Source organism: Rattus norvegicus, chromosome Y (genome assembly GCF_036323735.1).
Source record: "Rattus norvegicus strain BN/NHsdMcwi chromosome Y, GRCr8, whole genome shotgun sequence".
In the NCBI taxonomy this organism is placed as follows: domain Eukaryota; kingdom Metazoa; phylum Chordata; class Mammalia; order Rodentia; family Muridae; genus Rattus; species Rattus norvegicus.
Window position 1 is genome coordinate 38144686 of NC_086040.1, and position 72089 is coordinate 38216774.

Here is a 72089-nt window from a genome sequence, read left to right on the forward strand (position 1 = left end):
AAGAGTGTGTCCACTATTACAGAGGGACCCAGGAAAAAGCCTGATCTTGAAAGATCCTCTGCCTTCAAGAGATGGAGACTCCTCCCCACCAACACTGGGCAACCCATCTATGTCGGTAAGGGCATCCCACTAAGTCCAGATCAGTGGTCCTTAACACTTGGATTGAGACTGCTTTGGGAGCTCAAATTGCCCTTGCACAGGAGTCACATATCATATATGCTGTATTCCATACATTTACATTACAACTCATAACTATAGCAAAATTAAAGTTATGAAGTAGCAATGAAATAATGTTACAGTTGGTAGAGCTGTATTAAAAGGTTGTGTTAGGAAGGTTGGGAACCATTCTTCCTGACCCCTCTAAAATATGTCTGTTGGTATGAACTGGAGTTATAATCCCTTTTATTCAATCAGGCAAACCCAGAAAAACCAATACACCACCAAAAGTTTATGAAGGATACACAGCCATTGTACCCACAGTGTCAGGACTACTGACATCTAGACAAGTGATATCAAAATGGAAATCACGTCACACCATGACAATCCCCCTAAATGAAAAGCAGAGGAGAAAAACCAGTTCCCTGGTGGTGACACTAAGAGAAAACCATTGTCAGAATTGGCAACAAGGATTTTAAAGCCAGGATTCAAGCGTTGTCAATGAGAAACCTACAAAACAGGCAGAAGGGGTTAGTGAGATGGCCTACTGCATAGGAACAGTGGTTGCTCTTATAGAGGATCAGGGTTCAGAGGATCTGATAGACTCTTTGGTCAAAACACACACACACACACACACACACACACACACACACACACACACACACACACACCATAGAGGAAAATTAAAAAAACAAATTAAAAAAAGAAGGAGCCAGGTATGTCCCTTTAATCCCAGTACTCAGAAGTAAGGTGATTTCTGTGAGTTCAATGCCTACCTGGTTTATAAAGTGAGTTTCAGGCCAGCCCTACCTACATAATGAAACTCGGTGTCAAAATAAAACACAAAAGAGTGTTTTATTTATTTCTGATAATGTATGCAACAGAGAAACTATTTCTACAGAGAAAGACCTTATTGTTGAGAGAATCAGTGGGCATGAAGGATACCCCAATTCTTTGTGTCACTACTCCATCACAGCCTCACCAGGAAGCAAGAATGGGTCCAGCTAAAAATAAAGCAGGGCAATTATGAGTAAAGCTGTGGACACACATCAGCCCATCAGCAACAGAGGTAGGCAGAAACCAGCTAGGATGAGATGGCTTCACCAGGCAATGTCTCTGAATTAATAGTCCCTAGTAGCACCAGGTTGTTCTTTTCCTTCAAGTACCCCTGGACTTTTCAGACACTCAGAAACCATAGAACAAAGTGTGGAAAATGCCTAAGAAAAGATGTGTTTTGGGACATATATGTTTATACAGGTTTCATGTAGCCCAGGCTGGCCTCAAACACACTATGCACCCAAGCATGATTTTGAACTCCTGATTCTCCTCCTGGTAATGGGACTATGGGCATGTCCACTGTAGGTGGAGACAAGAGCTGTGTGAGAGCAAAGTGAGCACTCTGTCCACTGAGCTGCATCTCCAGCCCCTAGGGATGTGTTCTGCTAATACAACAAAACTAAAATAGAAGTCTTCAATGAGAGACAACAGGAGTCTCCCAGTCTAGAAACATTAAATTACACATTCACAAGTAATACATATGTCAAGAAATAATTAAATTATGTAACAGTAAGAAAAAAAGAAGAAGATAGGAAACATACTATCAAAATATGTAAGACATAACTATGACGGTGCTAAGAGGAAACTTTATTTAAAACAATAATTCTTAGATTAGAAACAAAGACCAGCAACCTAAATTTTTATCTACACTAGAAAATAAGAAAATACTTAATTCAATGAAAAAAATAATTGTTAAAATGAACCCCAAAACACTAAAAATAAGAAATTAACAAAAAAAGACAATGAAACACAATTTGTTTTCTTTTTTAAAGCATTGAATGGTATTTCATCATCTCAATTAGACCTAGATAGAAAGTATAAGGTCCATTCTCTTTGGCAATTTTAAACAAAAAGAAATTGCCTTTTTTTAGAGTTTATGCAGAACACTGAACCTGGTACGACAGACAAAAATTAAAAAAAAAATATTCATCGTATAATCCCTTTTTAATGACAGTGTTTAGTCTCAACTTGTCTCTCCTATAATCTGTTTATATCAGACAAGATTTCCAGGGCTGGCATATGGAGATTATGCAGTGTTGAAATGGAAGCACAGCATTGTATTCCCAAAACAGAATGTGGTTTAGAACATCATTGTTTTTATCATGAGGAAACTAGCACAAGATTCAAGCCCAGTCTCCCGAGGAGTTGTCTCATCTTAGAGCCATTTCTTCATACAGCACTTCCCATGTGTCATATTTTTCTTCAACAATCGAAACGGACTTGTTTGCTGCACTGTTTGGTTTGCCATGCTGCTTGGGAGATCCTGGACCATCAGACATGACGAAAGTTCTCCTCCACAACCCCAAACTACAGCATTGGTATCGGTGTACCGGAAATAGAAGAGACAGAAACCAAAAAAGAAAAAAAAAACTGTTGTTGTTTGGAGAAGAGTCATGTAAGTAGGCCAAGCAGACCTTGGACTTTCTATGTAGCCCAGGTTGTCCTTGGACTTACTATATAGCTCAGGCTGGACATGGACTTATTCTGTAGCCCAAGCTGGCCTGGGATTTACGATGTAGCCCAGGCTTCCATTGGACTTAATATGTAGCCCAGGCTGGATTTGAACTTGTGATCTTTGCAAGTATTGAGAATATAGGTATGCACTACCACATTCAGCTTTGTATCTGTTATTATAATTGACACAGCTGTGGCCCCTCATTTGCTAGCCTCCTTCAACATCAACAACAGCATCCACAATAACCTACTAGAATAATCCCATCTTTTAACTCATCTGTTAAGGTAAGACTTTACAGAACAAAGAGTCAGCAGGGTCCTCCTCCTTATTAGGACACATTTGTTTGTAGGGATTTGAGTGATTGTTTGAGTGAGCCAGTCATACCTTAACCTGGTTCTGATATTATGACCAAGACAAAAAAATAAGAAAACAAAAGTAAAGGAGATGGGCCTAACACCTGGGACTTGAACCTTAGCAGTTGAGGAGATGGCTCACAGGTCTCAGGTAAATGATGAGTAGGCTTTGTTGCTCACATAGAATCCCAGTCCAGGGAGGAAGAGATAGGGCAGATACCCATGGCAAGATAGCTGTCAAGAGTAGTCATATTGGTGAACTCTGGTATTGACTGAGAAATGCTGCTTCAATGAATAAGGTAGAAGAGAAATGGATTAGTCCATACTTTATACACTGCACTTGCATGCATGTACACACACACAGACACAGACACAGACACACACACACACACACACACACACACACACACACACACGAACAAAACAAAAAAAAACCTTGAACTTAAGGCATTGCCTCCACTGTAGTCGCACATAGTAGGAGGTGGTGATCTAAATAAGTGTTCCTTTCCATCCCCACAAAGACCAACATAATTATGAACCCTCACCAGTGGATGTATACAACCTGCTGAGGACAACCAGATGATTAGTTTAGTCTCCTCCCTCTCTAACATATTCTGGTGTTCTGTTTCAGGAATCCTGAGGTGGGGCTTGGCTGACTTGAGCCTTACTCCCAGTATTGTATCCAAGACAACTTTCAGCTGCCATGTACTGATCCTTGGAATTCCCTGCCAAGGTACCCTGACTTGCATTGCTCACGAGGCCATGCCATGAAGCCAGAGAAGGTGTGGATGTCTTACTCTGCCATTTATTACTTTAGAGTAATGGGAAATTAGCTTGAAGTTTAAACCTCACTTCCCTCATGTATAAATGAGCAGGTGAACAATTCCAGTTCATCAGATCTACATTAGGAGTGAGTTAAAAAAAAAACACATCAAAACGATTAGTGCCAATGTGTTTTATGAATGATAAGCAGTATTATTTATATGATTTGTAACATTGGAAATTATGGTAAATGGAACGTAACGGTTTTCATTATCTTTGCACAGATGATGCGAGGAAAGCATCTAGAATGCAGAAATGCTTCCTTTTTTGCATTATTTCCAAGAAGCATTTCTTTCTTCTCCAATTATTTTTTTTAAAACTTACTTTCCACTCCATCTCCCCTTAGGTGATTAGGTTAGAACAGGGTTTGGTGAGAGGGGTTATAAAATGTTGTGTTACAGAATATATTTACAAAATCAACTGTTGAGTTCAAATGGAGGCACCCTCCATGGAAAAGCCAAGCTCCCCCTGAAGATATTTATTTCTTTTCTTTTTTTATTTTCATTGATTTCTAGTCTAGTCATTGATGGCTATTCTAGGAAGAATGAACCTCGGTTGAGGAGATTCCTCCGTCAGATTGGCCATGACTACGTCTAGGTGGAATTTCCTTTACTGTTAACTGATGTTGGAGTGCCTGGTCTACTGTTGGCAGCACTGCCCTGTGCAGGTGAGTCTGGACTCTGTAAATGTAGTTGAATGTGAGCTTAGAAGAAAGCCACTGAGCAGTATCTGTAGCTGTAGCTTCAGTTTCACAATCCTGTCTTGGTTTTCCTTGATGATGGGCTGGAACAGATAAAATGAAATAAAGATTTCTCTTCCCAAGTTGGCTCTTGTGAGTGTATCATCATAGCAACAGAAAATCAAAATTAAGCAAAAATCACAGTGCCAGATGTGGGATGTCTTCCTGAAAGTTGCTGACCAGCGAGATCACAAAAGCCCTAACAACTTTACAGGCTGTTGCCATTGTTCTTTGTTGGCCTCCAGAACTTGATGGTAAGACACTATTTCTGAAGGTACTGAATCCTTTTGTTCACAGGTCACAGAAGGGTAAATGTGAAGTTGAGGTGGAATCATCCTCTATAATGGATAGCCTTCATGGTTCAAGAAAGTGCTATGTATGCTTCTAGGGGAGAAAATCATCTACAACCTTAATCGGGGGTGAACCATTCAAGGTAAAATGTCAGGCAAGATGTGCCCATAATGTATTAGTGGCATCACAGTCATGGGAGTAACCAGTGGCTTTCCAATTTGATACAAGGCATATTCCACACGAGGTTCTGCAAAGTCGTCAGGAACCTATGTTTAGGGTGATATAGGCCCTATGAAAGAACCTAATGCTAAATACATTGTCGAACTTCCTTCCAAATATCCATATTTGTATCTACAGATCAACGTTGCACTCAGCTCTCATCAGAGAAGAAGCCTCTGACTACCATGGGCAGAGACGTACAACTGGACAAAGTGTTGGGAATCAGTGGTGTTGAACTAATCACGTGGAAATAGGACAGGTAATTCTTCTCCTCCACAGCTCAGAGAACATCATGAGAGAGTGGGTGAAAGGAATATATGAACCAGAAGATGGAGAAGTGGACAAAAAAGGATATTTTTTAGATTATACCTAGTCATTGAACTCTTAAACTTATTGTGGCTATGGTCATGGGCACAAGACTAGGCCACTCAACACTTCATTACAGATGGGAGAGGACATAAAGACCCTCCCCTCCTTTGGCAATCAACATTTATTGGACAGCTATACCTGCTTTTCTTCCCTAAGTTTCTTGTGGCTTCTGGATATGGATTTTTTATAGAGATACATAAAAGCAAGGGAAACAGCTGTATATGGAATTTAAAACAAGGAAAGAAAGAAAGAAAGAAAGAAAGAAAGAAAGAAAGAAAGAAAGAAAGAAAGAGAGAGAGACAGAAAGAAAGCTGAACACACTCCAGGTCTGCAATGTGACCATCTCACTCGAGTTGCTCTGCTTTCCCCATCATGATGGATAGTACCAACTAAAACAATGGGTCAAAATAAACACTTCCTGTCTCTTTTTTATTGGAATTTTATGTATTTAAATTTCAAATGTTATCCCCTTTCCTGGATCCCCTCTCTCCCCTTCTCTCTCCCCCTGCTTCAGTGATGATGCTTTTCTTCCAACCCACTCCCATCTCAACACCCTGGCATTCCACCACATTGGGGAAATGAGCCTTCAGAGGAACAAGGGCTTCTCATCCTATTGATGACAGACAATGCCATCCTCTGCTATATATGTGGCTGGAGCCATGGGACCCTTCATGTGTACCCTTCGGTTGGTGGATTAGTCACTGGGAGCTCTGGGAGTTGGGGGTCTGGTTGGATGATATTGTTGCTCTTCCTATGGGGTTGCAACCCCCTTCAGCTCCTCCAGTCCATTCTTTAACTCCTCCTCCATTGGGGTCCTGTTCCTCAGTCTAATGATTAGCTGTAAGCATCCTCATCTGTATCAGTAAGGCTCTGGCGAAGCCTCTCAGGAGACATCCATATCAGACTCCTCTCAACAAGCACTCCTGTTAAGTTTTTGCTTTGTATTTTGTCATAGCAAAAACAAGAAAAATCAATATGCTCCCTCTTCATGTCAGGGCCATGTGAATTACAGTCAGTGCTTCACTAAGCCCTGTAGGGTTCTCTTGGCTCCATCCACAGAGCCTGGAGAGGGCATGGACCCTCAAACAGACCTGGTGTGGCCATGGTCAGCATTGATGATCTATTCTCTTTGTGAGAAACAATACTACATAACATTGATAAATACAATCAAGGAGAGTATCACATGTAGCTATCATAGAGTCTATTTTTGTATACTTATTCTCAGCAGCCCACATTGCTATTATGAGGATGCTCTTCCTCCCATCCACTCCCACCTCAACACCCTGGCATTCCCCCACACTGGGGTAATGAACCTTCACAGGACCAAGGTATTCTCCTCCTATTGATGCCAGACAATGACATCCTCTGCTATATATGTGGCTGGAGCCATGGGACCCACCATGTGTCCTGTCATTATCCCTCCAATCATGAGTTATGGGCTGTCATGCTTGTAATTTCACAGCAGGCACTGCTTCCCACAAAACTATCTCCCCAGCTTGCATTTAATCCCATGTTACTGGCATGCTGGAAATACTGTATTTTGTTTATTTGGCCCATAGCTAGACATTCTTTCTTGGACTATAATTAAGTGATCTACCTTCCTAACGCTGCCACCCTTTAACACAGTTCCTATGTTGTTACGTCCCTTGATGACAAAATTATTCTTGTTGCTTCTTCTTTATTGTAATTTCACTTCTGTTATGAATTGTAGTAGGTAATCACTTTGGAGACTGAAGTTTCTCACAGGGATCGTGACACACACAAGTTGTGAACTGCAGATATAACAGGTTGAGGGCAAGATATATTTGAAGGACAAACTGTGGAAGACAACCACCAGCCCTGGGTCCTAAGCCCATCGCTTTATGGACATAGCTCACCTCTGTACCTCCTTAAATATGGAGTGATGGGCGGAGCATTTGTCACTTTGAATAAAACAAACCTTAACAGAGACACACGATGGTTCGTTGTTGCTACCATTTTGTAATTTCCTGCCTCAAAAATTCACATTTTAAACATCATCAAAAGCTAAGAAAATAGGCACAAAGACCTGTCTGTTTGAGGTACTGACCACAATTCATTTTGTTCACCTGGACCTCAAATTTAGAAGACTGCATGCATTATCCATTTGAGAAATCCACTTCCTGCTCATGTTTTGTTGAAGAAATATAAATCAAGCTAAATAGAAAAATAGAGATGGAGTGTACAGGACGGGTTGGGGGTTTAGAACTCTTAAGGAATGCTCGCACAAAGTGAGGTATGTCAACATACCTCAGCTGAGTCATAAGCAATCAGGTGAGGACCATAGGAAGCCTTGGGCATGAACAACAGGGATGAAGGTGTCTTTCCAAGGCAGACAGAGCAGACCATCCTTCCTTGGTCTAGTTGATGTGAGGAAGCTAGTGGTTCTCCACCTAAGTCAACCCACACTGAGCCAGTTCATGAGTTCTGGACACGTCACTCTCCAGTACCTGAGTTGAAATGCAGCTGCCCCCCCCAACCCCATAGGAACAAGCCCTTGTTATAAGGAGAGGTGCTTGAAGACTTCATTCTTTGAAGCTATCTTCTCTGAAGGGCAGGTCTCCAATTCCTTAGCAAGGAAGGCATCATGTCTTCAACCTTGTTGTCTTTCCAAATCTGCCATCTCTGTGAAGCCCCATCTCGAAGGTCTTGGCCAGGGCATCTGGCTTTGTGAAGTGATGACTCCAACAGGTTTCCTCAAGTCTCAGTTTAGCAGTTTTCGACGGATTACTTGTGCCTTATCTAGAGTGGAAACAGGGAATGAATTCTGGCTTATTTGAGTCCCTGGAGGTAGTAGAGGCTTATAGAGAGCAGTGAAGGTATTATAAACATGAAAGTGCTAATCCATTCTTCGGGTGCGAACTTCTTTTATTATTTATACATTTTTTAATCATTTAATGAAGTTAGTCAATATTGCAGACAGGGTGAATGTCTGGCTTATCCACCAGCCTCTCTTTTCATCCTAACTCCTGGCTTCTCAGGCTGTGATATCCATTGGAAGAAGAGTCATTGCAGACGTAAGTGGTTATAATGAAGGCCACACTGGAATGTGCTGGGTCCCAAAACAAATATGATCATTTACCCTATCAGAATAGAAGTGTTAGTGTGCTGAATGGCAGGCAGATGAATAGGACCCGATGTCAGGCTGTGGTTGACTGGGAGCTGGTTTTATATCCCAACAACGAGTTTGGGCTTTTGCCTGAGGTTCTAGTAAGGACTGGAGAATTTTTATCTGGGATTTCTTTTCATGGATCCCTCAAGATGATACCCTGTGGATGTACAGAGGAGGATCTAGAGGAGCCTGCAAGGGCTGTCAGCTCAGGCAATACCGAAAGATGTTGCCTTTGCAGAAGGCACATGCTGCAGAGTGCAGGCCAGCGGAGACAGTGACTGAGGCAGTTAGAGCAATGTCCCTCTTTGCATCAGAGTACCCCCCCATATCCTTCTGCCATGCCAGACTTATATGTTCAACAGACCGTCAAAACACAGTCTGAGTGAAGGTAAACCATTGCACTAAGAAACGAATACTGCATATACAAGGCACAATGGATGGTAAGATGTTTCACAAATGATGGGAAACTGAAATAATGTCAGTTAAGATGATTTGCATTCCCCTCAGAGGACCTGGGTTCAGTTCCCAGCAACTATATCATATGGTCCCCAACTCTAGGGAGTCTGATGTCCTCTTCTGATCTCCGTGGGTCACTGCACATGACTGTACCTACATACATACATACATACATACATACATACATACATACATACATACTACATATATATACGTATTACACACATAAATACTATACACATACTACATACATACGACATATATATTATGCCAGTAGGTTACTCAGTAATCTACTATCCTTGGTCACTCTATTACTCATGCCCTAAGGAACCGTCAGAGGAAGTGGAACAGTCCATTTCTTCTCTGTCCGTTCCCTTCTGGGATCTAGGGCCCTCTTATTGACTGAACCCTTCATATGAATTTTTAGTTTCTGAAGGATTTATGTAACACGAGCATCAGATTTTTTGAATCTCTTGTCTTCCTAGGGTTTTGAGCACCTGAACTTGTGCCGAATACATCTAAGTAATCCCGGAGGTGGAAAGTCGTTCGGGTCTCTGCTGTTCAAGTGCTTCCCCTGTTGGGGTAGGATGTTATAATCCGGTTGGGATACACTGAAGACATTCTCAAGTGGCAGAGGCTGGGAACCCTCAAGTTCTTCCCCCTTTGGAGTCTGGTGTTATACTCCGCTTGGGGGACACTGAATGGGCTTCCAGTATGTGGAGGCTGGGAATCCTTCAACTGATTCCCCTTTTGCACTCCGGGGTTATAATCATTTTGGGGGACTCTGAAGTGGTTCCCAGGCCATGGAGGCTGGGAAATTGTTTGTGCATTGTCCGAGGGGTAACGTTCGGGATGAGGATCTCTGTCCTCTCTAAACACTACCATATGAAGGGTCAGTGAAAGTACTTGGGAGTTGTGAGTCTTGGTGAGCCTCATGTGAGCTGTACCCTTTGAGTATTTCTCTGTCTCTCTCTCCCGAGAATTGTGGAAAAGTCCGTAAGGCCAAGCAGGGAAATCTCTAGTGACCATTGATCTCAGGAAACAACCAAAGCTCCAGAGGGGCTGTCCTCAAATTTGCTCGAGTCAGTAGCGAGATCTGCATGGGGCAGTCTCGAGGTTTGCACGGGGCAGTTGCGAGGTCTGAATGGGACAGTATCCAAGTCTGCACGGGGCAGCCGCGAGGTCTGCACGGGGCAGTCGTGAGGTCTGCACGGCACAGCCAGGAGATGCCTCACTTGTCAGTCCTGCTTGTAGTAGCGGTGAGATCATCAAAGCTTTCTGAATGAGGAGGAACAATGTCGACTCTCTTCCTTTGAGTCCGGAGTGCTACCTGTTTTGTGCACACTGTCAGACGTCGTAACAACTGATTCCTGAAGGAGCAACATGAATGGAAAGGGCAAAGGGTGCTTAGGAGTCTGTGCTGTCAAGCGCCTCTTACACCAGCTTTAGTGCAGTGATGTGTCTTGGAACCTCATAACCGAACGGGAAATGCTGATCCAGACCCTTGCTCCTCAGAGACTGCAGGGACTAGAAAATCACTGGTTGACTGTGTTAGGGAATGAACATGTGATAGGATTTGAATAGAGCATAGAATGCATATGATTGATATTAGAATTCCGTGTGATTTTCAGTTGATACTGTGACGCTTCTATCTTGATGTCTCACTATTTTTTTTGTCCTAAAGCTCTTAATATTCTTTCCGTGATGATATTTTTGAAATATTGAGAAGGCTACACAATGGAAAGTATTTTCTCTAGTCACATATATTGAAATTCTAAATGTCTCTTGACATTGTATGCAGTTGCCTGGCCAGAAGTCATCGGATGCTTTCAATACTGGTAAGTTGATTGAACACAAACTGTTTGTGTTACAAGCTTTGCTTGTAAGTAATTCTTTTGGTGACCCCCAATTAGATTGTTCAAATGCCTCCTGCCTTTTACAGACATATCTACAACCACCCTTGCTTGGAGAAAGGAGTTAAGTGTTATGCCTTCTTTGAATGAAGAGGAAGATCTAAGGCTACACTCCTTAGAGAAACAAGGTATCAGGTACTGTAGGAAGGAATATGCATCTAGGCAATAATAAATGTTCCAAGATAACCTGTGCAGTAAAGTTATGTATGAAAAATACCACTCTTTTTTTAGTAGTATTATTAACCATTGTATTTGTTTATATTTCAAATATTGCCCCTTTCCATAAGCCCCACCTCCACGAATTCCTCCTCTTTGTCTCTAAGAGGGTGACTCCGTAAGCCCCATTCATTCTTTCCTCATCCCTCTAGAATCACGCTTCTCTGGGACATCAAGCATCTAAAGGACCAATTGCTTCCCCTTCCACTGACGTGAGATGAGGCAGTCCTCTGCTACATATGTAGGATAGCAGACTATGTATAATCTATGGTTGGTGGGTAGGTCCACGGGAGCCCTAAGGGGTCTGGTTATTGATATTGTTGTTAATTACAGTCTCCTTCAGCTCTATCATCCCATCCCCTACATCAGACATTGGTATCTGTAGTCTCATTTCAATGATTGCCTGTGAATATCTGCATCTGTATCAGTCAGATGCTGGCAGAGCCTCTCAGAGGACAGACATACCAGACTCTTGTTTGCAAGCATGTCTCAGCATCAGCACCAGTGTCCATTTTGGTGTCTGCACATCTCTGGATGGCCTTTCTTACAACCTCTGCTCCATATTTACTCCTGCATTTCAATAGACACAGATAACTATGATTTAATAAGATATCCTTACACTGTGTTCATGTCTATCTACTGCAGGTGGTGTCTGCAGGTTCAATTTAATTGTTGTTGTTGATGTTGGCTAATGTCATCACTGTTGAGTCCAGAGAACCTATTGCAAACATAGTATCTGGGACATTCTAGAGGTTACAGCATCCTCCATTGTTCCTTCTTTCTATACTTATTCTCCTGGTCCTCTGTGCTTCTCTCCTGTCCCTTCCCACATCTTATTCTGCTCTTCTGTTTTTCCATTTAACTCCCCTCTCCTACACAGTGTCCTTCCTCCATATGCCTCCCATGATAATTCTCTTCCTCCTTCTAATTGGGATTGAAGCAGTCCCTCTTTGTCCTTTCTTGTTGAGCTGCAGAGTGTATATGAGTTTTTTGTGGATATTCTGAGCTCTTAGGCTAATTTTCACTTACAAGTGACCTCATTCTTTGTGTGTTTATTTGTGTTTGTGTTACTTTCATCAGCATGATATTTTCTAGTTTCATCCATTTGCCTATTGTCTCCTTAAGGTCTCCTGTAATTGTTTAAGGGATTTTTGTGTTTCCTCTATAAGGGCTTCTATCTCTATATATCTGTTGTTCTGTATTTCTTTGATGGAATTATTTATTTCCTTCTTAAAATCCTTCAACATCATCATGTTAAGTGATTTGAAGTACAAACATTTATTTTTCTTTTCTGTTGTGTTGAAGGTATCCTAGCCTTGTGTTGGTGTGAGAACTGGGTTCTGATGATGTCATGTAACCTTGGTTTGTATTGCTTAGGCTATTATACTTCCCTCTTGCCATCTCTTCTTCTCTGGGATTAGCTGGTTTTACTGGTTCTAACAATGGACTGATCCTCCTGTAAGCCTATGTGTCAGGACTCCAGGTACACTACCTCTCTCCTGAAGGATCTTGTGTACCAAGTGCTGTGGATCAGGTTCAGTGACATAGAATAGATAGAAACCAGAAGTATCCTGTAACAAACTGGCCCTGTGTTCTTGGGTTCTGAGGGCTCCAGGCAGTTCCCCCTAAAAAATGGTAGTCTCTCCTGTGATCTTGAGTGTGTCAGCACTCCTGGAAGTCCAGCCATTTCCTGGTGGGATCTGGGGAGAGAGAGATGAGGTACAGATTCAGCTCTGTAAACACAGCTTTGGATCCTCTTGGTTTTTAATCTTTCACTGAAACAGCTCACAAATGAATTTTGAGTCCGTGACCAGTAAGCACCTAGGAATGATCATCTTTTTGTATTTTCTGAGATGGGACCACAAATGATGGCATCTGGCATTTTAACATGGGTGCTATCAATTTAAATTAGGTATCTTTTTCTTTCATGTCAAAAGTATTCCTAGGTGAGAAAATTACTCAGTCAACAAGCATTGCTGTTGAATATGAAATAAACTATCATTGACAAATATAAATGTTTAGGCAATGTCATCTAGGTTATTGAATTGTAATATATTGAAGAACTCACATAAATACTTCATGATGGTTTAACCAATGGATGTAATGCATATTCAATAAAATGAACAATAGTATAAAGTTTATTTTTTCAACTTACTGAATCATGTAATAAATAATAGTCTCCATTAATGTACCAGGCTCCATAATAGTGGTATAGATAAGGAATGAATAAAAAGTATTATGAGCTTTCTCTTAGAAAAATTGCATTATGGTATAAAAAAAAAGAAAGAAATGAATGTACAAATCAGTGTGTTGGAGTTTATTTTATGCAAATAACTGAAGAAGCTATCTTAGAAATAAGGTTATGGAGATTGTCCTAACGAAGTGACAGCTAAGTTAAATTAGATGAAAAATAAATGAACTATATTTCAGGCAATATTACTATAAATATGAGGTCAAACAAAGGAAAAGAGCTTGACGTATACAAAAAGTAAATGTCAAAGGAGTTTGTATAGATTAAGTAATGGAAGAGAGGACCAAATAAAGCTGAAGCTTTGATATCACATATGGGCTTAAAGAAATACTATGAGAGATATAAATTTTTATTTCTGTAAAATGTCTAAGAAATCATTGAATAGTTTGAAATAAGTTTGTTTAACTCTATATGTACATACTAAGGGAATCTGGTTACTTATGTATTATGAAATGATACACAGAATGATTTGAAGGATGTTTTTGAAATCAATCTGGAAGTAGTGTCAGTGATAAAGAAAAAGATTCATATCAGACAGCTATGTTTGAAATTTATGTTGTTTGGGAGTAGACTGATTATGGGGAGGGCCAGAAGGAAGAAAGACAATGTCTTGTTTTAGCAAATGAAAATATGTTTGAGTTTTTTATTGTGATGTGGAATATTTCCTGATAAGTGTATTTAAGAGAATTTTAAAGGAATATATTTTAGATCGATTTACTTGGAGATGCTTGAGAGAACTTCTTACTCACTAGAAATTCCTATTTACTGTTCAAATTTAGTGATTTAAGCCATTACTCAGACCATGAATTAATAGCTGTTATAAAACAAAAAATTTACTTTAATAGATGTATATCTGGTAGTTCTTATTTTATTAAGAGCAAACCTATGCTTACATTAGATGCTTGTTTAGTACATGCGGACAAATAAATTGCCCATTTACTTACTGCAAACATTTTGGATTCCAATTAGCATTATTCCAACATTATGGGAGCTGACACAGCTGTTTGATTAGAATGTAATAGCTCATGAATGTGAATTTAACAGAAAGAAGTGATTTGCTCATATTTTGTAAAGTTACAAACACTAGAAGAGTAAAAATATTTAATAAATATCTAGCTATTCTATGTTTTCTCTTTAATATTTTAGCGTGTTATGATATTCACGCAAAAATTCCTTATCCAGATGATGTTTAACTATAATATCCACTACTATGAAACATGGACAACATTTTTCAACTATGAATAATATATGCTTTCAGAAAATTTTCATCAAATGAGCCAGAAATTCTTCATGACTTCAACACAACATGGCCACTGGGAACAGAAAACCACAAATAAGGAAATGCAGAAAGTGAGTGACACATGCAAAATTCTTGGTCTTAAATTTAATAATCATGCTAGTTAAGGGATAGAGCTTTGAAATAGAGTCAATGACAGGATGAAAAACACTGAAGAAGAGTTTTTAAATAGAATTTTTACTAAATAAAAGAAAGCAGTGGATCTGAAGGTAAGCTACTTTTAACAAAAAGACCCTGTTCTTCTGCCACTATTTGTTCAATGCTTTGTTTTTTGTTCCTATATTATGTTCCAGAAACGTCTCAATGATTCTGGTTATTCTTAAATAAATGAACATGCAGTTCAGCTGATCTAATAATCCACATTATATCAATGTTCTTCTGTATCTTTAGATATTAAAATTATAGAGAATTATTTTGGCTAGAATAAAATTTTATTGTTTCTTTATCATATGAGAGAAGCAATCATTTACAAAGAATGAATTCCTGATATTTTCTAAATAATCTCAATAGAGTTTTAAACCATATATTTTAGATCAATCATTCATACCTTCTCCAAATGAACCTCCTTAAATGTTACTACACATATAGTACGTAAAGGGAGTGATATATAGAAATAAAAACATCACCTATGCAGCCACAATCATCTATTATCCCCATGATGAAACCAAATACTAGGAAGAGAAGATGGTACAGACACGATGCAGGATAGATCAGCATCATTCAAAATGAAGATTGAGCTGGAAAGTGCTTTGAACTAAGTAGAGTTATGAGTAATGTAAATAAGCTTAATGTTTTGAGAACTAGTTTACCTGTTATCGTTGCCTTATCCCTTCTTAATTTGGGCAGACACATTTCTGCTCTGTGGAATGAGACAGTCTCCACCTCCTCTGTCCTCACATATTTCAGTTTGTCACTTGTTCCACAGTACATCCATATATTGCCGAAGAATTTTTCTTCTTGGAAATTCGAAATGTTCATATTTCCTGACTTCGGAGAGAGGGTTAAAAGCAAACGGGAAGTGAGTGACATACCATAACTTTTCTGTATTATTATCAAAACGGGTTTTTTTCAGGGATGGGATCCTTGAGGTGAGAAGAAAGGAAAGGTTCTGCTTTAATTGAAATATTTTCTTACGTCATTCTTTGCCCCTGTAAAGGGCCCAGCCTTACTGTCAAGCGTGGCCATGTTCCTGTCACTACTCCACTGCGCCTCTCATGCAGTTATTAATTCTAGATCCTGTTTGCCACTCTAGGTTTCATCTTGAACAGATTCATCTCATTTCCCTGTGATCCTGCTCTGAAACATACGCAAGTTTTTTTTTTTTGTTTCATTTTCAAATTTTTAAATGTTTATGTTAATTTTTGTTTAACCAGTTTTATGGAAGCCTTAGAGGGGAATTATTCATGGATGTCAGTTTTGATTGGAATGAAAAAAAATGGAAAAAAAAATCTTTTTTTAAGTTTACAAGAAATTTTCATTTCTAAGTATTTCTCTTATATAAACCCACCATGCTAGTTTAACTCCTGTCTTGTAATGAATTCTTTCTTCCCATTGCTACTTGAATACTGCCTCATAGGACTTACTGCAGATCCTTAAATGCTTTCATACACGAGGAAGGAGTTGATATTTCTACACTTTTCTAACCCTTTTTTAGATGTATCTTCCTACTCTCTTGAGCTATTTGAAATAATTTGGATCACTGTACTGAATAGTATAGTACTTTAGTGCTTGGGCCTTGAAAATATCTGTTATTATTGCCTTGTCATAGTTATACAGCTCAGGGTTGGGCCCAGTTTCTTTTTGGAACTTTAGTCCAAGAAATTTGTGAAGTTGGAATAAACCTAGACAGCAGCTATCAATTCTTTCAAATGGTATTTTAATACATGAGGGCTATAAAAACCTTTAATAAATCATGGAAAAGCAGTCTGAGATTCCTGTTTCTGTAAAGTATTTGAAAAACATGAAAGGGAGAACTTCCATGGCCCTCTCACTTTTGTCTTCACATGGGGTGCTCAGATGTGACTTTAGTTTTGGTGCCTTTTCTGGTTAGAACATAAAGTTGTTTGTGGTAATTTGCATTAATGGTTTTCTTCTATTAATATACTCTTTTGCTATTGTTTTTGTTTTTTGTCTTCCTCATTCCCATTAGGGCCATGGTTCCCCACTTTGTATACATAAAATGTGGGTTCAGTGCAGCTATTATTGTCCTGGGGAACAACCTACAATTTTGGGAACAAATTTTCACAATTATATAGTTGACCATGGTTTAAAACTCTTCCTTGACTTAAATTTTTTGTAGCAACATATGGTTTACTTCCGCTTCAATTATTTGTATTGACCTCCCTATAATCCCATTATGTATCTGTGTGTAAGGGAAAAGGGATTTTTTAAATTTTCCATGGTATGTTCTTTTATTCTTCCATAAATTATTTCCCACCACCACATGAGCACAGCACACTACCTGGCATTATTACATGCTGGGATCATTGGGGAAGGGTGGTGTGAAATTCATCACTGTTCTTTGTTTCAGAGATTCTTATTTTTAATAAGTAATCCATCCTATTGAAATACCTAGTTAACTCTTGTATTCATCTTCATATTTGGCTGCTTCTGTGAATAAAATGAATTTTTCCATTGTTGAACAATAACAAAATCCCAAAAAGGCACGAATATTCATAAAGAGGGAAAAGTATTCACGAAGAAAAAATGCATTTAAAATGGAGAAAATATAAGCAAAATGAGATCAAAGTTATAGTCAGAAGTTATGAAATTAAAAATTTCATTATAGAATTACAAATTTGTTAGGTCAGGTAATACTAATATATATTCAAACAAACAGGAAAATATTAAATGCAATGTATGCACAAAGAGTTAACTCAAAATGTAGTACTTAAACCAAGATTGGAATGGAGAGCTCACTCTTGCAACTGTAGAGGCAAAAATGGAAGAACTACCTCTAGGTTTAACCAAGTCTTTATTGCATAGTGACAATCTATCAAGAAAGATGATGTTTCAAAAATACCACATAAATAAATCATCGATAATTTAAACAAATACAAAAAATAATAAAATATAGAAGAGCAGCCCTAGTCCATGGTGATCTGATACGATGAATAGGATTACTTCAATATTCTGGTATCAATTGAGGCCTGTTATGTGAATGAGAATATGGTCAAATTTGGAGAAGTTACAATGAGGTGCATAGGAAAAGGTATATTATCCTGATTTAGGATGAAATGTTACCTAAATACCTGTTAAATCCATTTGGATTTTTTAAGTTATTAAAATAACATCTGTTATTTGAAACATATCTGATTAGTTACAGTTTCCATAAATATTCCGTTGATGAGCGTGGAGAATTGAAGTCTCCAACAATTTATTGCGTGTGGTGCAATATTTGCTTTGAGCTATAGTTATGTTTCCTTTATGAATTTAGGTGTGTTGCATTTGAAACATAGTTGTTCAGAATTGAAAGTTCATCTTAGTATTATGTTTTCTTTGACAGGTATGTTTCCCTTCCTAGTCATTTTTCATACCTTTTTGTTGTAAGTCAATATTGTTCAATATTAGAAAGTCTACCCCAGTTTGATTCTTGGGAACATTTGTTTAGAATTTTTCTCCATCCTTTTACCCTGAGATACTCTGTCTTTATCTCTAAAATGTATTTAATGTATGGAGCAAAATCTTGGATCCTCTTTACGTATTCAGTCCATTAGTTTATGTCTTTTAATTTGGGGAATTTTGTCCATTGATGATAAGAGATATTAAATAAAATGGACTGTTGCTTCTTGTTATTTTTGTTCTTAGAAAAGTAATTACAATTGTGTGGATATCATCTTTGGGTTTGTTGAAAGATTAATTCCCTACTTTTTGCTAAGGTGTAGTTTCCCTCCTTGTGTTGGAAGTTTCCGTCTACTATCATTTGTAGGGTTGAAATTGTGGAAAAGATATTGTATACATTTGGCTTTGTCATGGAATGTCTTGGTTTCTCCATCCACGTAATTGAAAATTTCACCATATATCCTAGCCTGAAGATCCAGAAATGAATGCACACACCTATGTTCACTTTGTCTTTGAAAAAGTTGCTAAAACCATGAAATTGAAAAAAGACAATATTATCAAGAAATTATGGTACAACTGGATGTCAGCATATAGAAGAATCAATTATCTAAACTCCTGGGGGTGGGAACAAATGATCATCTTTTTAGATGCTGATAAAAAAATTAAAAAAATAAACATTTCTTCAAGTTAGAAGTCTTGGAAAATATTAGAAATTCAACGCCAATACTTAAACATAGTAAAAGCAATATTAAAAAAAAAAGTTGCCAACATCAAACTTACTGGAGAGAAACTTGAGGCAATACCACAAAAATCACGAACTAGAAAAGGTTGCCTAATCTCTACTTACTCCATCAATATAGTTCTGGAAATCTTATTCACAAAAATTAGACAAAAACACGAAGCAAACAGAAAAATTTAGAAAGCAAGAAGTTAAAATATCATGATTTTTAGATGATGTGATAGTATATTTTAGTGACCCCAAAAATTCCACCAGAGTACTCCTTCAGCTGATAAACAACTTCAACAAAGTGGCTGGATGTAAACTTAAATCAAACAAATCAGTAGCTTTCTACTTAAATGATGAACATTTTGAGGAGAAATTAAGGAAATGACAGCCTTCAAGATAGACACAAAAAATAATAAATACCTCAGGTTGACTCTAAACAAGCAAGTGAAAGTTGTGTATGACACAAACTTCCAGTCTCTGAAGAAAAATATTGAAGAAGATCTCAGAAGATGGAATAATTTCCCATGCTCATGCATGTGCAGGGTTAATATTGTAAAAATGGCAATCTTGCCAAAAGCAATCAACCGATTCAAGGCAATCACCATCAAAATTCCAACTCAATTCTTCACAGAGTTAGAAAGAGTAATTTGAAAATTCAGTTGGAATAACAAGAACCCCATGATAGAGAAAACATTCATCAACAATATGAGAAATTGTGGGGCAATCACTATCGAGGACTTCAAGCTGTATTAGAGAACAATAACAATAAAAATTGAATGGGAATGGTAAAGAGACAGTCAGGTAGATCAATGTAATATAATTGTAGGCCCAGAAATTAAGGCATACACCTATGGCCACTTTATATTTGACAATGAACCTAAACCATCCAATGGAACGATAACATTATCCACAAACGGTTCCCATTCGACTGGAGGTTAGCATGTAGAAGAATGGAAATCAATCAATTCTTATCACACTGTACTAACCTCAGGTCGAAGTGGATCAAGGATCTCCACAAGAAACATAATCTTAAACTAATAGAAGAAAAGGTGGGGAAAATTACTGAACTGAACAGCAAAATGTCTGCTCCAAGATCGAGAATTGACAAATGGAACTTCATAAACTTTTTGTAAGGGATAGGGCACTGGAATTTGGAAAAAGGTAAAATCAATAGGTTAAGAAAAGATCTTTACCAATCTTCCAACTGATAGGGAGCTAAAATCAATCTATACAAAGACTCAAGGAGTTAGGCTCCAGAAAATCAAATAGTCCCTTTCAAAAATGGTGAATAGCACTAAACAAAGAATTCTCTACTGTGGAATATCAACATCCTTAGCCATCAGGAAAAGGAAAATCAACAAATTCTGAGGTTACACAGCACACCACTCAGAGTTGCTAAGATAAGAAATTCACAACAGATTCTGGTAAGGAGGTGGAGAAAGAAGAACTCTCATCCATTGTTGGTCAGATTGCAAGCTGGTATAACCATTCTGGAAATCAGTCTGGAATTTTCTCACAAAGTTGGATATAGTACTACCTTAGGATACCACAATCCCATTTCTTTTATATATACCAAAAAGATGCTCCAACATATAAGAAGGGCACATGATGCTACAGGTTGAGAGCAACCTTTCTTTTTTATAATAGCCAGAAGCTAAAAAGGAACCAGATGTCCCTCAACATAGTAATTAATAAATGAAATATAGTACATCTACACGTCTGTGTTCTTCTAACTTATCTAAAACAATGTTTGCATAAAATTCTTAGGATAGACCAAAAATTATCATTCTGTGTGAGGTAACCCTTTCAGAAAAGAACACAAATGGTATACATTAAATGTAAGTGTGTATCATCCAAAAAGTGTGGAAAACATAAGAAAGAATTCACAGGTCATGTGAATCCAAAGCACGAAGAAGACCAAATTGCAGATGTTACATTACTTCTTAGAAGGGAAAAAAATTATTCATGGGAAGACATTCAAGGATAAAGAGTTAAGCAGGGACTGAAGAAAGGGTCAACCAGAGACTGCCCCATGTGGGGATCTGTCCCATATGCAGTCACACAAACCAGTCACTCTTGCTGGTGCCATCAAGTCCTTGTTGACAGGAGTCAGATATGGATATTTCCTGAGAGACTCTGACAGGACCCTACTGAGAATAGTGAGGATGATTGTAGCTAAACACTGGATTGAACAAGGGGGGTTCAATGAAGTTGTTAGAGAGTATACTTAATGAGCTGAAGGGGTTTGCAAATACCCAGGAAGAACAACAATATCAACCAACCATACCCACCAGAAATTAGAGGGATTAAACTACCCACTAGTGAGTACAGATTGAGAGACCCATGAGTCCAGCCACATATGTGGCAGATGATTGCTCTGTTTTAATTCATTAGAAAGAAAAGCTCTTAATCCTGTGAAGGCTTGTATCCCCGATGTAGGGTAATGCCAGAGCTTCAAATTGAGGTTGAAGTTGATTGGTGGCAATTGGAACATTTTCACAGAAGACGGTCAGGGTGTTATGGGAGAAAAAGAAAGGAAATAACATTTGAAATGTAAATACATAAAATATTCAGGAAAAATTATTAAATAAAAATGGTATTTTGTCTCATTAAATTAATAATACAGTAATTGTCATTTGCCATTTCTGATATTGACACAAATATTAGAGTTTGGTACTAATTTCCTTTGGTCTCTTTTGCTGTCTATATAATATTTCCCTTTTTGTTATGACTTATTTAAAAATGTATTTTACAAAATAAAGGAATATAGAATGAAAAAAATATTGAATAATTGGTGACTTCCCTTTATTAAAAGTTGGACAACTCCTTGTAGAAACCTTAATGGATAATATCATAATAAGTTTATAGAAATTGTATATGAAATATTTTTTGTTAATAGCCACAGTCAGGAAATGCTTCTTATATTTAGGCATTATGGTATTTGATTTCGGGAAAATAATCAATGATCTTAGATTTTCTAATAATGTACATAAGTCATTTATGCATAAAATTTGTTCAGGAGAAAGTTATCAACAAATACATATATACAATGTAGCACACTTTTCTAATATATATAGAGCAAATTAAATATATATTTATGGACCAAAGATGAACAATCATGTTAAAAGGAAGATATAACATTGAATGTACCTACATTTGAAGTTGAGATGATACATGCTTCCATATATTTCTTTCTAGACACCTAATAAGATAAAATTAGCATTGGAAAAAGCTGAAACTGCAATTAGAAGGCTTAATCTAGTATACATATCAAAACAGTGTTTTGAAAAAATATACAGAACATATTTTCATGTATATAAGTATATATACATTACACACACACATATATAGATATATAAAGTTTATATATAAAGTATATACAGAAATTCTCAGTGTCCATAAATTATCATTATCACTCAAGCAATATCCTGGTCATAGTAGAGTTGAATTATCAAACACAAACACACATATACACACTCAAACACACAGTTACCTAAAAATTTAAACATGTTATCATATCATATTCATTCAGATAAATCTAATGAAAACGGATACATTAAATTTACAAAAATAATATTCTCCTAAGAGTATACTTTCTAGCATATAAAATATTGCCTTATGATATGTGGTAAATCTACCCAAAGGAATAATACTCAGCTATCAAAAACAATGACTTTATGTAATTCATAGTCAAATGGAGGGAACTGGAATCATCCTGAGTGAGATAAACACAACCACTGTAAAACACACATTGTAAGCTCTCATTGATAAGTGTCTATTAGCCCAAATGATTGAATTACCCTTGATGCATAGAACACATGGAACTCAAGACCGATGATCAAAATGTGAATGCTTCATACATTCTTTAAAAGGGGAACAAGAATACCCTTGGCAGGGAATTGGGAGCCAAAGATTAAAGCAAAGAAAGAAGGAACATCCATTCATAGCCTGCCCCACATGTGGCTCATACATATACAGCGACCCAATAAGACAATATGGATGATGCAAAGAATTGCAGGCTGACAGGAACCGGATGTAGATCTCTCCTGAGAGACACAGCCAGAATATAGCAAATACATAGGCGAATGCCAGCAGCAATCCACTGAACTGAGAACAGGACGCCCGTTGAATGAATCAGAGAAAGGACTAGAAGAGCTTGAAGGGTCTCGAGACCCCTTATGAACAACAATGCCAACCACCCAGAGCTTCCAGGGACTAAGCCACTACCCAAAGACTATGCATGGACTGACCCTGAGATCCAACCTCATAGGTAGCAATGAATAACCTAGTAACAGGACCAGTGGAAGAGGAAGCCCATGGTCCTGCTAAGACTGAACCCCCAGTGAACTTGATTGTTGTGGAAAGGGTGGTAATGGGGGGAGGATGGAGAGGGGAACACCCCCCCCAAAAAAAAAGAAAAAAAAGAAATACATTTAAATGAAAATTCTATACTTACAATTAAACAGAAACTCTTCTAGATTTTTTTAAAAAAACTAATGAACAATAAATATACTTACGAAAAAAAAAGAAAAAAGAAAAAGAAAAAAAAAGAAATATGGGCAATTGCATTCTAAACATGTGTATGCAATTGTATCTAAAACAAATGTACTTTTTGGATGCAGGAGAAATAAACCTGTTTTCTTATACAAACTGATAGACTGTATATTATTGATGTGGGACAGTTAATGGTTAGCGCTATTTCTTTCTTTCTTTCTTTTTTTTTTTTTTGGATCTGGGGACCGAACCCAGGTCTTTGCACTTGCTAGACAAGCGCTCTACCACTAAGGCAAATCTCCAAACACTATGCTTAGCTTTATTAATGAGGAGAATTTATGGGTCTTTTTTATTTTGTTGTTTCCACATACTTTTTCCCTCTTCCGATGAATTCCTACAGGTTTATTTACCATTTCTGTCCTCTTGAGAATATCCATTATTTTCAGAAAGCGGTTTCCTATTTTTAGATAAGATTGCTGAAGAGACATGACTTCCTGGTGATTATGCTATGTAAAGTTTCTCCTCTTTTGTTGAAGTGAATGATACATTTGCTCAGCAATAAATTTTAGGCTAGTATCTGTTTTATTTGAAAACGTGTTGAAAGGTGATCCAAGGACATTTATATTGTAGAATATCCATTGAAAAATCAGGTGTTAGTCTAATGTGATCATTTTACGTGTGACTTAGACTTTTTCCTTCACAGTTTTTGTATTTTTATATCTCTGTTCAGTTTGGGTTTGATGATTATGATGATTTTGATAATGATGATGATGTTTATTTTATTTTTATTATTATTTACTATTATAATTATTTTTTTATTAACTTGAGTATTTCTTATATACATTTCGAGTGTTATTCCCTTTCCCGGTATCCAGGCAAACATCCCCCTCCCCCCTCCCCTTCCTTATGGGTGTTCCCCTCCCAACCCTCCCCCCATTGCCGCCCTCCCCCCACCAGTCTAGTTCACTGGGGGTTCAGTCTTAGCAGGACCCAGGGCTTCCCCTTCCACTGGTGCTCTTACTAGGATATTCATTGCTACCTATGAGGTCAGAGTCCAGATTCAGTCCATGTATAGTCTTTAGTTAGTGGCTTAGTCCCTGGAAGCTCTGGTTGCTTGGCATTGTTGTACATATGGGGTCTCGAGCCCCTTCAAGCTCTTCCAGTTCTTTCTCTGATTCCTTCAACGGGGGTTCTATTCTCAGTTCAGTGGTATGCTGCTGGCATTCGCCTCTGTATTTGCTGTATTCTGGCTGTGTCTCTCAGGAGTGATCTACATCCGGCTCCTGTCGGTCTGCACTTCTTTGCTTCATCCATCTTGTCTAATTGGGTGGCTGTATATGTATGGGCCACATGTGGGGCAGGCTCTGAATGGGTGTTCCTTCAGTCTCTGTTTTAATCTTTGCCTCTCTCTTCCCTGCCAAGGGTATTCTTGTTCCCCTTTTAAAGAAGGAGTGAAGCATTCACGTTTTGATCATCCGTCTTGAGTTTCATTTGTTATAGGCATCTAGGGTAATTCAAGCATTTGGGCTAATAGCCACTTATCAATGAGTGCATACCATGTATGTCTTTCTGTGATTGGTTTAGCTCACTCAGGATGATATTATCCAGTTCAAACCATTTGCCTATGAATTTCATAAAGCTGTTGTTTTTGATAGCTGAGTAATATTCCATTGTGTAGATGTACCACATTTTCTGTATCCATTCTTCTGTTGAAGGGCATCTGGGTTCTTTCCAGCTTCTGGCTATTATAAATAAGGCTGCAATGAACATAGTGGAGCACGTGTCTTTTTTATATGTTGGGGCATCTTTTGGGTATATGCCCAAGAGAGGTATAGCTGGATCCTCAAGCATTTCAATGTCCAATTTTCTGAGGATCCTCCAGACTGATTTCCAGAATGGTTGTACCAGTTTGCAACCCCACAAACAATGGAGGAGTGTTCCTCTTTCTCCGCATCCTCACCAGCATCTGCTGTCCCCTGAGTTTTTGATCTTAGCCATTCTCACTGGTGTGAGGTTAAATCTCAGGTTTGTTTTGATTTGCATTTTCCTTATGACTAAAGATGTTGAACATTTCTTTAGGTGTTTCTCAGCCATTCGGCATTCCTCAGTTGTGAATTCTTTGTTTAGCTCTGAGCCCCATTTTATAATAGGGTTATTTGTTTCCCTGCGGTCTAACTGCTTGAGTTCTTTGTATATTTTGGATATAAGGCCTCTATCTGTTGTAGGATTGGTAAAGATCTTTTCCCAATCTGTTGGTTGCCGTTTTGTCCTAACCACAGTGTCCTTTGCCTTACAGAAGCTTTGCAGTTTTATGAGATCCCATTTGTCGATTCTTGATCTTAGAGTGTAAGCCATTGGTGTTTTGTTCAGGAAATTTTTTCCAGTGCCCATGTGTTCCAGATGCATCCCTAGTTTTTCTTCTATTAGTTTGTGTGTCTGGTTTGATTTGGAGGTCCTTGATCCACTTGGACTTAAGCTTTGTACAGGGTGATAAGCATGGATCGATCTGCATTCTTCTACATGTTGACCTCCAGTTGAACCAGCACCATTTGCTGAAAATACTATCTTTTTTCCATTGGATGGTTTTGGCTCCTTTGACAAAAATCAAGTGACCATAGGTATGTGGGTTCATTTCTGGGTCTTCAATTCTATTCCATTGGTCTATCTGTCTGTCTCTCTACCATGCAGTTTTTATCACTATTGCTCTGTAATACTGCTTGAGTTCAGGGATAGTGATTCCCCCTGAAGTCCTTTTATTGTTGAGGATAGCTTTAGCTATCCTGGGTTTTTTGTTATTCCAGATGAATTTGCAAATTGTTCTGTCTAACTCTTTGAAGAATTGGATTGGTATTTTGATGGGGATTGCATTGAATCTTAGATCGCTTTTGGTAAAATGGCCACTTTTACTATATTAATACTGCCAATCCATGAGCATGGGAGATCTTTCCATCTTCTGAGGTCTTCTTCAATTTCCTTCTTCAGTGTCTTGAAGTTCTTATTGTACAGATCTTTTACTTGCTTGGTTAAAGTCACACCGAGGTACTTTATATTATTTGGGTCTATTATGAAGGGTGTCGTTTCCCTAATTTCTTTCTCGGCTGGTTTCTCTTTTGTATAGAGGAAGGCAACTGATTTATTTGAGTTAATTTTATACCCAGCCACTTTGCTGAAGTTGTTTATCAGCTTTAGTAGTTCTCTGGTGGAACTTTTGGGATCATTTAAATATACTATCATATCATCTGCAAATAGTGATATTTTGACTTCTTCTTTTCCGATCTGTATCCCCTTGACCTCCTTTTGTTGTCTGATTGCTCTGGCTAGAACTTCAAGAACTATATAGAATAAGTAGGGAGAGAGTGGGCAGCCTTGTCTAGTCACTGATTTTAGTGGGACTGCTTCATGTTTCTCTCCATTTAGTTTAATGTTAGCAACTGGTTTGCTGTATATGGCTTTTACTATGTTCAGGTATGCGCCTTGAATTCCTATTCTTTCCAGGACTTTTATCATGAAGGGGTGTTGAATTTTGTCAAATGCTTTCTCAGCGTCTAATGAAACAATCATGTGGTTTTGTTCTTTCAATTTGTTTATATAATGGATCACGTTGATGGTTTTCCGTATATTAAACCATCCCTGCATGCCTGGGATGAAGCCTACCTGTTCATGGTGGATGATTGTTTTGATGTGCTCTTGGATTTGGTTTGCCAGAATTTTGTTGAGTATTTTTGCATCGATATTCATAAGGGAAATTGGTCTGAAGTTCTCTTTCTTTGTAGTGTCTTTGTGTGGTTTACGTATAAGAGTAATTGTGGCTTCGTACAAGGTATTCGGTAGTGATCCATCTGTTTCAATTTTGTGGAATAGTTTGGATAATATTGGTATGAGGTCTTCTATGAAGGTTCGATAGAATTCTGCACTAAGCCCGTCTGGACCTGGGCTCTTTTTGGTTGGGAGACCTTTAATGACTACTTCTATTTCTTTAGGAGTTATGGGGTTGTTTAACTGGTTTATCTGTTCCTGATTTAACTTCGGTACCTGGTATCTGTCTAGGAAATTGTCCATTTCCTGAAGATTTTCAAGTTTTGTTGAATATAGGTTTTTATAGTAAGATCTGATGATTTTTTTAATTTCCTCTGAATCTGTTGTTATGTCTCCCTTTTCATTTCTGATTTTGTTAATTTGGACACACTCTCTGGGTCCTCTCGTTAGTCTGGCTAAGGGTTTATCTATCTTGTTGATTTTCTCAAAGAACCAACTTTTGGTTCTGTTGATTCTTTCTATGGTCCTTTTTGTTTCTACTTGGTTGATTTGCGCTCTGAGTTTGATTATTTCCTGTCTTCTACTCCTCCTGTGTGTATTTGCTTCTTTTTGTTCTAGAGCTTTTAGGTGTGCTGTCAAGCTGCTGACATATGCTCTTTCCTGTTTCTTTCTGCAGGCTCACAGCGCTATGAGTTTTCCTCTTAGCACAGCTTTCATTGTGTCCCATAAGTTTGGGTATGTTGTACCTTCATTTTCATTAAATTCTAAAAAGTTTTTAATTTCTTGCTTGACCAGGTTATCATTGAGTAGAGCATTGTTCAATTTCCACGTATATGTGGGCATTCTTACTTGATTGTTATTGAAGGCCAGTTTTAGGCCGTGGTGGTCTGATAGCACGCATGGGATTATTTCTATCTTTCTGTACCTGTTGAGGCCTGTTTTTTGACCAATTATATGGTCAATTTTGGAGAAAGTACCATGAGGAGCTCAGAAGAACGTATATCCTTTTGCTTTAGGATAGAATGTTCTATAAATATCCGTTAAGTCCATTTGGCTCATGACTTCTCTTAGTCTGTCTACATCTCTGTTTAATTTCTGTTTCCCTGATCTGTCCATTGATGAGAGTGGGGTTTTGAAATCTCCCACTATTATTGTGTGAGGTGCAATGTGTGTTTTGAGCTTTAGTAAGGTTTCTTTTACATATGTAGGTGCCCTTGTATTTGGGGCATAGATATTTAGGATTGAGAGTTCATCGTGGTGGATTTTTCCTTTGATGAATATGAATTGTCCTTCCTTATCTTTTTTGATGACTTTTACTTGAAAATTGATTTTATTTGCTATTATAATGGCTACTCCAGCTTGCTTCTTCTGACCATTTGCTTGGAAAATTGTTTTCCAGCCTTTCACTCTGAGGTAATGTCTGTCTTTGTCTCTGATGTGTGTTTCCTGTAGGCAGCAGAATGCAGGGTCTTCGTTGCATATCCAGTTTGTTAATCTATGACTTTTTATTGGGGAATTGAGGGAATTGATGTTGAGAGATATTAAGGAATAGTGATTATTGTTTCCCTTTATACTCATATTTGGATGTGAGGTTATGTTTGTGTGCTTTCATTCTCTTTGTTTTGTTGCCAAGACGATTAGTTTCTTGCTTCTTCTAGGGTATAGCTTGCCTCCTTATGTTGGGCTTTACCATTTATTATCCTTTCTAGTGCTGGATTTGTAGAAAGATATTGTGTAAATTTGGTTTTGTCATGGAATATCTTGGTTTCTCCATCAATGTTAATTGAGAGTTTTGCTGGATACAGTAACCTGGGCTGGCATTTGTGTTCTCTTAGGGTCTGTACGACATCAGACCAGGATCTTCTGGCCTTCATAGTTTCTGGCGAGAAGTCTGGTGTGATTCTGATAGGTCTCCCTTTATATGTTACTTGGCCTTTTTCCCTTACTGCTTTTAATATTCTTACTTTATTTTGTGCGCTTGGTGTTTTGACAATTATGTGACGGGAGGTGTTTCTTTTCTGGTCCAATCTATTTGGAGTTCTGTCGGCTTCTTGTATGTCTATGGGTATCTCTTTTTTTAGGTTAGGGAAGTTTTCTTCTATGATTTTGTTGAAGATATTTACTGGTCCTTTGAGCTGGGAGTCTTCACTCTCTTCTATACCTATTATCCTTAGGTTTGATCTTCTCATTGAGTCCTGGATTTCCTGTATGTTTTGGACCAATATCTTTTTCCGCTTTACATGACCTTTGACAGTTGAGTCAATGATTTCTATGGAATCTTCTGCTCCTGAGATTCTCTCTTCCATCTCTTGTATTCTGTTGGTGAAGCTTGTATCTACAGCTCCTTGTCTCTTCTTTTGGTTTTCTATATCCAGGGTTGTTTCCATGTGTTCTTTCTTGATTGCTTCTATTTCCATTTTTAATTCCTTCAACTGTTTGATTGTGTTTTTCTGGAATTCTTTCAGGGATTTTTGCGATTCCTCTCTGTAGGCTTCTACTTGTTTATTAATGTTTTCCTGTGTTTCCCTAAGTGTGTTCATGTCTTTCTTGAAGTCCTCCAGCATCATGATCAAATATGATTTTTAAACTAGATCTTGCTTTTCTTGTGTGTTTGAATATTCCATGTTTGTTTTGGTGGGAGAATTGGGCTCCGATGATGGCATGTAGTCTTGGTTTTTGTTGCTTGGGTTCCTGCGCTTGCCTCTCGCCATCAGATTATCTCTAGTGTTACTTTGTTCTGCTATTTCTGACAGTGGCTAGACTGTCCTATAAGCCTGTGTGTCAGGAGTGCTGTAGACCTGTTTTCCTCTCTTTCAGTCAGTTATGGGGACAGAGTGTTCTGCTTTCGGGCGTGTACTTTTTCCTCTCTACAGGTCTTCAGCTGTTCCTGTGGGCCTGTGTCTTGAGTTCACCAGGCAGCTTTCTTGCAGCAGAAAATTTGGTCTTACCTGTGGTCCCGAGGCTCAGGTTCGCTCTTGGGGTGCTGCCCAGGGGCTCTCTGCAGCGGCAGCAACCAGGAAGACCTGTGCCGCCCCTTCCGGGAGCTTCAGTGCACCAGGGTTCCAGATGGTCTTTGGCTTTTTCCTCTGGCGTCCGAGATGTGTGTGCAGGGAGCAGTCTCTTCTGGTTTCCCAGGCTTGTCTGCCTCTCTGAAGGTTTAGCTCTCCCTCCCACGGGATTTGGGTGAAGAGAACTCCTATTAGCCCTTTTATATGGCAGCTCTGCCCTTCTGCATGGTATTTCCCTTCCATGACAACCTCTGTCTCCCCTCCTCCACACTCCCCTAAGGCATGGGGACCTCTCTGTCCTGCTTGCTCCAGAACTCAAGCCCAGGAACCCTAAATCCCATCTCTCTCTCTCTCTCTCTCTCTCTCTCTCTCTCTCTCTCTCTCTCTCCTTCCCATCTATCGGCGGCTAGCATCTTTATTCACCAATCAGAATTAACTGTGAGCAGGTTCCCAGAAGGTAGGTGCAGACTTTCTCCGCAAACTAATTTAGGGAACACAATTAGTATTAGAAAACAAGGAGCTACAATCTCCTCTTCCCAGCTGTGTCTACTTGATCACTGTAGGGAGTTGAGCCAGTGACTGAGGAAGACAGCTAAGGTTGACCTCTGACCTCCCATGCTTATGCAACCACACACGTATGTATTCATTTATTTAATTTAAGAGCATGATATTGGCATACAAGGCAGGGAGAGTGGATATGGGGACAAGAAGATAAAAGAGAAACAGTTATTTGTAATCACCACAGAGAGCTCCCTTCTTTCCTCTCAGAACAAAGGAGAATACAGCCAGAGTGTCCTCTGCCTAACAATGTAGGGGCTTCTCAAGGGCAAACTCCAAACCTGCAGCCTTTCCCCAAAGTCTTTGTTCCATGATGCCACAGTGTGCATTAAGTTGAAAACAAAAACAAAACAAAACAACAAAACTCCCCCAAATAAGGCTAAAAGTACCAAGAAAGATTAAAACCATCTTGTTTAACAAGAGACACCTGTTTATTCCTGTTTGATAAATGGTGCTTCTCCAATAGTTAGGATTTTTTAAAATTGTTATTAGACAAAGTAGAAATAGAGTAGTAAGGATGAGAACAAAACAAGAAGCTGTTGCTGGACCTCAGGGGAAACACTAGGTAGAATCAGGCAAATTTTAATTCTGATAAAGCTCAGGTTTGACAATGCGGGCTGTATGTTATTTCATGGTTTCTCGTGAACTCATCTGAACTATGGTTTTGCATACGTGCACTGAGGCACCCTTCTGTCTTAGACCTGTGTTGTGTTTTCCATACCCAGGGTGCCCTTCATTAAACAGACAGATACACTCAGGATTCTGTCAGGTGCTAAGCACAGGTTGGTGATAATCCCATATGGTCCTCTCTTGGGTGAGCCTGAGAGAGAATGGGTCAGGGGTCAGCTAATCATGCAGAACCTTTCATGGAAGCGTCAGCTTTATAATGTTTTATTTATTAAGAAACGGTAATTTACTTTAATTAATTATTTAGTTCATTAATTAGTTAATTAATTAAATAGTGTGTGTGTGTGAGCTTGCCACTGCACGTATGTGGACCTCAGGTCCTCAGTCCTGGCAGCAAAGGCCTTGACCTGCTGAGCATCTCACCAGCCAGGAGCAAAATGCTGACCAAAGGAGGCAGTGGGACTTGAATGAAGTGTTTTTTTTTGTTTTTTTTGTTTTTTTTTCAGAGATGTGGATGGAACCCAGGACCTTGTACTTGCTAGGCAAGGGCTCAACCACTGAGCCAAATCACCAAATCCAGGTGTTTTCTTTTTAATCTCTATAATTATTGCCTGAGAATTTATATAGATGCATGTAAGGCCTATTTGTTCAAATCCAGGCATTCATTCCCTCCCTTCCAATTCCTTTGTTGCAACGTCTGTGTTACAGGAAATGTCTAGAGAAGTATGGATTTTTGGAAGCCCTGGGTCAGGTCTGAGCTGCTCACATTGGCCCTTCAGGGACACCTGGTGATTAGCAGGACCATTAGCCACTTAGTGGGTGGGAAATGCCCCACTATTTCCATTTTAAATGTCTAACTAGTCCCGGTGGGAGGCAGATGCTTATCACTTCAGAAGAGCCTTCAGTACCCTTGACACCTTTCCTCAGCCCAGTGCCAAACCTAGAGGTCTCTTGTGTTTGGTGAGGATTGTCCTGGTGTGCTCAGGGACTTCTGAATTTGCTCAAGGACTCTGGGTGTTGGTGTGACTCAGACAGCACAGGCTCCTGGCTTCTCTGGATTTCCATGAGAGTACTCCAGTCCTTTTGCAGACTTGTTTGACAGGGTGTCAGTATTGCTATTGGCATTCCCATTAGGGGCTGATGACTACTCTGGCTCATTACACTATCACTGGAGTCTGGCCTCCAAGGTTTGCCCTTCAGACTCTTTGTCTTTACTTCAGGGAGGGAGCATACAGCAGGTCTTAGCAGAAGAGATGCTGTGCTTCTGAGTTGAGGGAGAGTGTGAATTTGGGACAACTGCAGCTTTGTCTGATGTTTGATGTCTGGATTTTCTGTCCCTGAGATTTTTGCCCAGCCCCCCAATCCCTGCTACTTCCTTTCTTTGCCCTCCCTTCCTGCCCTCCATCCTTCCCCACTTCTTATCCATTGTGAAGATCATTGCTTCATAACATCTTATTATTAGACAAAAGAGAGGCAAAGACATTTGACCTTGTAGTCACATTACTTCACAGAGGAGACAAAGATACTCAACATTCCTGGCGGAAGAGGTTGGTCCCTACTTCCCTCTGGTGCACCCCTCCCTTTCTCGGATAGTTTGCATGTGAAATGCTCCTCAGAGACTGTAAACACAGAAACACAGCTCTCACCTTAAGGGACTAAGGATGATTTATTCCAGAGCCATGTAGAGTGATCATGGTCCAGGATCACAAATTTAGGTCACCCCGTATCCCAGTGTGGATGCAGTATCATGAGATTTCATAGTTTTACAGAAAAAAGAAAGTTATAATGCAAGGCAAATACAAATATGTTTGTGGGCACACAAGCAAGGCAGTTAAAGCAAATTGGGCGGATCTTTTCTATGTCCATATGATGCTATCTGATGACATTCTTAGCTTTTGGATTGGTGGTTTCTAGGGGTTTATTAAGTTAATAGATCCCAAAATGTTTTTTTAAATCTATGACATAGATTAGTTTTGACAAAGAGGTAGGGAAAGAATTCTGGGGGCTAAAACTATCAGATAACTAGTCTCTGGATCAGCAACATTCCAACATCTCCTCACCACTGCAGTTCTAACCAGCCAGTCAGTTTTGCAGACAGCTTCTTCCTAGAAATTCTCATTTAAAGGGCACACATGTTAAAACAGTTAGACCTCAGTTGTGGGCAACATTTTGCGAAGGGATTGTTGAACATCTTTGACACGGGGACAAGCTGGCAGCCATAGAGCCACAGAGGCAGACTGCGAGGTTCATGGCCTGCCTGTCCAAGACTCCAGCCTGCTTCTCTATATCGTGGGAGCTCGGTGTACAGTGGCAGCCACTTTTTTCTTCTGTCAGGTACTTTGTTACAATAGTAAGGGAACTGATTAGCGCAATTAATAGCAGTTTAACTAACTAGAAGCAGTTTTGAGAGACAAGGGTATTATTCTGGATTTGCGCTAGGTGAAGAGTTGGTGAAGATCCTGTTGTCTCCTTCCAGAATGATGAGTTGACATCTTTACATGCAAATGTCTGTGTATGTCATTGATTGGAAGGCAGGGCCTTACCCATTGTAGCCGAGTGAAGCTGATCCCATATGGACTGGAGTTGGCCCCTGCTACATTTATGTTGACTTTTGAGACCATGAGAAGATTGGAAGCAGAGGAGGTCACTATGTGACAAAAGAGGTAGGGATGTATGATTTGTCCACAAGCAAAGGGTGGTGGCATACTGCAGAAACAAGCGGAGCTCTCTCTCTCTCTCTCTCTCTCTCTCTCTCTCTCTCTCTGTGTGTGTGTGTGTGAGAGTGTGTGTGTGTGTATGTGTGCATGCACCCTACTAACTCTTAGTCTCTAGATACTCACCTTTCAGAATACTGAGAGAATGAGCATCTGTTGTGATATCCCCCATGTATGTGCATGTGTTGTAGCTACTTTTTGGCACACACACTGAATCCCTTGTTGCTCCAAGTTGGCCCAAGCTCAGTGGGGATGAAATGGGCACACAGAAGAGGAGATGCTTGCCCTGAAATAACCCCTGTAGATCCTGTCATAGTTCTCAGTTCTCTGGTTTGAGTTGTTGTATATCCCAGGGCACATTTGTAGTCAGGACACTCTTCTTAAGCAAGTGCTATTCTTGATAGGATGAGCAGTCAACTCTTAGTGGGATGTCCGCTGCTGGAGCCACTGCTGGAGCTTCTCCTGGGACAGTGGCAGTGAATGTGTGAGACTATTCCTCTCTTAGTGCTAGACACAAGCTATATCTGCTCAGCCCCATGACTGCTCAGTGTGGGTCTCCTTCCTTCCCTTCTGTTTATCACCATCTGAGAATTTAGGATGGGTCTTTATGTGCAGGGCTGTGAGTACTGTACTCTGCAAGGTGAGCCTCTCTTCTACCCACATCCACAAGCTTCATGTCTCACTCATGTTAGCATAGAAGAGACATGGCTGATGGTGTAGGAAGTCCTTCTTAACTACCCTGGGAGCTTTTCAGAGCTGCTTAGAGGGGTAGAACTTGTGGAACTCTGCCTGCAAAGGCAGATCCACTCTGTGGAGAAGGGAGGGGGCAACAGCCTGAGGGGTAGAACTGAGCCTAGCTTGCTGTGGGCTCCATTGTTTTTCCTGTCCATCTTCCTTACACATTTTTGTTTGCTCAACTCAGTTTTCGGTAGCATCACTCTGGGCCCCTTTACTTATGGTTTGAATTTTTGACCTAATGCTAAAGTAAAGGGGTGGAGCTGGGAGATGTGGTTTCTTCTGTTCAAGTAAATCACAACTTTGTAAGCAGCAGGCAAGGTTGTTGCAAGTTTAGCTATTTTCCTCTCTGGGTTTCTTGTATCTTCTTCTTTGAGGCTGGGGAGTTGTGCAGGGATCCTGGCTGTTTCACACTACATTAGGAGTCTCGAAGGTTATGACGCTCAGGTCCTGTTCCAAAGAGCAATGAGATGATAACAATTGCCCCAGGGGTCGGGGGCAGCTAAGATGAAGGGGGCTTCTTGGGTGGAGCTGCCTGCTATTTGGGATGAACGCAACAGGATTTAATTATTTTGAGTGTCACCCATGCTTGTGTGGGTTTTCAAACTGATAGAGTTGTCTGAGCCACTCGTCTGCTCCTGAAGAGCCATGATATGGTAGACCTGAATTGTTTGTAGTTGGAGGACTACATGAGGTGAACACATATTGTTCAGGTCTACCCAGGATAGGTCACGTAACATAAGCTGCTAGACATTCATGTAGGTTAAAAAGTATCAGAAGTCACCCTATGTTAACATAACACAGCTAAGGGAGCAAAGATAATGCTGGGTATTGGGCACAGGATCTAGAGGACCCAGGGGAGGAAGGATGTTCATGATCCTCGTCCCTCATCCCTGCACCTCTGTGCTAGTTCAGATAACTTTTTAAGGCCTTTTGAAAATCCGAGGACTAGTCTTTCCGTTGGCAGCTATTCACACACATTAAACTCTTAAGTCGTGAAATCCAACTTGCATTTTATTCCTAATATCAACAAACACTTGAGTTACCAGTAGATATATTGCAAGAATCAAGTATGAGTTTGGACAATCCTTTGTCTCTCTCTGTCTCTGGAACACAATTTTTCCCCTTTGAAAGGTAAAACTTCTAATTTTATTCAAGTCCATTTAAAAATCCACATTATTCTTAATTTTTTAATGGGAATGATTTTAGTTATCTACAGACTGACTTGCTCCACCCCCCTCTTGCCATGAATAAAAGGAAGGCTATTTAAAAACAGTTCTGCCTAATGCAAACCTAGTTTTTTCTTTTGTCAAATATTATTTCTTGACTTCTTTTTTTTAAATAACAATAAGGCACCATCTGTTCTCTAGATGTCTCACCCTCCCCCATATTCTTTATTCTTTGGTAAACATGGGGTGAGCCCCCTCTATGCTCATTATCATATCCCTCTGATTCGATTTGTGAACAAAAGCAACCTACCCTCTGTCTTTTTCTAGTGGTGTTCCTTTTCAGGGAAAGAGAAATACCAAAGACTGCCTTAGAATTAGGATTTTTCAAAAGTCTAATCTCATTGTGGATTCCAATTTCCAAAGATGACATTCATTAAGGGGAACGGATATGAACGGATATCCCATCACGGTTTGGATGTGTATTATTATTTCTTGTTATATTTATTTTCCCTTTGTGACTTGAGATTTATGCTACCCACAGAAAAGAAATGCTATCTAACCAAGTTCCCATCATCCCCTCTCTGGAAGTTGAGATTTCTAAGGTTGAAGAGGAGAATAAATAAAATTAAGTGAGTCTGCAAATTTTGTACAAGTACTTCCTAGAACAAGAAACAGAGAGAGACATGATACATGAAACTGCAGGGGCCCTGACTAGATCTAAAATTCCTGTAAAGGATGTGTGTGTGTGTGTGTGTGTGTGTGTGTGTGTAAACCTAGGTGTATATGTATATGTATATATGTATGTATGTATGTCTTAGGGTTTTACTGCTATGAAAAGAAACCATGACCAACGCAAGTATTACAAGGACATTTAGTTGGGGCTGGCTTATAGGTTCATAGGTTCAGTCTATTATCATCAAGGCAAGAGCATGGGGGCATCTCGGCAGGCATGGTGCAGAAGCAATTGATAGTTCTTCATCTTCTGAAGGGTGCTAGAAGACTGGCTTCCAGGCAGCTAGGGTTAGGGTCGTACATCCCATGCCCGCAGTGACACACCTACTCCAACAAGGCCACAGCCACTCAACAAGGCCAAACCTCCTAGTAGTGCCACTCCTATTTGGCACTATTTGTCTTTAAACTTGAAACTTATTCATAAAACTGTTCAATGGACAACAGGTAACTTTAATGAAATAAATACAGAAGTATTAGAAAAATACACAGGAAGATGTGTGCCTTAGTTACTGTTCTATTGCTGTGAAGAGACACCGTGACAAACTCAATTTATGACAGGAAACATATAATTGTGATCTTACCGTTTCAGAGGGTGAGTTTTTGTACCATCGTGGTAGACACCATGGCAGCAGGCTGGCAGGCAGATAGGCATGGCTGGAGTAGTTCCTGAGAGCTCTTATCCTGCTCCCCAGATGAGAGAGATAGAGAAGAAGAGGGAGAGGGAAGGGAGGGAGGGAGAGAGAGAGAGAGAGAGAGAGAGAGAGAGAGAGAGAGAGAGAGAAGCCTGGTGGGATTTTGAAACTTCAAGGCCCCCAACTCCCATTGACACATCCCTTTTAACAAAAACACAACTCCCAATCCTTTCTAAACAGTCCACAGATTGGAAACCAAACACATTCAAGTATTTGAACCTCTGAGGGTCACACTTATTCAAAATCCTAAAGTATGTTTTTTTTTTTCTTTTAAAAAGAATCAAGTAATGAGTGTCCATCCCATTTGGTAATATATTTTATCATTACATTTCATTTTTAAGATGTTAGGGTTATTTGCATAACAAGTATCCAATCATGCCATAACTCTCCCATAAGCCAAGGCATCATACCTCCCCCCTTTCTACTTGATTATCCACATACGGGTTACTGAAACATATCACTTCATATGATTAGTTCAAAGCATGGGACGCTATTGATGTGCAATTAAGTGCTTTTCATAATGGGATAATCAGAAGCCAAAATGATTGAGTCTATTGTTGCTGGGAGCTGAAGATTTCCCTTCCATTTAATAAAAGGTGATAAATATGATTTTAACGCTAGTCTAGAAACCCCAACAAAGACTTTAGTTTATATTTGTTTCAGTATATCCAGATCATTCTCTGTGATACACAGGAACCTAGAGGAGGAGAATTGTGTGGAGTCACTGACACACATTCAACAAAGGATTCATTTGCACAATAAGGAGATATATCCTGTCCTCTGTGAGTTGGCCCCAGGACTCCCAATGATCTAAAAGTCCTCAGGTTCATTGGATAAAATGACAGTGCATTTGCATATAATCTATGCAAGACACTTGTATACTCTAGTCATATTTAAATGTGTGTGTGTGGGCGTGTGTTCATAGAGACATGTAAGTTCAGAGCCTGGGGGTGTGGAGAGCGTATTCTGCTCCTTCACTACCTACTTTATTCCCTTGCTGAATCTGAGGTGAGGCTCACTGTCAGGAAGCTCCCGTTATCCTCCTGTTCCCATACCAAGCACTGGTCTTTGCAAGTGTGACCACACACTTGGCTTTACCCCTCTACCGTCTCCAAACATCCTCCTACACTTTAAATAATCTCTGAATTGTTTTTGTACTTAATGAAATGAAACCATGAGAGGCTGTTATTTAGGAGATGACAAGAAAAATGGTTTGTATATGTTCAGTACAGATATGGTATTTAAAAAACCACTTTTATTAGTTCCTTGAGAACTTTGTACATTATATAATGATAGAATTTACTTCTCACTTCTCTTCCTAACTCCTCCAGGAATCTATCCACACCTAATCCCTTTTCCCAAATTCAAGCTCTCTTTTTCCCCTCTGTAATAACCCACTCAAGTCATTTATTCTGCCCAAAATTCATGGGCATTGGGCAAGCTACTGGAGCCTGGACAGTTTATCACCAGCTATATCTTTGTAGAAAACTGACTCTCCCTTTCCTGTCAGCTACGGCTGAGGAATAGTGGTCCTGTCCTGTATAGGAGACACTGCTTTGTTCTGGTTCTCGCTAACATCTGTATCTTATATTTCCACTCCCTTTTTCTTGAGGGTTTATAAGACTCAACTCCTTCCCTTTTTGCCTCTCTCTGTGAGTCTGTGTATATGCTTGTGTGTCTATATTATAGATGTCCCATTTTACATTAAACCAACACATGGTGGGGAGCGTCTTTACAATTGACTGCTGATGGTATCTCACCCCAGTCAAAATGCTGCAATGCAGATATGGTGTACCTCAGTAACAGAAAGAAATAGGACATGTTGTGAAACCAACCCAACTGTTTCTAGTGTGAGGTGAAGTTTAGACCTCTAACACAACCTTCTGGCCCTACCCTATGGGTTTAAGGTACACATTTTCCCAGTACAATGTTCAAAGGCGGGACTATGAAAAGCAATTGGACCCTGTGTGCTGTAATCAATGAGTTCATCTGTTGATGGATATGTATGAAGGTGACGGGAAACTAGGAGTTAGGAACTTAAGGGATTTGGTCATTTGGGACATGTCTTGGAGGGTGTATTTTTGTCCTTGGTCTCTTCCTGTGTTGATGCTTCTTGGATGCCAGTGAGGTTAGCAGTTGAGCTCTATCATGCCCCTTTCATGATCATGTGACCATGGACTGAAACCTATGAAACCATGAACCAAAATAAGTTTGTTAACTATGTGAGTTGCTAGGCAACTTGTAAGAGTGATCAATGGGATTAACACGATAGTGGCCAAAAGTGATGCTGACCATACCAGGTCAGGTCTGGATTTGATGTAGGAGGACCCAAGACTTAATCCTTTAAACTCTTTTTCTGGAGGCTGCACGCTAAGAGAAGACCCAATGTATCCCAAGTGGTTTTATCTAGACGATTCTGCCAATGTATCTGTTGTCTTAGCAAATCAAGAACCTTGCTGCTTCCCGCTCTGGTCCTTCTGACTTCACTTATGTGTTTTTAATAGACTTCGATAACATATGAACTAGTGGGAAATGAGTATTAAAAAAGGGAAGGAAGCTATAAATTTTACTGTAAAATCATTAAATTACACAATTAAAATAAATGGATTTTTTAAGTATGTAAATTATACTTCAATAAGGCTGAAGAAAAGGCGTGGACAACTATAATGCTTGTCATATGATTTCCTATATTTCATAGTTCCTGTGACTTTGATCTTAATAGTAGTGGGTTTTATTACAGATGACTCAGACACCAGGTTAACCATACAGGGAGAAATCTCCATTCCATCAGAGAAAAAAAAAAATCAAGTCAAATTCATTGGCTTTCTTGATGAGGGTTTTTCAGGTCACAGCAGAGTTGGCTGGAAGTTTGACAGCTCTTTGCTGAGAGCAAAGATGGAGAGAGCACAATGTTTATGGGGACAACTGAAGGTTGTGCTCATGAAAGGGTCTGAGTTTCACAGAATGCAGTTGCAGAAGCTCCAGTGGCTGATGGAGCTGAGGCCTAGGAGCCATGCAAGACTGCGATTATATGTTTTGTGATGTCATGGCCGAGTGTGAGATAAGGCTAGATGAAGTGGAAAAATTTTGGTTTCTTTGGAAACTAATTTGTGTCACAGGATGTTTTTCTGGAAGCTATGTTAGGAGAGGATGTTTTGCTAAAGCAGACACATGAGAAGGCATATGATATTTAGCTGGAGCACACGCTTGAAGGGGGACAGGATGTTTATGGAGAACATAAATGTAATCCCACAGAGAGGGAGAGGATATTTTTACATTGCTACACCTTGCAAGGCTTCGATGGTCTTTGTTGGTCTTCGTTCCGCCATGAGAAATGCACAAAAGAATCTGTGCTATTCTGCTGCTTCTTATTGGTTTGTTAGAGCCTTGTGGTCTCTGCCATTTCAAAGCACTGCTACTGATTCATTTTTTGCATTTGCTAAAGGACAGTACTGCACAATGAAGATTGGAGTTACCCCAAAGAATTACTTCTAAATAGGTCCACAACTCTCCATCTTTTCCTATCAAATTTCTCCCTCTGCTACCTCTGGTTGGTGGGCTAGAAGGGTGGTTGAAATAAAGTAGGGTTTGAAACATTCTAAGTATACAGATATATTCATGGGTTTTGAGGAAGGGTTATATCTCCTGAGGAGAGGAGATGATTGGTGTCTGCAGATCTCTGGATAGCCTTTCTTACACCCTCTACTCCATATTTACTCCTGCATTTCAATAGACACGGATAGCTCTGATTTAATAAGAGATAGGTGAGTGGTTCCATCCTTACACTGGGAGCCATGTCTATCTACTGCAGGTGGTGTATTCAGGTTCAATTTCACTGTTGTTGATGTTGGCTAATGTCATTACTGTTGAGTCCAGAGAATCTGTTGCATCCTTAGTATCTGGGACATTTTAGAGGTTACAGCATCCTCTAATGTTCCTTCTTTATATACTCATTCTCCTGGTCCCCTGTCCTTCTCTCCTCTCTTCCCACATCATATCCTGCTCTCCTGTTCTTCAATTTAACTCCCCTCTCACACACAGGGTTCTTCCTCCATGTGCCTCCCATGATAATTTTCTTCCCCCTTCTAATTGGGTTTGGAGCAGTCCCTCTTTGTCCTTTCTTTTTGAGCTGCAGAGTATATGAGTTTTTTTGTGGATATTCTGAGCTCTTACGCTAATTTCTGCTTACAAGTGAGTGTATTCTATGTGTGTTTATTTGTGTTTGTGTTACTTCCATCAGGATGATATTATGTAGTTTTATCCATTTTCCTATAGTCTCCTTAAAATCTCCTGTAATTGTTTAAGGGATATTTGTGTTTCCTCTGTAAGGGCTTCTTTCTCTTTACATCTGTTGTCCTGTATTTCTTTGATGGAATTATTTATTTCCTTCTTAAAATCCTTTAACATCATCATGTTAAGTGATTTGAAGTACAAACATTTCTTTTTCTTTTCTGTTGTGTTGAGGGTATTCTAGCTTTGTGAGAAATTCTAGCTTTGTGTGAGAAATGGGTTCTGATGATGTCATGTAACCTTGGTTTATATTGCTTAGGCTATTATACTTCCCTCTTGCCATCTTGTTATGTCTGGGGTTAGCTGGTTTTACTGTCTCTAACAATGGATTGATCCTCCTGTAAGCCTATGTGTCATGACTCCTGGGACACTATCTCTCTCCTGAAGGATCTTGTGTACCGAGAGCTGTGGATCAGGTTCAGCGACATAGAATAGATAGAAACCAGAAGTATCCTGTAACAGACTGCCCCTCTGTTCCTGGGTTCTGATGGCTCCAGGCAGTTCCCCCTAAAAAGTGGTAGTCTCTCCTGTGATCCTGAGTGTGTCAACACTCCTGGAAGTCCAGTCATTTCCTAGTGGGATTTGGGGAGAGAAAGATGAGGTACAGGTTCAGCTCTGTAAACACAGCATTGGGTCCTCTTTGTTTTTAATCTTTCACTGAAACAGCTCACAAATGAACTTTGACTCTGTGACCGGTAAGCCCTTAGTAATGATCATCTCTTTGTATTTTCAGAGATGGGACCACAAATGATTGGCACCTGGCATTTTTACATGGGTGCTATCAATTAAAATTAGGTATCTTTTTCTTTCATGTCAAAAGTATTCCTAGCTGACATAATTGCTCAGTCAACAAAGCATTGCTGTTGAATATGAAATAGACTATCGTTGACAACAAAAATGTTTAGGCAATGTCATCTAGGTCACTGAAGTGTAATATATTGAAGAACTCACATAAATACTTCATGATGATTTAACCAATGCATGGAATCCATATTCATTAAAACGAAGAATAGTATAAAGTTTATTTTTACAACTTAATGAAACATGTAATAAATAACAGTCTCCATTAATGTACCAGGCTCCATAATAGTTGTGTAGGTTAGGAATGGATAAAAAGTATTATGAGCTTTCTCTTATAAAAATTGCATTATGATATAAAAAAAGAAAGAAATGAATGCATAAATCAGTGTGTTGGAGTTGATTGTATGCAAATAACAGAAGAATCTATCTTAGAAATAAGGTTATGGAGATTGTCCTAACAAAGTGAGAGCTAAGTTAAATTAGATGAAAAATTATTGAACTATATTCCGGCCAATATTACTATAAGTATGAGGTCAATAAAAGGAAAAGAGCTTGACATATACAAAAAGTAAATGTGAAAGGAGTTTGTATAGATTAAGTGATGGAAGAGAGGACCAAAGAAAGCTGAAGCTTAGATATCACATATGGGCTTACAGAAACAATATGAGAGATATAAATTTTTATTTATGGAAAATTGTCTAAGAAATCATGGAATAGTTTGAAATAAGTTTGTTTAACTCTATATGTACACACTATGGGACTCTGGTTACTTATGTATTATGAAATGATACACAGAGTGATTAGAAGGATGTTTTTGAAGTCAATCTGGAAGTAGTGTCAGTGATAAAGAAAAAGATTCATATCAGACAGCTATGTTGGAAATTTATGTTGTTTGGTATTAGACTGATTATGGCGAGGGCCGGAAGAAATAAAGACAATGTCCTGTTTTGAGCAAATGAAAATATGTTGGAGTTATTTACTGTGATGTGGAATATTTCATGATAAGTGTATTAAGGAGAATTTTGAAGGAAATATTTTAGATCAATTTACTTGGAGATGCTTGAGAGATCCTCTAACTCACTAAAAATTCCTACTTATTGTTCAAGGTTTGGTGACTTAAGCCATTACTCAGAACATGAATTAATAGCTGTTATATAACAAAAAATTTACTTTAATAGATGTATTTTTTCCCATTATATCTGATAGTTTTAATTTCATTAAGAGCAAACCTATTCTTATATTAGATGCTTGTTTACTACATGCGGACAAATAATTTGCCCATTTACTTTCAGCAAATATTTTGGATTGCAATTAGCATTTAATTGAACTTTATGAGAGCTGACAAAGGAGTTTGATTAGAATATAATAGCTCATGAATGTGAAATTCACAGAAAGAAGTGATTTGCTCATATTTTGTAAAGTAACAAACTCTAGAAGAGTAACAATAATTAATAAATATCTACTTCTATGTTTTCTCTTTAGTTTTTTAGCGTGTTATGATATTCATGCAGAAATTCCTTATCCAGATGATTTTAAACTATAATATCCAGTACTATGAAACATATGTGTAGCACTTTAAAACTATGAATAATATATGGTTTCAGAAAATTTTTGTCAAATGAGCCAGAAATTCTTCCTGACTTCAAGACAACATGGCCATTGGAAACAGAATAAACCACAAATAAGGAAATGCAGAAAAAGTGACACATACAAAATTCTTGGTTTTAAATTTAATTATCATGCTAGTTATGGGATACAGCTTTGAAAATAGAGTCAATGACAGGATGAAAAACACTGAAGAAGAGTATTTAAATTGAATTTTTTATAAACAAAAGAAAACAGTGGATCTGAAGGTAAGCTACATTTAACAAAATGACCATGTTGTTCTGCCACTATTTATTCAATGGTTTGTTTTTTGTTCCTTTATTATGTTCCAGAATCATCTTAATGATTCTGGTTATTCTTAAAAAAATGAACAGGCAGTTCAGGTGATCTAATATTCCATATTATCTCAATGTTCTTCTGTATCTTTAGATATTAAAATTATAGAGAATTATTTTGAGTAGAATAAAATTTTATTGTTTCTTTATCATATGAGATAAACAATTATTTACAGAGAATGGATACCTGATATTTTCTAAATAATCTCAATAGAGGTTTGAACCATATTTATAAGATCAACCACTCATAACTTCTCCAAATGAAACTCATTAAATGTTACTACACATATAGTACGTAAAGGGAGTGATATATAGAAATAAAAACATCACCAATGCAGCCACAATCATCTATTATCCCCATGATGAAAGCCAATACTAGGAAGAGAAGATGGTACAGACACATTGCAGGATAGATCAGCATCATTCAAAATGAAGATTGAGCTGGAAAGTGATTTGTACTAAGTACAGTGAAGAATAATGTAAATAAGATTAATGGTATGAGAACTAGTTTACCTGTTATGGCTGCCTTATCTCTTCTTAACTTGCGCAGTCCCATTTCTGCTCTGAGGAATGAGACAGTCTCTACCTCCTCTGCCCGAACATATTTCAGTTTGTCACTTGGTCCTCTGGACATTCGTGTACCTGGCGATGAATTTTTCTTCTTTGAAATTCGAAATGTTCATATTTCCTGATTTCGGAGAGACATACCTGATTTCGGTATGTCACTCACTTCCCAATGCAAATGGGAAGTGAGTGACATACCATAACTCTTCTGTATTATTTTCAAAATGGTTTTTTTTGGGGATGGGATACTTGAAGTGAGAAGAAAGGAAAGGTGCTGCTTTATTTGAAATATTTTCTTACCACATTCTGTGCCCCTGTAAAGGGCCCAGCCTTATCTGTCAAGCCTGGCCATGTTCATGTCACTACTCTACTGCCTTTCTCATGCAGTTCTTAATTCTAGATACTAATTGCCACTCTAGGTTTCATCTTGACCAGATTCATCTCATTTCACTGTGATCCTACTCTGGAACAGACTCAATATTTTTGTCTTTTCTTTCATTTTCAAACTTTTAAATGTTTATTTTAATTTTTGTTTAACCTGTTTTAGGGAAGCCTTAGAGGAGAATTATTCATGGCTGTTTGTTTTGATTGGAAGGAGAAAATAATGAAAAAAAAACACTTTTTAATTTTCAAGACATTTTCATTTCTAAGTATTTCCCTTATATAAACCCAACAGGCTAATTTATCTCCTTGTCTTGTCCTGATTTGTTCTTCCCATTGTTACTTGAATACTGCCTCTTAGGATTTACTGCAGAACCATAAATGCTGGCATACACGAGGAAGGGGTTGATTCTTCTACACTTTTCTAACCTTTTTAGATGTATCTTCCTACTCTTTTGAGCTATTTGAATTAATTTGGATCACTGTACTCAGTAGTGTAGCACTATAGTGCTTGGGCCTTGATAATATCTATTATTATTGCCTATAGTTTTACAGCTCAGGGTTGGGCCTAGTTACATTTTGAAACTTTACTCCAAGAACTTTGTGAACTTGGTAAAAAACCTAGTCAGCAACTATCAATACTTTCAAATGGTATTTTAATATAAGAGGGTTTTAAAAACCCTAAATAAATCATGGAAAAGCAGTCTGAGTTTCCTGTTTCTGTAAAGTACTTGAAAAACATGAAAGGGGGAAAGTCCATGGCCCACTCACTTTTGTCTTCACGTAGGGTGCTCAAATGTGACTTTAGTTTTGGTGCCTTCTCTGGTTAGAACATAAAGTTGTTTGTGGTAGTTTGCGGTAATGGTTTGCTTCTATTAATATACCCTTTTGTTATTGTTTTAGTTTTTTGTCTTCATCATTCCCATTAGGGCCATGGTTCCCCACTTTGTATAGATAAAAGGTGGGTTCAGTCCAGCTCTTATGTCCTGGGGAACAGCTCACAATTTTGGGAACAAATGTTCACAATTATATAGTTGACCATGGTTAAAAACTCTTCCTTGACTTCAATTTCTTGTAGCAACATAATTGTTTACTTCTGCTTCAATTAATTGTATTGACCACCCTATAAAACCATTATGTATCTGTGTGTAGGCGGAAAGTGATTCTTTCAATTTTCTGTGTTATGTGCTTTTATTCTTCCATAAATTATTTGTCACCACCACATGAGCACAGCATACTACCTGGCATTATTGTATGCTGGGATCATTGCGGAAGGGTAGTGTGAAATACATCACTGTTCTTTTTTTCAGAGATTGTTATTTTTAATAAGTAATCCATCCTATTGCAATAGCTAATTAACTCTTGTATTCTCCTTCATATATGGCTGCTGCTGTGAATAAATTGCATTTTTCCATTGATAAACAATAACAAAATCCCATTAAGGCACGAACATACATAAAGAGGGAAAAGTATTCACAAAGAAAAATTGCATATAAAATGGAGAAAAATATAATCAAAATGAGATCAAAAGTTATAGTTTGATGTTATGAAATTAGAAATTTCATTATAAGATTACAAATTTGTTAGATTAGATAATACAAATATATATTCAAACCAAGAGCAAAACATTAAATGCAATGTATGCACAAAGAGTTAACTCAAAATGTAGTATATAAACCACGATGGCAATGGAAAATCACTCTTGCTATTGTAGAGGCAAAAATGGAAGAACTACCAAAAGGTTTAACCCAGTCTTTATTGCATAGTGACAAACTATCAAGAAAGATGATGTTTCAAAAATACCACATAAATAAGTCATCAATAATTTAAACAAATGCAAAAAATAAAGTATAGAAGAGCAGCCCTAGGTCATGATGATCTATAGGATGCGGAGGATTACTTCAATATTCTGGTATCATTTGAGTCCTGTTATGTGAATGAATATATGGACAAAATGGGAGAAGTTACAATTAGGTGCATAGGAAATGGTATTTTCTTCTGTTACCTAAATATCTGTTAAGTTCATTTGCATTTTTCAAGTTATTAAAATAACTTCTGTTATTTTAACCATATCTGTTTAGTTACAGTTTCCATAAATTGTCCATTGATGAGAGTGCAGTATTGAAGTTTCCAACAATTTATTGTGTTTGGTGCAATATTTGCTTTGAGCTATAGTTATGTTTCTTTAATGAATTTAGGTGTTTTTGCATTTGAAACATAGTTGTTCAGAATTGAAAGTTCATCTTAGTATTATTTTTCCTTTGACAGGTATGGTTCCCTTCCTTATCATTTTTGATAACTTTTTGTTGAAAGTCAATGTTGTTCAATATTAGAAAGGCTACTCCAGCTTATTACTTGGGGATATTTGCTTAGCATTTTTCTACTGAGATACTCTGTCTTTGTCTCTAAGGTGTATTTCCTGTATGCAGCAAAATCTTGCATCCTCTTAATGTATTCAGTCTCTTAGTTTACGTCTTTAATTTGGGGAATTGTTTCCATTGATGATAAGAGATATTAAATGAAGTGGACTGTTGCTTCCTGTTATTTTTGTTGTTAGAAATGTAATTACAATTGTGTGGCTATCATCTTTTGGGTTGTTGAAAGATTAAATTCCTACTTTTTGCTAAGGTGTAGATTCCCTCCTTGTGTGGGAAGTTTCCATGTACTATCATTTGTAGGGTTGGATTGTGGAAAGATATTGTGTACATTTGGCTTTGTCATGGAATGTATTGGTTTCTCGATCCATGGTAATTGAAAATTTCACAAGATATGCTAACCTGAAGATCCAGAAATGAATGCACACACCTATGGTCACTTTTTCTTTGACAAAGGTGCTAAAACCATGAAATGGAAAAAGACAGAATTTTCAAGAAATTATGGTTCAACTGGATGTCAGTATACAGAAGAATCAAATATGTAAATAATATCGTGGGGGAGGCAAATGATCATCTTTTTAGATGCTGTTAAAAATAAAAAAAAATCAATATTTCTTCATGTTTGAAGTCTTGGAAAATATTAGGAATTCAACGCCCATACTTAAACATAAGAAAAGATTATTACAAAAAAAAAAAAAAAAAAAAAAAAAAAAAAAAAAAAAAAAAACAGTTGCCAACATCAAACTTACTGGAGAGAAACTTGAATCAATACCAAAAAAATCACGAACTAGAAAAGGTTGCCTAATCTCTTCTTACTCCATCAATATAGTACTGGAAGTCATATCCACAAAAATTAGACAAAAACACGAGGCAAAATGGAAAAATGTAGAAAGCAAGAAGTTAAAATATCACGATTTTAGATGATGTGATTTTATATTTTAGTGACCCCAAAAATTCCACCAGAGAACTCCTTCAGCTGATAAACAACTTCAGCAAAGTGGCTGGATGTAAACTTAAATCAAACAAATCAGTAGCATTCTACTTCAAGGATAAACAGTTTGAGGAGAAATCAAGGAAATGACAGCCTTCTAAATAGTCACAAAAATTAATAAATACCTCAGGTTGACTCTAAACAAGCAAGTGAAAGTTCTGTATGAGAGGAATTTAAAGTCTCTGAAGAAAAAATTGAAGATCTCAGAAAATGGAATAATTTCCCATGTTCATGCATGCGTAGGGTTAATATTGTAAAAACGGCCATCTTGCCAAAAGCAATCAACAGATTCAAGGCAATCACCATCAAAATTCCAACTCAATTATTCACAGAGATTGAAAGAGCAGTTTGAAAATTCAGTTGGAATAACAAGAACCCCATGATAGGGAAAACGTTCATCAACAGTATAAGAACTTTTGGGGAAATCACTATCAATGACTTCAAACTGTATTACAGAACAAGAATATTAAAAACTTAGTGGGAATGCTACAGAGACAGACAGGTAGATCAATGGAATATAATTGAAGCCCCAGAAATATGGGCACACACCTCTGGCCACTTGATATTTGATAATGAACCGAAACTATCCAATGGAAGGATAACATTTTCCAAAAATGGTTCTCATTCGACTGGAGGATAGCATGTAGAAGAATGGAAATCAATCAATTCTTATCATCCTGTACAAAGCTCAAGTTGAGGTGGATCAAGTCTCTCCACAAGAAACATATAATCTTCAACTCATAGATGAAAAAGTGGGGAAATTTACTGAACAGAACACCAATGGCTTTGATCCAAGATCGAAAATAGACAAATGGGACTTCATAAAGTTTTGTAAGGCATAGGTCCCTGGAATTTGGAAAAAGGTAAAATAAATAGGTTAAGAAAAGTTCTTTTCCAATCTTCCATCTGATAGAGAGCTAAAATCAATCTATACAAAGACTCAATGAGTTAGACTCCAGAAAATCAAATAGTCCTTTCAAAAACGGCGAAAAGCACTAAACAAATAATTCTCTACTGAGGAATATTAACATCATTAGCCATCAGGTAAATGCAAATCAACAAATTCTGAGGTTACACAGCACACCTCTCATAATGGCTAAGAAAAGAAATTCACAACAGATTCTGGCAAGGAGGTTGAGAAAGAGGAACTCTCCTCCATTGTTGGTCACATTGCAAGCTGGTATAACCATTCTGGAAATCAGTCTGGAATTTTATCACGAAGTTGGATATAGTACTACCTGAGGAAACCACATTCCCATTTTTTGATATATACCCAAAAGATGTTCCAATAAATAAGAAGGACACATGATGCTACAGGTTGAGAGTAACCTTTATTTTTTATAATAGCCAGAAGCTGAAAAGAAACCAGATGTCCCTCAACATAGTAATGGATAAATGAAATATAGTACATCCACTTCTTCTAACCTATCAAAAACAATGTTTGCATAAAATTCTTAGGATAGACTAGAAATTATCATTCTGTATGAGGTAACCCAGTCACAAAAGAACACAAATGGTATACATTTATTGGAACTGTGTATCAGCCCAAAAGTTTGGAATACATAAGAAAGAATTCACAGGTCATATGAAGCCCAAGCTGGAAGAAGACCAAAATGCAGATGTTACATTACTTCTTAGAAGGGAGAAAAAATATTCATGGGAGGAAATTCAAGGATAAAGAGTTAAGCAGGGACTGAAAAAGGGTTAACCATAGACTGCCCCATGTGGGGATCTGTCACATATGCAGTCACACAAACCAGTCACTATTGCTGATGCCACTAAGTCCTTGTTGACAGGAGTCAGATATGGATGTCTCCTGAGAGACACTGACAGAACCCTGCTGACACTGGTGAGTGAGGATGATTGTAGCTAAACTTTGGATTGATCAAGGGGGGTTCAATGAAGTTGTTAGAGAGTATACTTAATGAGATGAAGGGCTTTTCAAAACCCCAGGTGGAACAACAATATCAACTAACCAGACCCACCAGAAATTCGAGGGATTAAACCATCCACTAGTGAGAACAGATGGAGGGACCCATGACTCCAGGCACATATGTGGCAGAGGATTACTGGTCTAACATCATTGGAAGAAGACCTTAATCTTGTGAAGGCTTGTATCCCCGATGTAGGGTAATGCCAGAGCATTGAGGTTGAAGTAGATTGGTGGGAATTGGAACATCCTCACAGAAGATGGGCAGGGATGTTATGGGAGAAAAAGGAAAGGAAATAACATTTGAAATGTAAATACATAAAATATTCAGGAAAAATTATTAAATGAAAATGATATCTTGTCTCATTTAATTAATAATACAGTAAGTATCATTTGCCATTTCTGATATTGACACAAATATCCTTTGGTCTCTTTTCTTGTCTATTTAATATTTCCCTTTTTGTTATAACTTATTTAAATAAAAATATATTTTACAAATTAAAGGAATATAGAATGAAAAATTTATTGACATAATTGGTGACTTCCCTTAATTAAAAGTTGGACAACTCCTTGAAGAAACTATAATAGATAATGTCAAAATAAGTTTATAGGAATTGTATATCAAATATTTTTTGTTAATAGCCACAGTCAGGAAGTGCTTCCTATATTTCTCATTATAGTATTTGATTTGGGAAAAAACTCAATGATCTTAGATTTTATAATAATGTACATAAGTCATTTATTCTTAAAATTTTTTCACAGGAGGAAGTTGTCAACGAATATATATAAAATATAGCACACATTTCTAATATAAATAGAGCAAATAAATATATATATATGTTATGGACCAAAGATGAACAATCATGTTTAAAAGGAAGATATAACATTGAGTGTACCGACATTTGAAGTTGAGATGATTCATGCTTCCATGTATATCTTTCTAGACACCAAATAAGATAAAATTAGTGTTGGAAAAAGCTAAAACTGCAATTAGAATGCTTAATCTAGTATACATATCTAAACAATGCTTTGAAAAAATATACAGAACATATTTTCATATATATACATATAGATATATACATATACATACATATATATATATATATATATATATATATATATATATATAAAGTTTATATATAAAGTATATACAAAAATTATCAGTGTCCATAAATTATCATTATCACTCAAGCAATTTCCTGGTCATATTAGAGTTGAATTATCAAACACACACCCACACACAGTTACCTAAAAATTTAAACATACTAGCAAATAATATTCATCCAAATAAAACTAATGAAAATGGATGCATTAAATTTCAAAATAATGTTCTCCCAAAAGTATACTTTCTGTCAAATAAATATTGCCTTAGGATATGTGGTAATATTACACAAAGGAATACAACTCAGCTATCAGAAACAATGATTTTATGTAATTAATAGGCAAAAGGAGGGAACTGAAAAATATCATCCTGTGTGAGGTAACACAACCACAGAAAAACACACATGGTATGCTCTCATTGATAAGTGGCTATTAGCCCAAATGATTGAATTACCCTAGATGCATAGAACACATGAACTTAAGACCAATGATCAAAATGTGAATGCTTCACTCGTTCTTTAAAAGGGGTACAGGAATAACCCCTGGCATGGAATTGGGAGGCAAAGATTTAAACAGAGGCAGAAGGAACATCCATTCAGAGCCTGCCCCACATGTGGCCCATACGTGTACAGCGACCCAATTCGACAAGATGGATGAAGCAAAGAAATGGAGGCTGACAGGAACCGGATGTAGATCTCTCCTGAGAGACACAGCCAGAATACATGAAATACATAGGCAAATGTCAGCAGCAAACCACTGTACTGAGAACAGGACGCCCGTTGAGGGAACCAGAGAAAGGAGTGGAAGAGCTTAAATGGGCTCGAGACCCCATATGAACAACAATTCCAACCAACCAGAGCTTCCAGGGACTAAGCCACTACCCAAAGACTATGCATGGACTGACCCTGAGCTCAAACTTCAAGAGGTAGCAATGAATATCCTAGAAAGAGTACCAGTGGGAGGGGAAGGCCTTTGTCCTGCTATGACTGAACCCCCAGTGAACGTGATTGTTGGGGGGAGGGCAGTGAAGAGGGGGGGAATGAGGAGGGGAACACCCCTCGAAAAAAAAAGAAATTCATTTAAATGAAAATTCTATACTTAAAATGAAACTGAAAGTCTTCTAGATTTTTATAAAAAACTAAAGAACAATAAATATACTTAAAAGAAAGAAAAGAAAAAGAAAAAAAAGAAAAAAAGAAATATGGGCAATTGCATTCTAAACATGCGTATGCAATTGTATCTAAAAGAAATGTACTTTTTGGATGCAGGAGAAATAAACCTGTTTTCTTATACAAACTGATAGACTGTATATTATTGATGTGGGACAGTTAATGGTTAGCGTTTTTTCTTTCTTTTTTTTTTTTTCTTTTTTTTTTTTTTTTTTGGAATCTGGGGACCAACCCAGGGCCTTGCACTTGTTGGCAAGCGCCCTATCACTGAGCTAAATCCCCAACCCCTATGCTTAGCGTTATTAATGAGGAGTATTTATGGGTCTTTTTTATTTTATTTTTCCCAATTCTTTTTTCCTATTCCAATGAATTACTACAGGTTTATTTACCATTTCTGCCCTCTTGATACTATCCGTTATTTTCAGAATTCGGTTTCTCATTTTTAGACTAAGATTGCTGAAGAGACATGGCTTCCTGGTGATTAGGCTATGTAAAGTTTCTCCTCTTGTGTTGATGTGAATGATACATTTGCTCAGTAATAAATTCTAGGCTAGTATCTGTATTCTTTGAAAACATGTTGAAACGTGATTCAAGCCGATTTATATTTTAGAATGTCCATTGAAGATTCAGGTGTTAGTCTCATGTGATCAGCTTTACGTGTGACATTGTCTTTTTCCTTCACAGTTTTTGTATTTTTATTTCTCTGTTTAGTTATGCTTTGATGATGATGATGATTGTGAGAATGATGATGATTACTTTATTTTTATTATTATTTATTTTTATAATTACTACAATTACTACATTTATTATTATTGTTATTATCACTTTTATTATAATATATTATATTACTATTTATATATATTATTATTATGTGTCTATTTGTTATTTTCTATGATTCTAGTACTTTAACAGGTATCTCTTTCTTGTTTGGGGAATATTGTTCCCATAATATCACATACAAATAGTTATTGCAGCTGAATTTATTCTCATGCTTCTCATAGTGTCCTGAACTTATGAATCAGGGAACCTGCCTCAGTTGGTTCTGACTGGAAAATAGAGATATTGATAGGCAGTGTTTAGGCAGTCCCGACAGAGCAGGAGTTTCAGGATGCTTTGACAAAGGTCCAGAGAGGAAGAAGACATGAAGATTCTCTAGGACAGACTTTCAGGACAGAGAAGCAGCTGACATAGAAGAGCATGAGAATAAGCAGACCCAGGAGAGCTGCCCAATTTTGTCCAGGGCAAGAAAGATGGGATATAGATTTTAGCAAATAATAACGTGGGAATATCAGTGGGGGATAGTTTAGCCACTTGGAGGTTAGGAAGTGGCCTTGCCATTGAGCTGTTAAAGGCATAGAAAAATATAAAGGCTGTTTGTGTGGCCTCCATCCATAAGACCCCTATCCCTATCTGCTTCCGCTGCCCTGTCTTCTTCAAAGGTGTTTCCCCTCCGCAAAACATCTCCTTGCTGCCTCCCCAGCATTGCATTCTATTTCCTGAAAGGTCCAGCCTTGGCATGAACAAGGGCTTCTCCCAATGGTATAGAACATGGTCATGCTTAGCTACATATGCAGCCAGAGACACCAGTCTGTCCATGTGAAGACTTATGGAAGTGCTTTAGTACCACGGAGATCTGGTTTCTGACCACTGTTGTCCTTACCGGGTTGCAAGGCAATTCAGCTCCTTTAATACTTTCTCTTTCTTCTCCAAAGGGTACCCTGTTCTCAGTTCAATGGTTGGCTGGAAGCATCAGCCTCGGTATTTGTCATGATCTGGAAGAGCCTCTTAGGAGACAGCTATATCAGGCTCCTGTAAGCATGCACTTGTTGGCATCAGCAATATTGTTTAGGTTTGGGGGTTGTATATATGTGGGCTGGATCCGCAGGTGGTCTGGCTCAGAATATCTATTCGTTGAATCTCTGCTCTAAACTTAATCTCCATATCATGCCCTATGAATATTTTTGTTTCCCCTTTTAAGACCAACCATCCTCACTTGTTTCATCCTTCTTCTTGAACTTAAAGCGGTATGTGAATTGTATGTTGTGTAATACAAGGTTTTGGAGTAGTGTGTGTGTGTGTGTGTGTGTGTGTGTGTGTATGTGTGTGTTTGTGTGTGGGTGTGTGTGTGTATGTGTGTTTGTGCGTGTGTGTTTGTGCATGTGTGTGTGTGTGTGTGTTTTATTTTTCTTTTTTGTGTGTGAGTGTGATTTTGTTGCCTCATTCAGGATGGTATTTTATAGTTTCACTCATTTGCTTATGAATTTCATAATGTCTTTGTATTTGATTACTGAGTTGAACTCAAATATGTAGATGAGCCACATTTTCTGTATCCATTTATGTGGTCAAATCATCTGGGTTCTTCCTAGCTTATGGGTATCATGACTACAGCTGCTATGAACATAGTACAACATGTGTACTAGTTATATGTTGGGGCATCATATGGGATTATGCCCAGGACAGGGATAGATAAGTTCACAGCATATACTATGGCCAATTTTCTGAGGGAAGCCCAGAGTAATTTCCGGAATATTGTACCTCATTTCAATCCCACCAATAATGGAGGAGTCATCCTCTTTCTCCACATTGTGACAAGCATCTGCTGTTAACTGATTTTTGATCTTAGCCATTCTGCCTGGTTTATCTTTTGATTTGCATTACCATGATGAACAATGACGTTGAACATTTCTTTATGTATTTATCAGCCATTCAAAATTCTTCTGCTCAAAATTATTTGTTTAGATCTGTACCCCATTTAAAATAGGGTTATTTGACTTTCTGGAGTATAACTTCTTGAGGTCTTTGTACATATTGAATATTAATACTCTTTCAGATAATGGATGACAAGGATTTTTGTTTTTCAAGATATTAGTTGACATATTGTCAAAAAGACAGTGTTCCTTGCCTTACAGACACTTTGCATTTTTACAAGGTCCAATCTGGCAACTCTTCATCGTAAAGCATAAGCCACTGGTTTGGTGTTCTGTTAAAAATTTTCCATTGTTATAATGTGTTCAAGTTTTTCCCCACTATTTCTTCTATTGGTTTGTGTATATCTCTTTTTTTCTAGATGCCCTTAATACACTTGGACTTCAGTTTTGTACAGCGTGATAAGAATGGATGGATTTACATTAATTTACATGGTAACATCTAGATGATCCAACACAGGTGTCCTACTTGCCTGTCTCTGTACCAAAACCATATAATGTTTACCACTATTGCTGGGTATTCAACTTAAGGTTAGGGATTTTGATTTCCACAGAATTTCTTTATATTGAGAATAGTTTCAACTTCCTTGTTTTTTTTTCGTATTCTAAACTAACTTGCATATTTCTATTTCTAACTGTATGACGAATTTTGTCGAAAATTTCTTGGGGATTGCATTGAATCTGTAGATTGCTTTTGGCAAAGGGCCATTTTTGCTATATCAATATACTGACAATCCATGAACATGAAAAGTCTTTCCATCTTCTAAGATTTTCTTCTTTTAAAGAAATTAAGTTCTCTACATACGGCACTTTCCCTTGTCCGGTTTGAGTTACATGGAGGTATTTTTTGTTATTTGTGATTATTGTGAAGTGTGTCATTTCCCTAATTTCTTTCTTGGTCTGTTTATTCATGGAAGGTTACTGATATGCTTGAGTTAATTCTATATCAAGGACTTTGCTGAAGTTGTTTATCACTGCACCAGTTCTCTTATGGAAATTATGGAGTCACTTAAGTATGCTGTCATATCTCCTGCAAATAGAGATATATTGACCTCTTCCTTTAATATTTATATTCCTTTGTCCTCCTTTTGTTGTCTAATTGGTCAGGCTAGCACATTGAGTACTATATTGAATAAGTAGGGAGAGAATGAATAGCCTTGTCTAGTCCCTGATTTTAGAGGGAGAGCTTCAATTTCTCTTCATTTAGTTTGATTTTTGACTACTGCTTTGCTGTACATTACGTTACTGTTGTTGAGTAAGGGTCCTGAATTCCTATCATTGTAAGACTTTGGCTATGAAGTGATGTTTTATTTTGTCAAATGCTTTCGCAGTTTCCAGTGAGATGAAATGTATTTTTTTTCTTTCAGTTTGATAATCAAGTGGAATATGTTGATGGAATTACATATTGAACTATCCTTGCATTCCTGTTAAGAAGTTTCCTTGATAGTGATGGATGATCATTTTGATGTGTTCATGGATTTGGTTTCCAATGATTTGATTGACTATTTTTTGTCAATATTCACAAGGGTAATTGGTCTGAAGTTCACTTTCTTTATTGGGTCTTTGTGTGCTTTAGGTATAAGCATAACTGTGGCTTCATCGTTGGAATTGGGTAGTGTTCCTCTGTATTTTGTGGAATATTTTGTATAATGTGGTATTCGGTTCTAGGAAGTGTGAATAGAATTTTCCACTAAAATCATCTGGTCCTGGGATCTTTTCCCAATAGGGAGCCTTTTAATAATTGTTTCTAATTTTTTTTAGGATTCATGGTACAGTTTAGATATTTTACTTTATCCTTACTTAGCTTTGGTAACTGCTCCCTGTAGAGAAAATTAATCATTTGATCCAGATTTTCTATTTTCTTGAATATAAATTTCAGATATACGGTATGATGATGTTTTATATTTCTGCAGATTCTTTTGTTTTTTTTTTCCCTCTTATTTCTGATTTTCTTATTTGGATACTTTCTCTGTGCCCTTTTGTTATTATAGCTCAGATTTATCTATCACGTTGATTTACCCTTGGATCCAGCTCCTGGTTTTATTGAGTCTTTGTAGAGTTCTTTTTGTTTCTCCTTTGTTGATTTCAGCCTTGAGTTTGATTATTTCCTGCCTTCTGCTCCTCTTTGGTGTATCTGCTTCTTTTTCTTTTTGAGCTTTTATATTTGTTGTCAAGCTGCTAATGTATGCTCTCTCCAGTTTCACTTTGCATACTCTCAGTTCTTTGAGTTTTCCTCTTAGCTATACTATCATTGTGTCCCATAAGTTTGAGTTTGTTGTGACTTACTTTTCATTAAATTCTAAAATATTTTTTAATTTTTTCTACAGTTCTTCCTCTACCAAGTTATCACTGAGTAAAATATTGTTCAAAGTCCATGTGTATTTGGGCTTTCTGACATTTTTATGTTATTGAAGTCAAGCGTTAGGTCATGGTAGTGTGAGAAAATGCATGGGATTATTTCACTCTTTTGTATCTGTTGATGCCTCTTTTATGACCAAATGTATGATCATTTTTGGAGAATGTGCCATAAATTCCTGAGAATAAGGTATATTCTTTTGTTCAGGGATGAAATTTTCTATAGATATTTCTTAAATCCATTTGGCTCATAATCTGTTAATTTCTCTGTGTCTCCAGTTTCCCTTTCCATGATCTGGCCATTGCTGAGTGTGGGTTGTTAAAGTCTCCCACGGCTATTTCGTTAGCCTGAGCTTTAGTACGGTTCCTTACAAATTTAGGTGTCGTTGGATGTAGTTTATAGATATTCAGGATAGAGAATTGACGCTGGTGAATTTTTTTCTCTTATGAAAATGAAGGGTCCAACCTTATCTTTTTTTTTTGATAAATTTTGGTTGAATTAGTTACTGGAATGTATGCTCTAGGATGTTTCTACAGACCATTTTCTTGGAAAATTGTTTTCCAGCCTTTTATTCTGAGATACTTTCTGTCTTTGTCACCTAATGTGTTTCCTTAATGCAACAAAATTCTAGTTCTTCTTTATGTATGCGGTCTGTTAGTCTATACCTTTTTTATTGGAGAAATTTGCATTGATGATAAGAGATATTAAGGAATAGTTATTGTGGTTTTCACTAATTTTTACGTAGAGGTGGAATTATGTTTGTGTGACTCTCTTCTTTAGGGTTTGTTGAAAGAGGATTACTTTCTTGCTTTTTATAGGGTGTAATTTCCCTCCTTGTGTTAGAATTTCCCATCTATTAACTTTCATAGGGCTGGATTTGTGAAAATATACTGTGTAAATTTAGCTTATCACAAAATATCTTGCGCTAATTGAAAGTTTTGCAGGGGATAGTATCCTGGGCTGGCATTTATTTTCTCTTAGAGCATTATAAAATCCAATGTGGATCTGACTTTCATAGTCTCTGGTGAGAAGTCTTGTGTAATACTTATAGGTATGCCTATATATATATATATATATATTACCTGACTTTTACGCTTACAGTCTTTAATATTCTTCTTTGTTTTGTGGATTTGGTGTTTAGACTATTATGTGAAGGGTGAAATTTCTTTTTGGTCCAAGATATTTGGAGAAATATATGATTCTTTTATTATTATATTCATTTCTCCCTTTAGTTAGGGAAGTTTTCTCCTATAATTTTGATGATATTTACTGGCCCCTTTATATGGGAATCTTCATTCTTTTTTATACCCATTATCCTTTGGTTTGATATTCTCATTGTGTCTTGGATTTCCTGATTGTTATCCTTTAGGAGCTCTTTGAGCTTTACACTTTCTTTGATGGTCGTGCAAATGTTTTCTACAGTATCTTCTGCCCATGAGATTTTTATCTTTTATCTCTTGTATTCTCTTTCTGATGCTTCTGTCTATGACTTCTGATTTCTTCCCTAGGTTTTCCACCTCCAGGGTTGTCTCTCTTTGTGCTTTCTTTATTGCTTCTATTTCCACTTATTGATCCTAGATTTTTTAAATTCCTTCATCTGTTTGAATGTGTTTTCCTGTGATTCTTGAAGGAATTTTGTGTTTCCCCTTTAAGGGCTTCTACTTTTTACCGGTGTTGTCCTGTATTTCTTGAAGAGTTTTATATATTCCCTACTCAATGTCTCTATCATCATCATGAAAAATGATTTTGAATCTACATCTTGCTTTTTCAGTTTGTTGGGATATCCAATATTTGCTTTCTTGGGATAAGGGAGCTCTGATGATGCCAAGTAGTTTTGGTTTCTATTGCTTAGGTTTCTGTGCTTACCTCAGGTCATCAGGTTTCCTCTGTTGTTTCGTGGTCTTGCTTTCTCTGACAGTGGCATGACCATCCTGTAAAATTCTTTGTCACTGTTCCTATAGTCTTCTTTTCTCCCACCAAGATGTGGGTATAGAGATATGTAGGACCAGATCAGCAATGGGTGCAGGCAGATACAGGAAGTCTCCTGCCCGAGACTACTCTAGTTTTCTGTGTCCTGAGGCCTCCAGCCTGGTTGCTTGGAGCAGAAGGGCTGGTCTTGCCTGTGTTCTCAGTTGTGTTACTTTTCCTGGCCACTGGCTTTCATCTCTGGACACAGGTAGATACTGGAAGGATCCCCTCCATTACTCTCGCAAGGTTCCTTTACCAATTGGGCTCTAAGCAGCTTCCTCTCAGTGCAGGAATGTGAGCAGAGGTAATGGTTTCCCCTAAGTTCTCAGAATTGTCCATGATTCTGGGAGTCCAACTTTCTCCACCACCGAATTTGGGTACAGAGAGCTAATGTACTATGTCATCACTGGGTGCAGCCAGAAACTGGAAGCTTGTATCTTCTTGATAGTATCATCCTAATAAATGGAAATATCAGGATAGGCATTTACGGTATGTGAAATATATATTGAGGGCGTTGTCATGAGGAGGTGGATACAAATAAGTACAAAATACACTTGAATAAGCAAGGTGTATTAAGATACATCCTGAATGGAATCTGTGGAGAAGAATGACAGAGTCTGTATTACATAAAATGGATTATTAAAATGAGTGGAAAAATTCTTCTAATAAACATAATATAATTTTAAATTGAATCTTCTTCATCATTTATTTATATAACACACCTTAACTAGGCATCTAGAATTTCATCGATTATGATACTTTAAGGACCCAAATAAGAAAAAAAAAAAAAAAAAAACGAATCTTCCATAAAAGGCATTTTAGATTTTTTGTTGCATCTTAAACAGAACCATGGATAATCCAGAGAACATCGTGGAACTCATTACCTCTGCTCCCTTAATGTAAAGGGAGAGAAAGAACTTAGAGTGTTGTCAAGCATGTGCTCACAGGAACTTACATATATAATGGGTTAATGGTCTTTATTTTCAGTGAGCTGGATTTTGGCGGAGGTAATTTGAGTTTGAATTTTGTAATTGATCTCTGTGGTTTTTTATTTTTATTTATTTATTTATTTTTATTAACTTGAGTATTTCTGATATACATTTCAAGTGTAATTCCCTTTACCGGTTTTTCCGAGCAAACATCCCCCTCACCCTCCCCTGCTTTATGGGCGTTCCCCTCCCCATCCTCTCCCCTTGCCGCCCTCCCCCCAACAATCTAGTGCACTGGGGGTTCAGTCTTAGCCGGACCTAGGGCTTCCCCTTCCACTGGTGCTCTTACTAGGATATTTATTGCTACATATGAGGTCAGAGTCCAGGGTCAATCCATGCATAGTCTTTAGGTAGTGGCTTAGTCCCTGAAAGCTCTGGTTGCTTGGCATTGTTGTACCTATGGAGTCTCGAGCCCTTTCAAGCTCTTCCAGTTCTTTCTCTGATTGCTTCAACGGGGGTCCTATTCTCAGTTCAGTGGTTTGCTGCTGGCATACGCCTCTGTATTTGCTGTATTCTGGCTGTGTCTCTCGGGAGAGATCTAGATCCGGCTCCTGACGGCCTGCACTTCTTTGCTTCATCCATCTTGTCTAATTGGATGACTATATATGCATGTGCCACATGTGGGGCAGACTCTGAATGGGTGTTCCTTCTGTGTCTGTTTTAATTTTTGCCCCTCTATTCCCTGCCAAGCGTATTCTTGTTCCTCTTTTTTTTTTATTTTTATTCTTAATTTATTTAATACTTAATAATAATTCTTTGGTTTCAGGGCAAACAACCCCCTCCCCCCTCCCCTTCATTATGGGTGTTCCTCTCCCAACCCTCCCCCCATTGCCGCCCTCCGACCAACAGTCTAGTTCACTGGGGGTTCAGTCTTAGCAGGACCCAGAGCTTCCCCTTCCACTGGTGCTCTTACGAGGATATTCATTGCTACCTATGAGGTCAGAGTCCAGGGTCAATCCATGCATAGTCTTTAGGTAGTGGCTTAGTCCCTGGAAGCTCTGGTTGCTTGGCATTGTTGTACATATGGGGTCTCGAGCCCCTTCAAGCTCTTCCATTTCTTTCTCTGATTCCTTCAACGGGGATCCTATTCTCAGTTCAGTGGTTTGCTGCTGGCATTCGCCTCTGTGTTTGCTGTATTCTGGCTGTGTCTCTCAGGAGCGATCTACATCCGGCTCCTGTCGGTCTGCACTTCTTTGCTTCATCCATCTTGTCTAATTGGGTGGCTGTATATGTATTGGCCACATGTAGGGCAGGCTCTTAATGGGTGTTCCTTCAGTCTCTGTTTTAATCTTTGCCTCTCTCTTCCCTGCCAAGGGTATTCTTGTTCCCCTTTTAGAGAAGGAGTGAAGCGTTCACATTTTGCTCATCCGTCTTGAGTTTCATTTGTTATAGGCATCTAGGGTAATTCAAGCATTTGGGCTAATAGCCACTTATCAGTGAGTGCATACCATGTATGTCTTTCTGTGTTTGGGTTAGCTCACTCAGGATGATATTTTCCAGTTCCAACCATTTGCCTATGAATTTCATAAAGCCGATGTTTTTGATAGCTGAGTAATATTCCATTGTGTAGATGTACCACATTTTCTGTATCCATTCCTCTGTTGAAGGGCATCTGGGTTCTTTGCAGCTTCTGGCTATTATAAATAAGGCTGTGATGAACATAGTGGAGCACGTGTCTTTTTTATATGTTGGGTCATCTTTTTGGTATATGCCCAAGAAAGGTATAGCTGGATCCTCAGGCAGTTCAATGTCCAATTTTCTGAGGATCCTGCAGACTGATTTCCAGAATGGTTGTACGAGACTGCAATCCCACCAACAGTGGAGGAGTGTTCCTCTTTCTCCACATCCTCGCCAGCATCTGCTGTCACCTGAGTTTTTGATCTTAGCCATTCTCACTGGTGTGAGGTGAAATCTCAGGGTTGTTTTGATTTGGATTACCCTTATAACTAAAGATGTTGAACATTTCTTTAGGTGTTTCTCAGCCATTCGGCATTCCTCAGCTGTGAATTCTTTGTTTTGCTCTGAACCCCATGTTTTAATAGGGTTATTTGTCTCCCTGCTGTCTAACTTCTTGAGTTCTTTGTATATTTTGGATATAAGGCCTCTATCTGTTGTAGGATTGGTAAAGATCTTTTCCCAATCTGTTGGTTGCCGATTTGTCCTAACCACAGTGTCCTTTGCCTTACAGAAGCTTTGCAGTTTTATGAGATCCCATTTGTCGATTCTTGATCTTAGAGCATAAGCCATTGGTGTTTTGTTCAGGAAATTTTTTCCAGTGCCCATGTGTTCCAGATGCTTCCCTAGGTTTTCTTCTATTAGTTTGAGTGTATCAGGTTTGATGTGGAGGTCCTTGATGCACTTGGACTTATGCTTTTTGTAGGGTGATAAGCATGGATCAATCTGCATTCTTCTACGTGTTGACCTCCGGTTGAACCAGAACCATTTGCTGAAAATGCTATCTTTTTTCCATTGGATGGTTTTGGCTCCTTTGTCAAAAACAAGTGACCATAGGTGTGTGGGTTCATTTCTGGGTGTTCAATTCTATTCCATTGGTCTATCTGTCTGTCTCTGTACCAATACCATGCAGTTTTTATCACTATTGCTCTGTAATACTGCTTGAGTTCAGGGATAGTGATTCCCCCTGAAGTCCTTTTATTGTTGAGGATAGTTTTAGCTATCCTGGGTTTTTTGTTATTCCAGATGAATTTGCAAATTGTTCTGTCTAACTCTTTGAAGAATTGGATTGGTATTTTGATGGGGATTGCATTGAATCTGTAGATTGCTTTGGTAAAATGGCCAATTTTACTATATTAATCCTGCCAATCCATGAGCATGGGAGATCTTTCCATCTTCTGAGGTCTTCTTCAGTTTCTTTCTTCAGTGTCTTTTAGTTCTTATTGTACAGATCTTTTACTTGCTTTGTTAAAGTCACACCGAGGTACTTTATATTATTTGGGTCTATTATGAAGGGTGTCATTTCCCTAATTTCTTTCTCGGCTTGTCTCTCTTTTGTGTAGAGGAAGGCTACTGATTTATTTGAGTTAATTTTATACCCAGCCACTTTGCTGAAGTTGTTTATGAGCTTTAGTAGTTCTCTGGTGGAACTTTTGGGATCACGTAAATAAACTATCATATCATCTGCAAATAGTGATATTTTGACTTCTTCTTTTCCGAACTGTATCCCCTTGACCTCCTTTTGTTGTCTGATTGCTCTGGCTAGAACTTCAAGAACTATATTGAATAAGTAGGGAGAGAGTGTGCAGCCTTGTCTAGTCCCTGATTTTAGTGGGATTGCTTCAAATATCTCTCCATTTAGTTTAATGTTAGCAACTGGTTTGCTGTATATGGCTTTTACTATGTTTAGGTATGGGCCTTGAATTCCTATTCTTTCCAGGACTTTTATCATGAAGGGGTGTTGAATTTTGTCAAATGATTTCTCAGCATCTAATGAAATGATCATGTGGTTCTGTTCTTTCAGTTTGTTTATATAATGAATTACGTTGATGTTTTTCCGTATATTAAACCATCCCTGCATGCCTGGGATGAAGCCAACTTGATCATGGTGGATGATTGTTTTGATGTGCTCTTGGATTCGGTTTGCCAGAATTTTGTTGAGTATTTTTGCATCGATATTCATAAGGGAAATTGGTCTGAAGTTCTCTTTCTTTGTTGGGTCTTTGTGTGGTTTAGGTATAAGAGTGATTGTGGCTTCACAGAAGGAATTCGGGAGTGATCCATCTGTTTCAATTTTGTGGAATAAATTGGATAATATTGGTATGTGGTCTTCTATGAAGGTTTGATAGAATTCTGCACTAAACCCATCTGGACCTGGGGTCTTTTTGGTTGGGAGACCTTTAATGACTGCATCTATTTCCTTAGGAGTTAGGGGTTGTTTAACTGGTTTATCTGTTCCTGATTTAACTTCGGTACCTGATATTTGTCTAGGAAATTGTCCATTTCCTGAAGATTTTCAAGTTTTGTTGAATATAGGCTTTTATAGTAAGATTTGATGATTTTTTGAATTTCCTCAGAATCTGTAGTTATGTCTCCCTTTTCATTTCTGATTTTGTTAATTTGGGCACACTCTCTGGGTCCTCTCATTAGTCTGGATAAGTGTTTATCTATCTTGTTGATTTTCTCAAAGAACCAACTTTTGGTTCTGTTGATTCTTTCTATGGTCCTTTTTGTTTCTACTTGGTTGATTTCAGCTCTGAGTTTGATGATTTCCTGCCTTATACTCCTCGTGGGTGTATTTCCTTCTTTTTGCTCTAGAGCTTTTAGGTGTGCTGTCAAGCTGCTGACATATGCTCTTTCCTGTTTCTTTCTGCAGGCACACAGCGCTATGAGTTTTCCTCTTAGCACAGCTTTCATTGTGTCCCATGAGTTTAGGTATGTTGTACCTTCATTTTCATTAAATTCTAAAAAGTTTTTAATTTCTTTCTTTATTTCTTCCTTGACTAGGTTATCATTGAGTATAGCATTGTTCAATATCTACGTATATGTGGGCATTCTTCCCTTATTGTTATTGAAGGCCAGTTTTAGGCCGTGGTGGTCTGATAGCACGCATGGGCTTATTTCAATCTTTCTGTACCTGTTGAGGCCCGTTTTTTGACCAACTATATGGTCAATTTTGGAGAAAGTACCATGAGGAGCTGAGGAGAAGTTATATCCTTTTTCTTTAGGATAGAATGTTCTATAAATATCTGTTAAGTCCATTTGGCTCATGACTTCTCTTAGTCTGTCTACGTCTCTGTGTAATTTCTGTTTCCATGATCTGTCTGTTGATGAGAGTGGGGTGTTGAAATCTCCCACTATTATTGTGTGAGGTGCAATGTGTGTTTTGAGCTTTAGTAAGGTTTCTTTTACGTATGTAGGTGCCCTTGTATTTGGGGCATAGATATTTAGGATTGAGAGTTCATCTTGGTGGATTTTTCCATTGATAAATATGAAGTGTCCTTCCTTATCTTTTGTGATGACTTTTAATTAAAAATTGATTTTATTTGATATTAGAATGGCTACTCCAGCTTGCTTCTTCTGACCATTTGCTTGGAAAGTTGTTTTCCAGCCTTTCACTCTGAGGTAGTGTCTGTTTTTGTCTCTGAGGCGTGTTTCCATTAGGCAGCAGAATGCAGGGTCTTCGTTGGGTATCCAGTTTGTTAATCTATGTTTTTTTATTGGGGAGTTGAGGCCATTGATGTTGAGAGATATTAAGGAATAGTGATTATTGCTTCCCGTTATATTCATATTTGGATGTGAGGTTATGTTTGTGTGCTTTTCTTCTCTTTGTTTTGTTGCCAAGACGATTAGTTTCTTGCTTCTTCTAGGGTATAGCCTGCCTCCTTATGTTGGGCTTTACCCTTTATTATCCTTTCTAGTGCTGGATTTGGAGAAAGATATTGTGTAAATTTGGTTTTGTCATGGAATATCTTGGTTTCTCCATATATGTGTATTGAGAGTTTTGCAGGATACAGTAATCTTGGCTTGCACCTGTGTTCTCTTAGGGTCTGTATGACATCAGTCCTTGATCTTCTGGCCTTCATAGTTTCTGGCGAAAAGTCTGGTGTGATTCTGATAGGTCTCCCTTTATATGTTACTTGGCCTTTTTCCCTTATTGCTTTTAATATTCTTTCTTTATTTTGTGCGTTTGGTGTTTTGACTATTATGTGACGGGAGGTGTTTCTTTTCTGGTCCAATCTATTTTGAGTTCTGTAGGCTTCTTGTACGCCTATGGGTATCTCGTTTTTTAGGTTAGGGAAGTTTTCTTCTATGATTTTGTTGAAGATATTTATTTGTCCTTTGAGCTGGGAGTCTTCACTCTCTTCTATACCTACTATCCTTAGGTTTGATCTTCTGATTGAGTCCTGGATTTCCTGTATGTTTTGGACCAGTTGCTTTTTCCGCTTTACATTATCTTTGACAGTTGAGTCAATGATTTCTGTGGAATCTTCTGCTCCTGAGATTCTCTCTTCCATCTCTTGAATTCTGTTGGTGAGGCTTGTATCTACAGCTCCTTGTCTCTTCTTTTGGTTTTCTATATCCAGGGTTGTTTCCATGTGTTCTTTCTTGATTGCTTCTATTTCCAATTTTAATTCCTTTAACTGTTTGATTGTGGTTTCCTGAAATTCTTTCAGGCATTTTTGCGATTCCTCTCTGTAGGCTTCTACTTGTTATCTAAGGGAGTTCTTCACGTCTTTCTTGAAGTCCTCTAGCATCATGATCAAATATGATTTTGAAACTAGATCTTGCTTTTCTGGTGTGTTTGGATATTCCATGTTTTTTTTGGTGGGAGGATTGGGCTCCGATAATGCCATGTAGTCTTGGTTTCTGTTGCTTGGGTTCCTGCGCTTGCCTCCCACCATGAGATTATCTCTAGTGTTACTTTGTTCTGCTATTTCTGACAGTGGCTAGACTGTCTTATAAGCCTGTGTGTCAGGAGTGCTGTAGACCTCTTTTCCTGTTTTCTTTCAGCCAGTTATGGGGACAGAATGTTCTGCTTTCGGGCGTGTAGTTTTTCCTATCTACATGTCTTCAGCTGTTCCTGTGGGCCTGTGTCTGGAGTTCCACAGGCAGCTTTTTTGCAACATTAAAGTTGGTCTTACCTGTGGTCCCGAAGCTCAAGTTTGCTCGTGGGGCACTGCCTAAGACCTCTACTAGGCGGCAACAAACGAGAAGATCTGCGCTGCTCTTTCTGTGAGCCTTCGTGCACCAGGGTTCCAGATGGTGTTTGGTGTTTTCCTCTGGCCTCTGGATGTGCACAGAGTGCAGTCTCTTCTGGTTTCCCACGCATGTCTGCCTCTCTGTAGTTTTAGCTCTTCCTCCCACGGGATTTGGGTGCAGAGAACTGTTTATCCGGTCTGTTTCCTTCAGGTTCCAAAGGTGTCTCAGGCGCAGGGGTCCTGCCGCTCCTGGGCCCTCCCCTACAGGAACCCAGAGGCCTTATACAGTTTCCTCTTGGGCCAGGGATGTGGGCAGGGGTGGGCAGTGATGGTGGTCTCCTCCGCTCTGCAGCCGCAGGAGTGCCCACCTGACCAGGCGGTGAGGTCTCTCTCCCACAGGGTTTGTGTGTGTGTGTGTTTTTTTTTTGTTTTGTTTTTTTGTTTTTTATTATTAACTTGAGTATTTCTTATATACATTTCGAATGTTATTCCCTTTCCCAGTTTACGGGCAAACATCCCCCTTCCCCCCTCCATTTCTTTTCGGTGTTCCCTTCCCCACACTCCCGCCATTGTCCCCCTCCCCCCAACAGTCTAGTTCACTGCGGGTTCAGTCTTAGAAGGACCCAGGGCTTACCCTTCCACTGGTGCTCTTACTAGGATATTCATTGCTACCTATGAGGTCAGAGTCCAGGGTCAGTCCATGTATTGTCTTTAGGTAGAGGCTTAGTCCCTGGAAGCTCTGGTTGCTTGGCATTGTTGTACATATGGGGTCTCGAGCCCCTTCAAGCTCTTCCAGTTCTTTCTCTGATTCCTTAAACGGGGGTCCTATTCTCAGTTCTGTGGTTTGCTGCTGGGATTCGCCTCTGTATTTGCTGTATTCTGGCTGTGTCTCTCAGGAGCGATCTACATCCGGCTCCTGTCGGTCTGCACTTCTTTGCTTCACCCATCTTGTCTAATTGGATGGCTATATATGCATGGGCCACATGTGGGGCAGACTCTGAATGGGTGTTCCTTCAGTCTCTCTTTTAATCTTTGCCTCTCTCTTCCCTGCCAAGGGTATTCTAGTTCCCCTTTTAAAGAAGGAATGAACCATTCACATTTTGTTCATCTGTCTTGAGTTTCATTTGTTCTAGGCATTTAGGGTAATTCAAGCATTTGGGCTAATAGCCACTTATCAGTGAGTGCATACCATGTATGTCTTTCTGTGTTTGGGTTAGCTCACTCAGGATGATATTTTCCAGTTCCAGCCAGTTGCCTACGAATTTCATAAAGTCGTTGTTTTTGATAGCTGAGTAATATTCCATTGTGTAGATGTACCACATTTTCTGTATCCATTCCTCTGTTGAAGGTCATCTGGGTTCTTTCCAGCTTCTGGCTATTATAAATAAGGCTGCAATGAACATAGTGGAGCACGTGTCTTTTTTATATGTTGGGGCATCTTTTGGGTATATGCCCAAGAGAGGTATAGCTGGATCCTCAGGCAGTTCAATATCCAATTTTCTGAGGATCCTCCAGACTGATTTCCAGAATGGTTGTAGCAGTTTGCAATCCCACCAACAATGGAGGAGTGTTCCTCTTTCTCCACATCCTCGCCAGCATCTGTTGTCCCCTGAGTTTTTGATCTTAGCCAATCGCACTGGTGTGAGGTGAAATCTCAGGGTTGTTTTGATTTGCATTTCCCTTATGACTAAAGATGTTGAACATTTATTTAGGTGTTTCTCAGCCATTCGGCATTCCTCAGCTGTCAATTCTTTGTTTAGCTCTGAACCCCATTTTTTAATAGGGTTATTTGTTTCCCTGCGGTCTAACTTCTTGAGTTCTTTGTATATTTTGGATATAAGGCCTCTATCTGTTGTAGGATTGGTAAAGATCTTTTCCCAATCTGTTGGTTGTCGTTTTGTCCTAACCACAGTGTCCTTTGCCTTACAGAAGCTTTGCAGTTTTATGAGATCCCATTTGTCGATTCTTGATCTTAGAGCATAAGCCATTGGTGTTTTGTTCAGGAAATTTTTTCCAGTGCCCATGTGTTCCAGATGCTTCCCTAGTTTTTATCTATTAGTTTGAGTGTGTCTGGTTTGATGTGGAGGTCCTTGATCCACTTGGACTTAAGCTTTGTACAGGGTAATAAGCATGGATCGATCTGCATTCTTCTACATGTTGACCTCCAGTTGAACCAGCACCATTTGCTGAAAATGCTATCTTTTTTCCATTGGATGGTTTTGGCTCCTTTGTCAAAAATCAAGTGACCATATGTGTGTGGGTTCATTTCTGGGTCTTCAATTCTATTCCATTGGTCTATCTGTCTGTCTCTGTACGAATACCATGCATTTTTTATCACTATTGCTCTGTAATACTGCTTGAGTTCACGGATAGTGATTCCCCCTGAAGACCTTTCATTGTTGAGGATAGCTTTAGCTATCCTGGGTTTTTGTTATTCCAGATGAATTTGCAAATTGTTCTGTCTAACTCTTTGAAGAATTGGATTGGTATTTTGATGGGGATTGCATTGAATCTGTAGATTGCTTTTGGTAAAATGGCCATTTTTACAATATTAATCCTGCCAATCCATGAGCATGGGAGATCTTTCCATCTTCTGAGGTCTTCTTCAATTTCCTTCTTCAGTGTCTTGAAGTTCTTATTGTACAGATCTTTTACTTGCTTTGTTAAAGTCACTCCGAGGTAATTTATATTATTTGGGTCTATTATGAAGGGTGTCGTTTCCCTAATTTCTTTCTCGGCTTGTTTCTCTTTTGTATAGAGGAAGGCAACTGATTTATTTGAGTTTATTTTATACCCAGCCACTTTGCTGAAGTTGTTTATCAGCTTTAGTAGTTCTCTGGTGGAACTTTTGGGATCACTTAAATATACTATCATATCATCTGCAAATAGTGATATTTTGACTTCTTCTCTTCCGATCTGTATCCCCTTGACATCCTTTTGTTGTCTGATTGCTCTGGCTAGAACTTCAAGAACTATATTGAATAAGTAGGGAGAGAGTGCGCAGCCTTGTCTAGTCCCTGATTTTAGTGGGATTGCTTCAAGTTTCTCTCCATTTAGTTTAATGTTAGCAACTGGTTTGCTGTATATGGCTTTTATCATGTTCAGGTATGGGCCTTGAATTCCTATTCTTTCCAGGACTTTTATCATGAGGGGTGTTGAATTTTGTCAAATGCTTTCTCAGCATCTAATGAAATGATCATGTGGTTCTGTTCTTTCAGTTTGTTTATATAATGTATCATGTTGATGGTTTTCCGTATATTAAACCATCCCTGCATGCCTGGGATGAAGCCGACTTGATCATGGTGGATGATTGTTTTGATGTGCTCTTGGATTCGGTTTGCCAGAATTTTGTTGAGTATTTTTGCGTCGATATTCATAAGGGAAATTGGTCTGAAGTTCTCTTTCTTTGTTGTGTCTTTGTGTGGTTTAGGTATAAGAGTAATTGTGGCTTCGTAGAAGGTATTCGGTAGTGATCCATCTGTTTCAATTTTGTGGAATAGTTTGGATAATATTGGTATGAGGTCTTCTAGGAAGGTTTGATAGAATTCTGCACTAAACCCATCTGGACCTGGGCACTTTTTGGTTGGGAGACCTTTAATGACTGCATCTATTTCTTAGGAGTTATGGGGTTGTTTAACTGGTTTATCTGTTCCTGATTTAACTTCGGTACCTGATATTTGTCTAGGATATTGTCCATTTCCTGAAGATTTTCAAGTTTTGTTGAATATAGGCTTTTATAGAAAGATTTGATGATTTTTTGAATTTCCTCAGAATCTGTAGTTATGTCTCCCTTTTCATTTCTGATTTTGTTAATTTGGACGCACTTTCTGTGTCCTCTCATTAGTCTGGCTAAGGGTTTATCTATCTTGTTGATTTTCTCAAAGAACCAACTTTTGGTTCTGTTGATTCTTTCTATGGTCCTTTTTGTTTCTACTTGGTTGATTTCAGCTCTGAGTTTGATTATATCCTGCCTTCTACTCCTCCTGGGTGTATTTGCTTCTTTTTGTTCTAGAGCTTTTAGGTGTGCTGTCAAGCTGCTGACATATGCTCTTTCCTGTTTCTTTCTGCAGGCACACAGCGCTATGAGTTTTCCTCTTAGCACAGCTTTCATTGTGTCCCATAAGTTTGGGTATGTTGTACCTTCATTTTCATTAAATTCTAAAAAGTTTTACTTTCTTTCTTTATTTCTTCCTTGACCAGGTTATCATTGAGTAGAGCATTGTTCAATTTCCAAGTATATGTGGACATTTAATCTTGATTGTTATTGAAGACCAGTTTTAGGCCGTGGTGGTCCTATAGCATGCATGGGATTATTTCTACTTTCTGTACCTGTTGAGGCCCGTTTTTTGACCTATTATATGGTCAATTTTGGAGAA